The sequence below is a fragment of the Rana temporaria genome, chromosome 9 (assembly GCF_905171775.1).
Source record: "Rana temporaria chromosome 9, aRanTem1.1, whole genome shotgun sequence".
Classification (NCBI taxonomy): Eukaryota; Metazoa; Chordata; class Amphibia; order Anura; family Ranidae; genus Rana; species Rana temporaria.
Window position 1 is genome coordinate 37,127,693 of NC_053497.1, and position 60,948 is coordinate 37,188,640.

At 42.5% G+C, this 60,948-nt stretch overlaps 1 protein-coding gene across 1 annotated transcript; it reads right to left on the bottom strand.

Moving 5' to 3' along the window:
• Positions 1-5,649: 5,649 nt before the first annotated feature.
• Positions 5,650-59,983, bottom strand: LOC120913317 (cytochrome P450 2F3-like). Its single transcript, XM_040323185.1, has 10 exons — positions 59,840-59,983; positions 56,458-56,633; positions 54,706-54,868; positions 43,445-43,594; positions 38,739-38,899; positions 33,828-34,004; positions 33,608-33,749; positions 10,982-11,169; positions 8,644-8,785; positions 5,650-6,352 (listed from the first exon to the last, which is right to left on the bottom strand). The coding sequence occupies exons 1-10, from the start codon at positions 59,859-59,861 to the stop codon at positions 6,171-6,173; spliced, it is 1,503 nt and encodes a 500-aa protein (XP_040179119.1). The 5' UTR covers positions 59,862-59,983; the 3' UTR covers positions 5,650-6,170.
• Between the last annotated feature and the right edge of the window lie 965 nt (positions 59,984-60,948).

A 60,948-nucleotide genomic window follows, 5' to 3' on the forward strand; every position in this document is an offset into this window, starting at 1 on the left:
GAGATAAAGGGGACACCGTTGCCAGTAAGGGACAACTACTTCTGTTATCAGAGGCCAGGTTGGTGAAGTCTGAAGAAGTACCAGAGCAGCCTTTTTCGCTAGCCGGGGACAGTGAGCAAGTTGGGAATGCTTCAGCTTCAATAAATCTCTTATGTTCGCATTCAAAAAGTGACTGGCGCCCAATCATTCTATCTTGGATTCAGGGCCGCCTCAGGGGGGTACAGACAGTACACCTGTAAGGGGCCTGGATGGCAACTCCCCTTTTTTTAATTTATTTTTTATTAAAAAAATAATATTTTTTTTAAAATATATTTTTATTTTATTTTTTTATTAAAGGGCCAATTTTTTTTTTTTTTTTTAGAGGTCCGGAGGTCAACAGGGGCCCAAAGGCCCCCAGGGCCCCGGATGGAACCTCTCCTTTTTTTTATTTATTTTTTATTAAAGGGACACTTTTTTTTAGGGGTACGGGGGGGCCCGGAGATCCCCAGGGCCCCGGATGACAACCCCCCTTTTTTTTTTATAAATGTTTATTTTTATATATATATATATATTTATATAAAAAAAAAATGTATTAAAGGGCCCAGAGGTTTCTTTTTATTATTATTATATGTATATATATATCCCCAGGGCTGCGGATGGCTACCCCCCTTCTTTATATATATTATATATTTCTTTATTTCTTCTTTTTTTTGTAAAGGCCCCCCCCCGCTTCTCAATTCGCAGCAACCCCCGGTTCTCAATTTCAGGCGGCAGCACCCCCCCCCCGGTTCTCGGTTCTCTGCTTCAGAGGGCCCATGCCTGAAGCTGTGTAAGGGGCCCCATAATTCCTGATGGCTGCCCTGCCTACTTATAGGAGGAGACTTTAATCTTGCTCCCGATTCCCTTCTTGATACCACATCCGCAGCCGGACGGCGAAACTCCCCGCTGAAGAACCATTTTTCTTCCCACAACTTGTTTGATATCTGGAGATGTCATCACGGAACTGAAAAGGACTTCACTTTTTTTCCCCCAGACACAACTTGTATTCGCGCATTGATCTGTTCCTAACAGACAAACAGCTCTTACAGCAAATCTCCGCCTCGGTGATCCACACTGCCACATGGTCAGATCATGCCCCAATCTCGATCACAATCGAAAAGTCCAAGCGACCCCATAACACTTTTATGTGGAGAGCGAATAATTATATTTTGCAGCATGAAGATTATGCAATTGAGATTGCTGGTCACATCAAAGACTTCTTTACACTAAACGTAGGATCAGTATCTGACCCTGGGGTACTGTGGAGAGCCCACAAAGCTTATATGAGAGGTGTATTGATGAAAATAGGTTCCGTATATAAAAAGAAGAGGATGCATCGCATTGATGAATTAACATCTCAAATAACATCCTTAGAATCCCAAAACAAGACCAGTCCCCACCCCTCACTGCTTGACCACTAATGTCCCTTAGGCGAGAGCTCCGAACACTACTCCTTCACTCCTTCGAATATCTTCAAAGGAAAATGAAGGCTACTACCTATTCCACATCCAATAAGGCTGGAAAGAGACTTGCACAACGTATAAAAAGTAGGCGTACCAAAGCCAATATCTCACAAATCTTTCACCCACATACCAATAGGTCCCTGACGAACCTCCAAGACATAGCTAACGCATTTAGCGACGTACTATAAAGACCTCTACAACTTGAATCGTGACCCCCACACCCCCCAACCAAAGCAAGACGACATTAACCGTTTTCTCCAAAGCATTCGACTGCCCACGCTATCCGGTGAACAATTATTGTCCCTAAACGCCCCGTTGACAGTCCAGGAAATGTTATTGACTATTAGATCACTACCTTCAGGCAAATACTCCTGGACCTGATGGTCTTCCGGGAGAATACAACAAACTACAACAAACTAATTTTATGCCCACTTAATCCCACACATCACCGAATTGTTCACTAGCGCTGCCTCCTCCTCCCACTTTGCACCTGAATCTTTAAACGCTCTTGTAGTGACAATACCAAAACCAGGGAATATGCCGACCGTACCTCAAAACTTCCGCCTAATTTCGCTACTAAATTTAGATTTGAAAATATACGCCAAAACCATAGCAAACAGACTGAAGGAGGTCTTACCCACCCTCATTCACAGAGACCAAATCGGTTTCACCATAGGCAGACAAGCCTCGGATGCCACTAGAAGATTGTTGAATCTGATTCACCATGCGGAAACGACTGGAACGCCTTCTCTGCTCCTTTCTTTGGATGCAGAGAAGGCGTTCGACAGAGTGCACTGGTCTTATCTCAGATCGGTGCTCCAACAATTTGGCTTCCATGGCTTCATCCTTAACGCCATTATGGCACTGTACTCAGCCCCTTCAGCCCAAGTGTTCACAGCAGATATGATTTCCCGCTCATTCCCCATCACCAATGGTACGCGACAAGGTTGCCCCTTATCCCCTCTCATCTTCAATTTGGTCATGGAACCCCTCGCTACACATATCAGAATCAACCCTTACATCTCCGGTATGAAAACTGGCCAGACCCCCCACAAAATCAGTCTCTTTGCGGATGATGTAATCTTAATCCTCACGGACCCGGCTTCCTCCCTGGTAGAAGTGCAGAAACTGCTCACCTGGTTTAGCAATGTATCTTATTATAAAGTGAATACGACCAAATCATTCATACTTGACATCAACCTGGACGCCACTACTAGAAACCTACTACAAATGCAACACCAGTTCACCTGGGCTGACAAAGAAATCTCTTACCTTGGGCTTAAGCTGACTCGCTCAATTAAACATCTCTTTTCTGCCAACTTTCAGCCCCTTCTTAACAAGATTCGTTCGGACTCCCACCACATCACACAACACAAACTTTCCTGGTCAGGTAGACTTGCAGCCTTTAAAATGCTCTGCCTCCCACAAATATTGTATTTTTTCAGAACGCTTTCCATTCCCGTTCCCACATCCTTTTTCAGGTCCCTATAGACAATTCTTAACCAACATCTCTGGAAAGGTAAACGACCTCAGTGTGCCCACTCAAAGCTTATTAAACACAAACTAGCTGGAGGCATGGGATCCATAGATTTTGAGGACTATTACCTAGCAGCTGTTCTCACCCAACTTCCCGAATGGTTCCGAGATTGCCCCATCACTCCATGGGGACAAATAGAACTCCTCTCCCTTGCTCGCCCCTCACTTAAACACTGGATCATGAGTATCCCACTGGGTGTGACTATTCCGTCCTCTCTCCCGCCCTCCATGAAAGCCACCGCCAAAGCATGGGACAAACTGATCACACATTCTCCCCGTAGCATCTCTACCCCGATAGACCAAATACCCCTGGAATCTCTACACTATCTCTCGCTGGACCTAGCCCTGTCCCACTGGACACTCTCGGGAATCCACTTTTTGCACCAAATAATTTACAGAGATGCGCCTAAACCCTTTTCCCAGCTTCAAAAGGAGTTTAATCTCCCCTCCACAGAATTCTTTACCTACATAAGAATTTGCCACTGCTTGAAGACAATACCCTTACCCCTTTACACCATCCCTCCAAAGACTTGGAAATTTTTAACCGACCCAGATGCCCGCATTAAAAGCATTTCCAACCTCTACAATGTACTCCACATTAAAACCCATTTCTCCAAGTCGCCTTCCCACCTACGGTGGGAAGTCGATTTGACTCGAAGCTTCTCCACTGAACAATGGACAAACGCACTTCAATCTGTCTATAGATCCACAAAGTGCTCTGCACTTTGGGAGCTTACTCAAAAGATTACACTACGGTGGTATCTGACGCCGGATAGGTTGGCATCCTTTGCCCCCCAAACCTCAAATCTATGTTGGAGATGCAAATCCCTTAAAGGCGACATGCTCCACACATTCTGGTCATGCCCCTTTGTCCAAACATACTGGGAACACACGTTCAAGCTTATATCCACTGTTACCAAACACTCAGTGCCCCCCACTCCTGAACTTGCATTACTCAACCTGACTATTGAGGACGTTCCTTCTCCACTTAGATATATTACCACACACATATTACTGGCCGCTAGATTATGTCTGACGAGACTATGGAGATCAGAGAAGACCCCGACCATTGACCAAATCATTGACCTTGTGGACTTACACTTCAGTTATGAAACTATTTTGGCGACTAGCGCTGGCCAATCCACGAAATGCCGATTAGCCTGGAGTCCCTGGGTAAATAGCTCTAGAGCTGCGATGATCTTATAACATACTGTCCACCATGCGACCATGCTTAGACCTTTCTTGACCAAACAATATGACCACCCTTTGACCGCAGTGTTTGAGTACTTCTATGTTTGCGATACATACCTTGCGGGGTTTATCCCCACCATATGCCTATGTTGAAGGTCTCCCCCCCCTTCCGGGCCACAAACAGAGCCCAATTGGGGTGGCCGGGAGGAAGTGGAGACCACTGTGCCTATATGTTCAAACTGCAATGACTATATTTAGTTTGCTAGTAACATTCTATTAACCTCATTATATGTTGTCATTTTATGACGTCGTTGCACGACGTACAATGCTCATATTGTACATGTATGCCTGTTAAACTCAATAAAAACGATTGAAGAAAAAAAAAGTTGTGGATTGCCACGTCACCTGCCACATCACCTGGCCACGTCACCTACCACAAGTTGTGTATTGTCCACTTTCCACGTCACCTGGCCATGTCACCTGCCACAAGTTGTGGATTGTCCACTGGCCACGTCACCTGGCCATGTCACCTGCCACAAGTTGTGGATTGTCCACTGGCCACGTCACCTGCCACAAGTTGTGGATTGTCCACTGGCCACGTAGTTGTGGATTGTCCACAATGCAATGAAAGCGATTACAGTTTTTTTATGTTTTTTTTATGGTTTTTCATCATTTGCCATAATTTTTGAGATTTCCAATGTAAAAAAATAAGTCACCTTTAAAAACGCCTATAAATGAAATCACGGCAAAACGTCCGTTCCGCGTTTTTCCGCGTTTAGTGGCGTTTTGTCGCGTTTTGCGTCTGAACCCATTTTTTTGCTTTTGAAAAAACGAGCATAAACGCAACTGCCGAAAAACGCAGAAAAACGTGACTGTGTACATGGACACATAGGATAACATTGAATGTGGGGTCTAATAAGAAGATCACTCAAGCTTGGACTAAATATATCTCCCCTAATAACTTGTCTATGTATATTCTGATGGCTGTTCACTGGAGCATTTCCTCTTGACATTGAACTGTGGCTCACCTCATATTTTGAAAACATTTAGTCAAAACACAGGACAGACAGCCAATCCTGGGAGAGCTAGAATGGAGAGGAGAGGGGAGGGAGATGTGAATTGTGCACTGTTTACAGAAACTGTGCATGTCTGCAGGCTAGTGCACAAGATATGTAAATAACCTGTCACTCAAAGCATAGTGGCGGAACGGACTTTGGTTTTTCTCTGGAAGTCCGTTTTAGTTCACTGAACAATAAAAAGAGGATTGCTCAGCGCTGGATTAACTCTGTGTGGCAAGACTGGGCACAGATGATAGGAAATCTTATTCTCTACATTGTGACATCGGAAAAAAAAAATGTTTGGGTTTACATCCACTTGGAACCTTAAAAATTGCACGATTGATCATCACATTCTGCATGTATGAAGATACAAGGATATGGACTAATTTATGAATGACACGTGTTTATTTATGTATTTATTCATTCTTTATTTCACATAATTTGAGATAATCAGTTTTTTAAATTGTTAATTGCAAAATTGGTTTAATTGCTTATTGCAAATGTATTTATCACGAGTACACAAGTGGGGATTTGCTTTTCTGTAACCAGGTAGCGATCAAAAAACACCTATGTGCATCCTTGACAGTTTGCGTTCCAAAATGGCAATTTACAGATGTTGTTTAGTTGTTGCCCTTGAATTTCTGTGTTACAGTTATGAACTCCATTTGGGAAATATAATCAATGAATTCAGGGTCTGAAGATCAACAATGATATTGCACCACAACACTGAGGACTTTTGAAGTTTATTTTGTCCAAGCAGCCTTTACTTTTTGAATTGTCAGTTCATACAACCTAGCCAATATTTTTCTTTAAATGAAAACACTACTCTGCTGCCCTCTGCTGGTTAATAGAGTTCATTGCATTTTGTCTCCGAAATTGGGAGACTAAAGCCAAACAGGCTAATCTAGCGAGCAATAACACTAAGCTCATAAATAGGGGGAAGATTGCCAGCTCCACTGGTTGATGGGGTGAGGTCAATCATATCTGGATGGGTTGTTGGCTTGAAAATAAAGTTTTGCAGGAAAGTGGTAAAGAATAGGAAGAGTTCCATGCGGGCCAGACTTTCCCCCAGGCAGATCCGTTTACCTGTAAGAAAAAAATAGAAAATATATATATTTTTTAAATATTATTATTATTGTCCATTAAATACACACTTTACTGCTACATAAACATTAATAATAATTTTCTGAAAACTGAACTTTTCTACAAAGACATAAATTAATTGTTTTTAAGAAGAATATTAGGAAGAAATTTGGTAAACCAAAAAATATAATATCTAATGGAAGAGTTGCCTTTCCCTACTCTATGCAAAAAATAAAGATTTGGAAACAGGGACATTTTAAAGTCTTAAGCCACGTACACACGACCATTTTTAATGTGCTAGAAAAAACAACGTTTTTTTCGACGTGATTCTTGTCAAGCCTGCCTTGCATACACATGAACGTGAAAAAAAAATGCTCGAGCAAACACGTACGACGGCACTATAAAGGGGAAGTTCTATTCAGATGGCGCCACCCTTTGGGCTGCTATTGCTAATTTTGTGTTAGTAAAAGTTTGGTGAGAGACGATTCGCGCTTTTCAGTCTGTTACAGCGTGACAAATGTGCTATCTCCATTACAAACGCTAGTTTTACCAGAACGAGTGCTCCCGTCTCATGACTTGCTTCTGAGCATGCACGTTATTTTCACGTCGTTAAAGCCTACACACGACGTGAAAAACGACAAAGAGAAAAACAACAAGAAAAATTAGAGCATGTTCTAAATTTTTAATGCTCATTTTTCACGTCGAGAAAAATGCCCTGGAGCCCACACACGGTCGTTTTTAATGACCATTTTAAAAAATGGCATTTTTCACGTCATGAAAAACTTGTGTGTACGCGGCATAAGGCTTCATTAAGACGAGGTGGACTACGGAGTCCGCCAGCTCAGCGGGAGATCTCTCCGCTGATCTCCGCTGAGCTGGCGGATGACAGGTCCCTCTCTGCTCACTGAGCGGGGAGGGGCTTGTCGTCGAGCGCCGCTGTCTCCCATGGAGAGATCTGATGAAAACAGACAGCATAACTGTTTAAATCAGATCTCACCCGATCCGATCCACCATGGACGGATGGCGACGTATCACCATACGTCTGATTTTAGTGGATCAGATCGGGTTGGATGTCAGCGGACATGTCACCGCTCACACGCTCCATAGCAATGTATGAAGCGGCCGTTCAGATCCGCCGACAAAACTGACAAAACTGACCGTGTGAAAAGGGCATAAAAATATATATATATTTTTTTGCATAGTCCAGCTTGGACCAATGTAAGTATGTATATTCCATACCTGACCGATCCCTGTGGACGGGTGCCATTCACTCTTTGTTACTATTAAAGGGGCTGTAAAGGTTCGTTTTTTATTTTCTAAATAGGTTACTTTAAGCTAGTGCATTGTTGGTTCACTTACCTTTTCCTTCTATTTCCCTTCTAAATGTTTTTTTTTCTTTGTCTGAATTTCTCACTTCCTGTTTCTTCTCAGTAAGCTGTTCTGGCTTACTAACCCCCAGCCAGATGATGGGGGCAAGCTTACTGAGGAGGAACAGGAAGTGAGAAATTCAGACAAAGAAAAAAAAAAACATTTAGAAGGGAAATCGAAGGAAAAGGTAAGTGAACCAACAATGCACTAGCTTGAAGGAACCTATTAAGAAAATAAAAAATCAACCTTTACAACCCCTTTAAGGCTTGCTGAGCAAACAATGAAGCTGTGTTAAAATCAGGGAGTTCATGAGTTATTTGGAATTAATTTTAACCAGAATCCAGAGTGTACTTCACAGGGTCACTGGAGATGTTTTTTTCTCAAAGTATATGCAATGTCATTACCTTTCTTTGTTCCACAATTACATTCAAAGGTTCAGCCCAGGTATAAATCTGATTGGTGGTCAGGAAAAACTGACATTTGGAGGAGAGGGGGAATAGAGGGAGCTTAGAAAACCCTTGCCTGCATCACAGATCCCCAGAAGATGGAGAAAAGGCGACTGAGGAGGACTCGTTTACTACAGCGATGTCCCAACCCGCAATCGCGGTACAGGGAGGCAGAACAGGGATCTGCCTATGTAAACAAGGCAGATCCCCATTCTGACCGGGAACTGACCGGGAATGCTGAGATCTGCTGTTCCTAATGATCAGGAACAGCAATCTCTGTGGTGTCCCAGTAAGCCCATCCCCCACACAGTTAGAACACACCCAGGTATAATTTGCTCCCTTTAGGCATATCAAGATCTTTTTCAATTCATTTTGGCAAAAATGTCCTATAACATGGGGCATGGTATCTTCTTGGAATCTTCCATTATGTTTCCTAAAATTTAAATTGAACAGAATAGGTATTTAGAGCCAAATAAATACCTGTGGAGAACGGCATGAACGCATCGTTAGCCTTGAAACGATGATTCTCATCCAAGAAGTTGTCGGGGTTGAAGGTGTGAGGCTCTTTGAATTTCTCAGGATCAGTGTGAACCGAGGTGAGCACCGGGATGACTTCTGTGCCCTGCAGAGGATATAGTAGAAAGTATACCTCATGTTTGAATCAGTACAAGTATATATATATTTTTTTCATAACAAATCAATACAGTAACAGTAAAAAGAGATTTAACCTTCATATATATGGAAAGGATTCTTCACAGTAATAGCTTTGAAAATGTGGAATAGAACTGATTCTGGCTAGCTCAGTAGATTGTTTTAAACAAGAGCTGGATGCATTCTTAATTTCATATTAAAGTCTTGTTTTTTGTTGTTAAAAATTGCAAACATGCCATGCTTACCTCCTCTGTGCAGTGGTTTTGCACAGAGCAGCCCCAATCCTCCTCTTCTCGGATCCCTCGCTGGCGCTCCTGGTCCCTCCCACCTGACGAGTGCCCTTACAGCAAGCTCCCGAGCTGAGCTGCTGCTCTGTGTGTCCATTCAGACAAGAAGCCGTGGTAAGGCCCAGCCCCATCTATCTCCTCATTTGCTCACTAACTTTGATTGACAGCAGTGGGAGCCAATGGCTAGGTAGGTAGATAACGAGGTAATAACAGGGGTAGTTTATCCAGGTAATATACTATTGCTTCAAGGGGAATCAGGAAGGTTTTGTTTTTTCCCCACTGGGGTGAATTGGATCATACTTTATTGGAATTTTGTGCCTCTAGTTCAACTGTGGATATATGATTGTGTATACGGAGGATTTCTACTTGTTTTTTTCCATTGGTTGAACTATATGGATTTGTGTCTTTTTTCAACCAGGCTAACCATGTAACCATGTAACAGTATATATCTTAAAGTGTCTTATTTTAGGGGTGGGCATAGAGATCCCAATGTAGCCCCCCTATCCATCACTAGAAGTATCTACACAGTGATGACAAGAGGTTTGTAATTTAGGCAGTCAATAATAGAAGCCCTCTGAGGTGGTAACCTGCTTCAGATTGCTTGGCATCTGCTCCCTGCCAGTCTTTGATGTTCCTGGTAGGCTATATAAGAAGGTCGATGGATAATGGAGAAAACATTTCTGTGGGAATTCATTAAGAATAAAGAGGAAGTAACCGCCCCCCCCCCCCCCCGAACAAATGGGATAAAAGAAAACCCTGCAAGAGAAAGGCATAATGAGCTAGTATGCATAGCATACTAGCTCATTATGTGGCACTTACCTGAAATTGAAATAATCCCGGCATTATCCCGTTCATTATTCCGGGACGCTCAGTGCACCTGTGCTGTTTAGTGTGGATGGAGGAATCTGTTAGATTTCTTTTGTTCAGCCCACAGGCTGAATGAAAGGACTCTAAATGTGTACTGCCAGCTTTAGACAAGTCCTCAGTTAGACACTTTCAGCCTCTCCCTGTCTAGCCACTTGCCGACTGCAACATCTATATATACATTGCTGTATGCAAGTGGTTTACCAGGAACATGGCTGAAGATATCACCCAAAACCATCTCATGTCCTTCTGCATGCCTCACTGTGCCTCACTTTTCCTCACTGTGTCCATGTGCATGCCTCACTGTGTCCATGCCTCACTGTGTTCATGCCTCACTGTGCACATGCCTCACTGTGCCCATGCCTCACTGTGCCCATACCTCACTGTGCCCATGCCTCACTATGCCCATGCCTCACTGTATCTATGACTAGACTGATGTTTAACACGGGAGTCTATGGAAGGGGTGCCCGAAATTGAGAAAATCAGTGCTCCCCAGCCTAAGGTCCCCCACACAACAAACTTTAAACACTGTAGAGGAGAAATGGGGCTACATGTGTGCCAAGTTCCGGGTTCAGGGGACCTACGACCGGCCGGTACCAGGTCCCCAAATGACCGTTTAACATGGGAGTCTATGGAAGGGGTGCCCGACTTTGAAAATCAGTGCTTCCCGGCCGTAGGTCCCCCGGACAACAACCTTTGCACACTTGAGTGGGGCTACACGTGTGCCAAGTTTAGGGGACATACAGCCGGCCAGTACCGGGTCCCCAAAGTCTGGGAGATCAGGCGCAAAAAGGCGACTCCAGTATAAGCCGAGGGGGCATTTTCAGCACAAAAAAATGTGCTGAAAAACTCGTCTTATACTCGAGTATATATGGTATGTCTTTTGTATAAAGAAATATTTACAAAACGAAAATTGCTACTATTATATAAAGATTTTTTTTTGTTCTATGTATCACCCCTTCTATCTGCATCTGCCTTATCTATAATATCTATTATAATTTTCGGTTTCCCATTACCTGTGGTAGGAAGTATCCTCTGAAGTCAGTGTCTCGTATGACACAATGCGGCAGGCTCAGGGGGATGATGCTGGTAAAACGTTGTATTTCATGTATAACGGCATCCGTATATGGCATTTTACTCCGATCTTCAACTGCGGGGCACCGGTTCCTTCCAATCACTTTGTCTATCTCCTGATGAACTTTCTCTAAATGGATACAGAGTATCAGAGATCAGTACATGTCAGTTGCAAAGATGACAGTTGTTGCCTGAGGCCTTGAGAAAGAGGTGAGGTCCCAAGACATCAGTGGAGGAATATGTTTTTGGCAATTTTTCTTTGTTGCCTGTATGGTGAGCCCTCAATAAACAATTAAGGCTCATTATGGGGTCCATTTTAGAAGTTGTAGAAACTGACACAGGTTCTAATCCTTTCCCACTCTATCGAAAACATAGAAAAAAATGAAAGTATCTTTACAGTGTGACCAAGATGTGAAATTAATTTTGGCCTGAGTATAAATTTGGACATGTTTGGTTATTCGGAGATTTGGATGTATCCGAATCTCCGTATTTAAAAAAGGGCCAAGATACATCCCTGGGAATTACAGACCAGTTAGCCTAACGTCAATAGTATGTAAGCTCTTGGAGGGAATGAAAAGGGACTATATACAAGATTTTAGTAATGAAAACAATAGTATTAGCAGTAATCAGCATGGATTCATAAAAAATCGTTCTTGCCAAACCAATCTATTAAACTTCTATGAGGAGGTGAGTTGCCATCTAGATAAAGGAAGGCCCGTAGACGTGGTGTATCAGGATTTTGCAAAAGCATTTGATACAGTTCTCATAAACGTTTACTGTAAAAAATAAAGTCAGTTGGCATGGACCATAGGGTGAGTACATGGATTGAAAAGTGGCTACAAGGGTGAGTTCAGAGGGTGGTGATGAATGGGGAATACTCGGAATGGTCAGGGGTGGGCAATGGGGTCCCCCAGGGTTCTGTCCTGGGACCAATCCTATTTAATTTATTCATAAACGACCTGGAGGATGGGGTAACAATACTAAGCTAAGCAGGGAATAACTTCTCCGCAGGATGTGGAAACCTTGCAAGAAGATCTGAATAAATTAATGGGACGGGCAACTACATGGCAAATGAGGTTTAATGTAGAAAAATAAAAAAAAATGCATTTGGGTGGCAAAAATATGAATGCATTTAATTTCGTATATTTGTTTTCTAACAAATTTTTAATTTTCGGAAAAATTAGAATTCGTATTGATTGAAAAATGATTAACCAATTTGAGTTCTGTATAAAGAATAGCTGGTTGTTAAGGAGCGGGCTGGGAAGCCGGCCATCACATCCTTAACAACCGATGACTCATCAGCTGTCAGCGGGCTTCCCCACTGACAGCTGAATGTAAATAGAATTGCCGGCATATAAAAATTCAGAAAAGCGTGGGGTTTTTATTCACTTTTTACACTTTTTTGGTGAACAACTATTCCCGTGGGGGGGGGGGGCAGAATCTGGAGCTCTCCTTTTTTAAAGTGGGCTTCCAGATTCTGATAAGTCATCCCTTGCACCCACACAACCACCAGGCCAGGGCTGTGGGGAAGAGGCCCTTGTCCTTATCAAATTCGGGACAAGGTATCGTTCAGGAGGGGCTCGCTCGTCCCCCCTTCCTGGCCTGCCTTGCTGCATGCTTGGATAAGGGTCTGGTATACAGTTTTGGGGGGACCCCGCAGATTTTTTTTTTGCCGTAGGGTTCCCCTCAAAATTCATACCATATCTGATGGACCTGGTAAGAATTATGGGGGGGGGGGGGGGGCCATGCAGTTTAAAAAAATAAAATAATGTAATGCTATTCTAAATAAACAATGCTAAGAATACAAAACTAATTCCGAAATTGTGGTCCATTGGTCCATTGACACAATATTGGACCAATACATTTTCGGAATTCATTTTGTATCTTCGGTATTTCTTTTGTATATTCAGAAATCAGAATAGCTGGTTGTTAAGGAGTGGGTGGCCGCTGGCGTCCTTAACAACCATGACTCATCTGCTGAGGGATTTCTCGCAGGCAGCAGAATGTAAACAAAATAAATGCAGGTTTAAAAAACAATAAAAAACAAAACAAATAGCCAAAATGTTAAGAGGAGCCCAAGGCCAGGAAAGGAGGAAGGACAAGCGGGGACCCCCCCTCCTGAACCATACCAGGTAAAATGCCCTCAACATGAGGGGGGGGGCTTTGGGGTATGGGGGTAAAGAGGGAAGATCAGCATCCGAACCCAGAGAAGCTGGAGGTTGAAAGACTGGAGGTAAATTAAAGTGGTTGTAATGGCAGATTTTTTTTACCTTTATGCATTCTCTGCATGAAGGTAAAAAAACGTTATGGGTGCAGCCCCCCCTTATATTTATCTGGGCCCGATCCAGCGATGTGCACACGAGCCAAGGCTCAGCTCTCTCTCTCTTCCCATTGGCTTAGACACAGGGGGCAGGCCAAGCCACGCTCTATGTGTCAATAGGCCCACAGAACAGGGCTCAGGAGCAAGTACACACAAGTGCACCCATAGCAAGCGGCTTGATATGGGGGCACTCAGTAGGGAAATGGAGCCAGGAGCACCAGCAGGGGACCCCAGAAGTGGATTGGGGCTGCTCTGGGCAAAACCATTCCACAGAACAGGTAAGTATGACAGATAAGGATGTGCTGGAACTGGAGAGGGTCCAGAGAAGGGCAACAAAGCTAACAAAGGGTCTGGAGGATATTAGTTATGAGGAAAGGTTGCGACTTGCGAGCACGGAACTTGTCCACTCTGGAGAAGAGACGCCTGAGAGGGGATATGATTTCAATTAACAAATACCGTACTGGTGACCCCACAATAGAGATAAAGCTTTTCCGTGAAAGGGAATTTAATAAAAAACATGGCCATTCACTAAAGTTAGAAGAAAAGTGGTTTAACCTTAAACTGCGTAGAGGGTTCTTTACTGTAAGAGTGGTAAGGATGTATATATAATATGTACCGTATTTATCGGCGTATACCGCGCACTTTTTCCCCCTGAAAATAGGGGGAAAATCACTGGTGCACGCTATACGCCGATAGTGTACCTTGGGCTCCGAGGGGAAGGAGGGGGACGAGCGCTGCCGAGTGCCACTGAGCGCCGCCGGAATTCACGAGCCGTCTCTCCTGTTTACTCGGCTCTAACGTCACACACACAGTCCCGCTTCCGCCATCGGCATTGGACCAGTGTTCTATCAATCACAGGAGCTGGTCCAATGCCGATGGCGGAGGCGGGACTGTGTATGTAACTGCCGCCAAATGAACAGGAAAGACAGGAGACGATGGCGGAGACGGTAATACGGTAATTAATGGATGTTAGGTAATACATAAGCAGCTGCACAAATTTCTTGCACACAACAAAAATGGTCATCTAGAAACAAATGCAGTTTGGTAATTTCTAAGCTAGGTAGCAACGCCAATCAAATGCAGAGCAGTTCTACTAAAGAGGGATTGGTTAGCAGGAAAAAACAGTATTCTGATTATTCCTTCCACACAAGAAGTTGTGTTTAGACTTACATATGGCGAGGTGAGGCTGCAAATGGGCACATAGGCTGTATCTAACTAACGAGATAACTAACTAACTAACAAACTAACTAACTAACGAGATAACTAACGAGATAACTAACGAACTAACTATTTAACGAACAAACTAACTAACGAGATAACTAACTAAGGAGATAACTAACGAACTAACAAACTAACTAACGAGATAACTAACAAACTAATTAACTAACGAGATAACTAACAAACAAATTAACTAACAAACTAATGAGATAACTAACTAACGAGATAACTAACTAACGAGACAACTAACTAACAAGACAACTAACTAACAAGACAACTAACTAACGAGATAACTAACAAACTAACTAACGAACTAAGGGCCTGATTCTCAAAAGAGATACGCAGACTTAACTGCTGTTCAGCCTGCGTATCTCTGTGCCTAACTTTGGAAACGATTCTCAAAAGGCTTTTTCCAAAGTTAGGCAGAAAATCTGACATGTGTAAGACACTTACACGGTCAGATTTTAGGATGCAGTACCGCATCCGCCACTGGGGGCATTTCTCATTGAAATGCAGCTTTGCGCATGCAAATGAGGACTTAAAGCGGGGGTTCACCCTTAGAGGGCACTTTTCCCCCTTAGATTCCTGCTCGTTATTACTAGGGGAATCGGTTATTTATTTTAAAATATGTGCAGTACTTACCCGTTTACGAGACGCATCCTCTCCGTCGCTTCCGGGTATGGGCTTCGGGAATGGGCGTTCCTTCTTGATTGACAGGTTTCCGAGAGGCTTCCGACGGTCGCATCCATCGCGTCACGATTTTCCGAAAGAAGCCGAACGTCGGTGCGCAGGCGCAGTATAGACCCGCACCGACGTTCGGCTTCTTTCGGCTACGAGTGACGTGATGGATGCGACCGTCGGAAGCCTCTCGGAAGAATGTCAATCAAGAAGGAACGCCGGCTCCCGAAGACCCATACCCGGAAGCGACGGAAGAAGATGCAGCTCGAAAACGGGTAAGTACTGCACATATTTTAATATAAATAGCCGATTCCCCTAGACCGAACGAGCAGGAAGCTAAGGGGAGATTTTTTTATTTTTTTTAAATGGGTGAACTCCCGCTTTAAGCAGATTTTCAAAGCATTTCATCATTGTGATTTCTGCCTAAGTTCCGAATTTGCCTGCGCAAAACTAGGGCTGGTTTTATAATGTGGAAAGTTAGTCACACATTGTAAAGGCCCATTCCAGCGACGGCATTTGGTATGCATTCCCGAGGGAGAACTCCACGGCAATTTTTAAATTCAAAACCGGCATGGGTTCCCCCCCCCAGGAGCATACCAGGCCCTTAGGTCTGATATGGGTTGTAAGGAGACCCCCCCTACGCCGAAAAATCGACGTAGGGGGTCCCCCTACAATCCATACCAGACCCGTATCCAAAGCACGCTACCCGGCCGGCCAGGAATGGAGTGGGGACGAGCGAGCGCCCCCCCCTCCTGAGCCGTGCCAGGCCGCATGCCCTCAACATGGGGGGGTTGGGTGCTCTGGGGCAGGGGGGCGCACTGCGGGCCCCCCCACCCCAGAGCACCCTGTCCCCATGTTGATGAGGACAGGACCTCTTCCCGACAACCCTTGCCGTTGGTTGTCGGGGTCTGCGGGCGGGGGCTTATCGGAATCTGGGAGTCCCCTTTAATAAGGGGGCCCCCAGATACCGGCCCCCCACCCTAAGTGGATGGATATGGGGTACATCGTACCCCTATCCATTCACCTGGAGGCAAAAAGTAAAAGTTAGTAAACACACAACACAAGGCTTTTTAAAATAATTTATTATTCTGCTCCGGAGGCCCCCCCTGTCTTCTTTATTAGCTCTATTAGCAGGGGGGGCTTCTTCTTCCACTCTCCGGGGGTCTTCTTCCACTCTCCGGGGGGGGTTTCTTCTTCCGCTCTCCGGGGGGGGGCTTCTCCGCTCTCCGGGGGGCTTCTTCCATCTTCTCCCCTCTTCCGCTGTTGACTCGGCGAACCCCGGTTCTTCTGCAGCTGTCCGGTGCCTTCTTCTTCAGCGCTGGCTGCCTGCTATCTTTGTGTGTTAGCTCAATTAGTAACAGGCAGCCGGCGCGGTCTTCTGTGACGTCAGGGTCTTCTGTTCTTCTCCCCTCTTCCGATGTTGACTCGTCGCCTGTTGTCGCTGTAATGATGGAAGCGCGCCTTGCATCCCATTTATATAGGCATCACCGTCCCATCATGCTCCGGTAGGTACCCACGTGGTGGGTGCACGTGGGTAGGCACCCACCACGTGGGTACCTGCCGGAGCATGATGGGACGGTGATGCCTATATAACTGGGATGCAAGGCGCGCTTCCATCATTACAGCGACAACAGGCGACGAGTCAACATTGGAAGAGGGGAGAAGAACAGAAGACCCTGACGTCACAGAAGACCGCGCCGGCTGCCTGTTACTAATTGAGCTAACACACAAACATAGCAGGCAGCCAGCGCTGAAGAAGAAGGCACCGGACAGCTGGAGAAGAACCGGGGTTCGCCGAGTCAACAGCGGAAGAGGGGAGAAGATGGAAGAAGCCCTCCGGAGTCCGGAGAAGCCCCCCCCCGGAGAGCGGAGAAGCCCCCCCCAGATAGCGAAAGAAGAAACCCCCCCCGGAGAGTGGAAGAAGACCCCCGGAGAGTGGAAGAAGAAGCCCCCCCTGGAAATAGAGCTAATAAAGAAGACAGGGGGGGCATCCGGAGCAGAATAATAAATTATTTTAAAAAGCCTTGTGTTGTGTGTTTACTAACTTTTACTTTTTGCCTCCAGGTGAATGGATAGGGGTACGATGTACCCCATATCCATTCACTTAGGGTGGGGGGCCGGTATCTGGGGGCCCCCTTATTAAAGGGGACTCCCAGATTCCGATAAGCCCCCGCCCGCAGACCCCGACAACCAACGGCAAGGGTTGTCGGGAAGAGGTCCTGTCCTCATCAACATTATTTGTTTTCCCGGCGCGTCTTTTTTTTTCACCCGTCGCAACTTTAGTGTCCCGTCGAAATTCTCAAAGCCGCCCGGCGTTAATTACGTTCGCGCGCTGCACGTCGGGAAAATGACGTCACACGCATGCGCAGTACGGCCGGCGCGGGAGCGCGCCTCATTTAAATTTTAAACGCCCCCAGGAGAGGAGGACCGCCTTACGACGGCGGCACTTAAGTTACACGGCCTGAAATTTCTAGGTAAGTGCTTTGACGATCGGGCACTTAGGTAGAAATTTTAAGTCAGTGTAACTTAACTGCTGAAATTTAAGTTAGGCAGGCTTTTTGAGAATTTGGCCCTAACTAACTAACGAGATAACTAACTAACGAGATAACTAACTAACGAGTTAACTAACGAGATAACTAACGAACTAACTAACGAGATAACTAATGAACTAATTAACTAACGAACTAATTAACTAACAAACTAATTAACAAACTAACTAACGAGATAACTAACTAACGAGATAACTAACGAACTAACAAACTAACTAACGAGATAACTAACAAACTAATTAACTAACGAGATAACTAACAAACGAATTAACTAACAAACTAATGAGATAACTAACTAACGAGATAACTAACTAACGAGACAACTAACTAACGAGACAACTAACTAACGAGATAACTAACTAACGAGATAACTAACTAACGAGATAACTAACGAGATAACTAACAAACTAACTAACGAACTAACTAACTAACGAGATAACTAACTAACAAGATAACTAACTAACGAGTTAACTAACGAGATAACTAACGAACTAAAAAACTAACTAACGAGATAACTAACAAACTAATTAACTAACGAGATAACTAACAAACGAATTAACTAACAAACTAATGAGATAACTAACTAACGAGATAACTAACTAACAAGACAACTAACTAACGAGACAACTAACTAACGAGATAACTAACTAACGAGATAACTAACTAACAAGATAACTAACTAACGAGATAACTAACGAGATAACTAACAAACTAACTAACGAACTAACTAACTAACGAGATAACTAACTAACAAGATAACTAACTAACGAGTTAACTAACGAGATAACTAACAAACTAACTAACGAGATAACTAATGAACTAATTAACTAACAAACTAATTAACTAACAAACTAATTGACTAACAAACTAATTAACTAACGAACTAATTAACAAACTAATTAACAAACTAATTAACTAACAAACTAATTTACTAACGAACTAACGAGATAACTAACTAACGAAATAACTAACTAACGAGATAACTAACTAACTAACAAACTAACTAACTAACGAGATAACTAACTAACGGGATAACTAACGAGATAACTAACAAACTAACTAATGAGATAACTAACAAACTAATTAACTAACAAACGAATTAACTAACGAGATAACTAACGAAATAAATAACAAACTAACTAACGAACTAGCTAACTTACGAGATAACTAACGAACAAGATAACTAACGACTAAATAACTAACAAGATAACTAACAAGATAACTAACGAGATAACTAACAAGATAACTAATTAACTAACGAGATAACTAATTAACTAACGAAATAACTAACTAACTACCGAGATAACTAACTAACTAACGAGATAACTACCTGACGAGATAACTAACTAACTAACTAACTAACTAACTAACTAACTAACTAACGAGATAACTAACGAGGTGACTAACGAACTAACTAAAGAACTAACTAACGAGATAAGTAACGAACTAATTAACTAACAAACTAATTAACTAACGAGATAACTAACGAACTAATTAACTAACAAACGAATTAACTAACGAACTAATTAACTAACAAACGAATTAACTAACAAACTAATTAGCTAACGAGATAACTAACTAACGAGATAACTAACTAACGAGATAACTAACAAACTAACTAACGAACTAACTAACTAACGAGATAACTAACTAACAAGATAACTAACTAACGAGTTAACTAACGAGATAACTAACAAACTAACAAACTAACTAACGAGATAACTAACAAACTAATTAACTAACGAGATAACTAACAAACGAATTAACTAACAAACTAATGAGATAACTAACTAACGAGATAACTAACTAACAAGACAACTAACTAACGAGACAACTAACTAACGAGATAACTAACTAACGAGATAACTAACTAACAAGATAACTAACTAACGAGATAACTAACGAGATAACTAACAAACTAACTAACGAACTAACTAACTAACGAGATAACTAACTAACAAGATAACTAACTAACGAGTTAACTAACGAGATAACTAACAAACTAACTAACGAGATAACTAATGAACTAATTAACTAACAAACTAATTAACTAACAAACTAATTGACTAACAAACTAATTAACTAATTAACAAACTAATTAACAAACTAATTAACTAACAAACTAATTTACTAACGAACTAACGAGATAACTAACTAACGAAATAACTAACTAACGAGATAACTAACTAACTAACAAACTAACTAACTAACGAGATAACTAACTAACGGGATAACTAACGAGATAACTAACAAACTAACTAATGAGATAACTAACAAACTAATTAACTAACAAACGAATTAACTAACGAGATAACTAACGAAATAAATAACAAACTAACTAACGAACTAGCTAACTTACGAGATAACTAACGAACAAGATAACTAACTAACGAACTAGCTAACTAACGACTAAATAACTAACAAGATAACTAACGAGATAACTAACGAGATAACTAACAAGATAACTAATTAACTAACGAGATAACTAATTAACTAACGAAATAACTAACTAACTACCGAGATAACTAACTAACTAACGAGATAACTACCTGACGATAACTAACTAACTAACTAACTAACTAACGAGATAACTAACGAGGTGACTAACGAACTAACTAAAGAACTAACTAACGAGATAAGTAACGAACTAATTAACTAACAAACTAATTAACTAACGAGATAACTAACGAACTAATTAACTAACAAACGAATTAACTAACGAACTAATTAACTAACAAACGAATTAACTAACAAACTAATTAGCTAACGAGATAACTAACTAACGAGATAACTAACTAATGAGATAACTAACTAACAAACTAACTAACAAACGAGATAACTAATGAGATAACTAACTAACGAGATAACTAACGAACTAACTAACGAGATAACTAACGAACTAGCTAACTAACGAGATAACTAACGAGATAACTAACGAGATAACTAACTAACTAACGAGATAACTAACTAACGAGATAACTAACTAACGAGATAACTAACAAACGAATTAACTAACAAACTAATTAACTAACAAACTAATTAACTAACAAACTAATTAACTAACAAACTAACTAACTAACGAACGAACTAACTAACGAACTAACTAATTAACTAACGAGATAACTAACGAACGAACTAACTAACGAGATAACTAACAAACTAATTAACTAACAAACTAATTAACTAACAAACTAATTTGTTAGGCTGTATCTAGGCAAATCATAGACACTTTGGGCCGGATTCAGAAAGAATCGCGTATCTTTCTGCGGGCGTAGCGCATCTCATATGCGCTACGCCGCCGTAACTAAGTCAGGCGAGTACCGTATTCAGAAACAATTTGCGTCCTTAGTTACAGCGGCGTAGCGTATATGGGCCGGCGTAAGCCCGCCTAATTCAAACTAGGCTGGTAGTGTGCATGTTGTATGTAAATGATTTGTGACCCCACGTAAATGACGCTCTTTACAAAACGGCGCATGCGCGCTCATGGTCAGTATCACGTCGAATTTTCTCCCTAAGATACGTCGGCTCAATGTTTAGGCGACGTGAACGTAACCGACGCCCATCCCCATTCACGGACGACTTACGCAAACAACGTAAAATACCACGTTTTTTCCGACGTTTCCGACATCCATACCTAACATGACTTACCCCTGCTTTATGAGGGGTAAAGTTACGCCGGACCGACGCCTTACGAGAACGGCGTATATAGATGTGCCGGACGGAACTGCGTTTGTGAATCGGCGTATCTAGGTCATTTGCATATTCGACGCAGAAATCAACGGAAGCGCCACCTAGCGGCCAGCGTAAATATGCACCCCAAGATACGACGGCGTAGGAGACTTACGTCGCTCGTATCTTGGCAACCGTGAGGCGTATCTGATTCTTTGAATCACGCACCAAGATATGACGGCACACACTCAGATTTACGACGGCGTATCTGGAGATACGCCGTCGTAAGTTGTTTCTGAATCTGGCCCGTAGACTGGAGCATAGGCATAGGCTGCATTTAGGCTGGAGATGGGGCACATAGACTGCATTTACCACAAAATAAAAAAAAAAAAAAATCTGAAAACTTCCCTCTGAAATTGGGGTGCGCGTTATACGGCGGCGCGCGTTATACGCCGATAAATACGGTAAATATTTGTTTTACTTTACATATTAGCTAAATTACACTCTTCGCTTTTTTTTTAAGTTTCTATCTGATAAATCTGATCGACCAACTAATTGTTTAGAAAAATGTTATTGCTTTCATTGCTATTAGTTACAGTTATCCCCTGCCTAGTCATTAATACTAAGATTACAAAACTGAGCCTAGGCACCTGTTATCAGGGAGGCACATGGTTCAGGCTACAATTGAAAGTCACATAAAAGAATTAAGTGATGTCTACACAAAGAAATTACCCAGGACAAGGTGATCTCAGGTCCTTCCCTTTCATTGTACAGAGCTGTTTTCCTTTCTATTACAGAAATGCCCCCGAGGTCTGTGTAGCTTTTAATTAATTAAATATGGGTTTGTTCCATCTACTTCATTACGGTTAATCCACCATCGATATTATCTATGCTAAATTACACTCTACTCTGCCAAAAAAAAATAATATTCCAGTATAATCTGTACATTGGTATGTAATGAGACATATCCGATCAGAATTCACAAACTGATAACTAATACAGTGTCACGTGTACCACTAAACCCTTTTGCTTTGTGCTTTTTTTTTTCATTCAGTACATACTAAATTACAACTTTTTTTTTACATGAAAATACATTTAAATTCGCAAAACATTTCCATGCTGTGAATTGTATTGTTGTTTTATTTCTTGTGTTTTTTTTTTCTCTCTGTAAATTTTTGCACATTTCTATGATGAAAATTTCAATAAAGATATATTTAAAAAAAATAAAACAATTCCCAAAACTCTATAGGCCAGATTCATGTAGATTACTTCTGATACGCCGCGTAAGTTCTAGGATGCGCCGTCGTATCTATGAGCCTTATTCTTGAAACAAGATAGGCCTGAATTTTGGCTTACGCCGTCGTATCTTGGGTGCATATTTACGCTGGCCGCAAGGGGCGCTTCCATTGATTTACGCGTCGAATATGTAAATGACCTAGATACGCCGATTCACGAACGTACTTGCGCCCGTCGCAGTAAACAACGCCGTTTATGTAAGGCGTACGTCCGGCATAAAGTTATCCCACCTAAAGCAGGGGTAAGTCATGTTAGGATATGGACGTCGGAAAAGCCGTCGTATTTTACGTTGTTTACGTAAGTCGTACGTGAATGGGCTGGGCGTAGGTTACGTTCACGTCGTACGCATTGAGCCGTTGTATCTTAGGGAGTATATGCGACGTGATTCTGAGCATGCGCGCGCATGCGCCGTTCGTGCGGCCATTCATTTACATAGGGTCACGGTTAATTTTAATACAACACGCCCACTACTTTGAATTAGGCGGGCTTACGCCTGCCCATTTACGCTACGCCGCCGTAACTTAGGGAGCAAGTGTTTTGTGAATACTGGTCTTGCCTCTCTATGTTACGTCGGCGTAGCGCATATGAGATGCGCTACGCCCGCTCAAAGATACGCCGCTGTACGTGAATCTGGCCCTGTATATTTTCAAAAAAGCAGAGGCTATATTGAATCAGGGCTCGAGTCCTGCGGGAACGCGTGGGGACGGCGTCCCTCCACTTTTTCCAAAGCAGGAACGCCGTTCCCGTTGCAGGACTCGAGCCGCCCAGCCTTCACTTGCCGCAATGTCTCCTGAGTCCTGGGATCTTTTGTCATTGTTCCCAGGAGAGGAGACATTGCGGGGGACTGCCGCGAGTTATCGCGGGATTTCGAAATCTCGCGATAACTCGCGGCAGGCCTCCGCAATGACTCCTGGGAACAATGACAAAAGTTCCCAGGAGACATTGCGACATCGCCGCTTAATGAAGCATTGGGCGGCATTCAGGCATTGAGGAAGTAAGGTACTGTACACGCTGCACTCACTGACAGTCTGACTGACACAGACACAATGAAAAAGCCATGCATAATCATTGCTGCACTAGCACTTGGCATCCTTTCCTACATATTTCTATATCCGATTCCGATTCCTACCAGACCAGTACAATTTCTTCTAGACAACTTAATTGACCTGTTTAATCGCTGGATTGTCGCGAAAGAAATCGCACAGCGACCAGGAGGTCCTCCTCCATGTACACACTGCTCACCTCTCCCCCCTGTAGTCTGCGCTCTCTCTCTCCGGTCCGGTCGCTGTGCGATTATTATGTAGCCGCTACATTGCCTTTTTATGTGGCTTTTAAAAGTTGGACCTTGTGCAAGTGACCTAAGTCGCCTTATGTAAAACAACCGTGCCCACTGCCCTAGCGCAGCAAAGTAACTTATTTTCATATGATGGATCAAAATATACAATAAAGGAGACACAAATTTACCTCAGGTCACCATTTAAATTTATGTCTCCTTTATTGTATATTTTGATCCATCATATAAAAATAAGTTACTTTGCTGCGCTAGGGTAGTGGGCACGGTTGTTTTACATAAGGCGACTTAGGTCACTTGCACAAGGTCCAACTTTTAAAAGCCACATAAAAAGGCAATGTAGCGGCTACATAATAATTGCACAGCGACCGGACCGGAGAGAGAGAGCGTAGACTACAGGGGGGAGAGGTGAGCAGTGTGTACATGGAGGAGGACCTCCTCCATGTACACACTGTTAACCCCCACCCACCCGGTACAGTCTGCGCTCTTTCCGGTCCGGTCGGTGTGCGATTTTTTTACTGCCAATCCAGCGATTAAACAAAGGCAGCAGCATGCGATATCTAGTCATGTGACCTGGGGGATCCCAGGGATTTATGGGCAGGGACGAGCCCTGTGGAGGGTCTCCCCTCCCACCAAGTTCAGGATTTGGGGAAGGAGGTCTATAGACAAAGAGGAGACCCCCCTCCCCTCCCCTCCCCCCTACTACTCTCCTCCCCTCCCCCCTACTACTCTCCTTCCCTCCCCCCTCTGTCAGTGTACACATAGAACACACCGAACTACACCAAACTCTCCAGATCTTTCTTGTACAACCTCTGCAGGGTGTTTAAATAATGTATTAACCACTTACCCCCCGGACCATATTGCTGCCCAAAGACCAGAGTACTTTTTGCGATTCGGGACTGCGTCGCTTTAACAGACAATTGCGCGGTCGTGCGACGTGGCTCCCAAACAAAATTGGCGTCCTTTTTTTCCCACAAATAGAGCTTACTTTTGGTGGTATTTGATCACCTCTGCGGTTTTTAGTTTTTGCGCTATAAACAAAAATAGAGAGCCAATTTTGAAAAAAAATTATATTTTTTACATTTTGCTATAATAAATATCCCCCAAAAATATATAAAAAAACATTTTTTTTCCTCAGTTTAGGCCGATACGTTTTCTTCTACATATTTTTCGTAAAAAAAAATCGCAATAAGCGTTTATTGATTGGTTTGCGCAAAAGTTATAGCGTTTACAAAATAGGGGGTATTTTTATGTCATTTTTATTATATTTTTTTTACTAGTAATGGCGGCAATCAGCGATTTTTTTTTCGGTATTGCGACATTATGGCGGACACTTCGGACACTTTTGACACATTTTTGGGACCATTGGCATTTTTATAGCGATCAGTGCTATAAAAATGCATTGGATTACTATAAAAATGCCCCTAGTGGCGGCTGGGAGAGAGGACGTCATATTACGTGCTCTCGCCCAGCAGAGCCACCTTGTGGACGTATAATGACGGTGCGCGGTCGGCAAGTGGTTAAAGAACGTTTATATAAGGATATATTTTATTTATATATATATATATATTTTTTTTTTGTCGGGTCTGGGTATGATTACATTTTTAAAATTAAATCTATTTATTTTTTCCAGTTAAGTATTATTTTTATTGTTATACAGGATTAGTTCTGAATGAAATTGCAGATCACATGACCTCAGTGAGCCGCTGATCCTGCGTCTGCAAAAAAAAACAACAATATTTTTCTCCCTTGGTCTCCTCCATTTGTGAATGAGCCCCTTTAATATATTTGCTGTACATTTAACACAGACATACGTTCGGTCTTCATTTGCGCTGTGTGATTTTTTTTTTTTTGGTGGGGGAGAGGATCTTGGGTGAGAGTTCCCACACTTTTTTCCCCAGGACTTGACCCCTGTATTAAATAATATAGCGATAGTTGTAATTGGTTAATGTCACACGGTATTTGCACTACCGTTTCCCAAATCTTGTCTAATAAACAGACACTCAAGTAAATGTTATTGCCCACAAACACAGTAAAATCCCAATTTTTGGTTAAAATATAAAAGACGAAAGTTGCTCTAAAGACAGAAGGGTTTTTGCACCTTAATGTAGTATCTGCATCAAGGTAAAAAAAAAAAAAATTCTGTGCACAGGATATTTCCCATTCCCTTTATACTTACCTGAGCCTGATCTTGATCCAGCGATGTGCCCCTGAGCGGCGGCCCTTACCTCTCTTTCCTTCCTCACAGGGCAGAGAGGCAGCAGCGGGAGCCACTGGCTCTTGCTTCTCTCAATCAAATCCTGTGATAAGGGATTGGGGGTTGGGGCTAAGTTGCACTGTCTTTGTCAAAGGACAAGGGCAGTGTGGCTCAGGATCGAACCTGCAGGTGTACTACAATAGGCAGCGGCTTCCTATGGTGGCACACTGAGAAGAAGAGGAGCCAGGAGCACTTGCAGAGACCCCAAAAGAGGGGGATCAGGGCTTTACTTTACTTTAAAGTGGTTCTAAACTCATTTTTATTTTTAACTTTACCCACTTGCCGACCGCGCGCCGTTTGATGGCGGCAGTATGGCACTCTTGAGCGAATCACCGTAGCTGTATGACGGGCGCTGTTAGGAGTATAGGGGGTGTGCGCACGCACACCGCGTGACGGAGGAGCCAATGCGCGCTACCTGCAATTGCTCCTGATTGGCACAGAATGGAGATCTGTCAGGCCTCGTACACACGACCCAACATGTCTGCTGAAACTGGTCCGCGGACATGTTCGGTCGTCTGTAAGGCCGACCGGACAATTTTCCGGCGGATCGGACAGGTTTCCAGCGGACAAATGTTTCTTAGCATGCTAAGAAACATTTTCGCTGGAACCATGTCCGCCGGACATGTCCGATGGCCAGTATGACTCATCGGACATGTCCGCTCGCCCGAGAACCCGCGCATAACGTCGAAGTGATTCGATGCATGCGCGGAAGCATTGAACTTCCGCGTCAGAGAACGTCGGTGTCGTATACGTCACCGCGTTCTCTACCCGCGGGGATTTTGGTTTGATGGTGTGTACAACCATCAGACCAAAATCTGCTAGCGGACATGTCCGATGAAAACGGTCCGCGAACCGTTTTCATCAGACAGATCCGTTCGTGTGTACAAGGCCTCAATTTAAACATACAGATCTCCATTCTGTCAGAGGAGCAGAGAAAGATCGAATGCTCCTAGTACTTAGGAGCAGATCGGTCCCCTCCCCCAGTCATTCCCATCCTCCCACAGTTAGAAACACACTGAGGGAACACATTCAACCCCTTAATCACTCCCTAGTGTTAACCCCTTCCTTGCCAGTAACATTTATACAATAGTCGGTAGGTATTTTTTTAGCTCTGATCGCTATATATATGTCAATGGTCCCAAAGTAGTGTCAGAAGTGTCTGCTCTGTTCGCCGCAATGTCGCAGTCATGAAAAGTAATAAAATCTACCCCCTATTTTGTAGACGCTATAACTTATGTGCAAACCAATCAATATACGCTAATTGCGTTTTTTTTTTTTAACCAAAAATATGTAGAAGAATACATATTGCCCTAAACTGAGGAAGAAATATTTTTTTTTACATATTTTTGGGGATATTTATTATAGCAAAAAGTAAAAAATATTGCTTTTTTTTCCAAATTGGCGGCTTTCTTTTGTTTATAGGGCAAAAAATAAACACTGCAGAGGTGACCAAATACCACCAAAATAAAGCTCTATTTGTGGGGAAAAAAAGGACGTCAATTTTGTTTGGATACAACATTGCATGACCGCGCAATTGTCAGTTAAAGAGACTCAGTGCCGTATCGCAAAAAATGGCCTGGTCAGGAAGTGGGTAAATCCTTCCGGGGCTGAAGTGGTGCATTCTCTGCGGTAAGGCAAACAAATCCTTACTACTTCCTACCCCCATCCCTAAACACTTACCTGACTCTTCTCACTGCCCCAGCACTGTCCCAGCTGCAACACCGCTCCTCTCACATCTTGGTCCCACAGGGGATAATAAGAGCAGTGGGAGGCTCCTTCTGCTGTCAGTCAAACTCTTGTGCGATAGGAATGAGGGAGTGGTTTTGCGGGGTGCTGTGTGCTTCTATGGACGCAGATACCCTGTGTCAGGAGTGGGTGTTCCCCGGTTCCCCCTCATAGCACACTGCTTGCTAAGGAGGCACCCAGAAGAAGGAGTGGATATCGGCGGTTGGGGAGTGCCAAAGAGGAGCACAGAGTGAGCACGTAAGTATTGCCTCTTTTTTTAGTTTAAGGGAAAAAACAAAACCTTTAATATTACTTTAATTGTGTCGAGCAAATAGATACCAAATTCTGTCACAGGCCCCCTATGTGATAACTTAGTTCTGGAAACAGGACCTCTTTTAGGAGACATCAGGGGTCTATTAGACCCTCTCAAATCACCAGGGATGGACTGGCCATTGGGACTACAGGGAGTTTCCCGGTGGGCCGATGGCTCAGTGGGCCGGCTTCAGTGACAGCAGCCTGGGAGTTTCTCACTTCTGCCTAATCTTGTGTGAGGAGGGGGGGCACCAAACTGATTCTTTGCCCCGGGAGAAATAATGTCTAGCTTCCCCACTGGTACTGCCTATAAGAGTACCAGTACCAGCACCAGCCGTTCTACTCTAATAAAGTAAAATGGCTAGTGGCTAGTGAAGGAGAAGAGGTGGCTTGGGTGGCCGGGGGGGGGGGAGTTGTCCGGCCGCTGTGGGAGAGACCTGTCAAAGTGGGCCAGTCTGGATGAAGTCCAGGGCCAAATTTTTGTCCCAGTCCAGCCCTGCATATCACCTCTGCACTGCAGAAACTGATCAAGCACATACTCTTCTTGCAGCTACTTCCCTGGCCAGAGTGCTTGTGGTTTGAAAGCTAAACCTATGGACGGCCCCCTCCCTTTTTTTGCTAACAATTAGGGTAAATCACTATATTCTAGATTCTATAAGAAAATTATCATAAGGTAAATAGATACTAATCTAACAAGCATAATTAATCAATTTATCCCATCAAGTAAATCTAGATATACTGTATAAGTTTAAAATGATCAATTTGTGAACTTCACCTTTAATAAACAGATATTTATTGTAGTACATTATAATAAATTTTTCTACAATAGGGATTGGGACATATCACCATAAGTATCAACGAATGAGCGTTTTTGGTGCAATATATTATTATACCACAAGATGGTGCTAATGTCAATCAAAAGTACCGTATATGTTTTTAACACTACAGGCGGCCGCCCGCCACAAGCTCCATGACCGTGCACATGGGACCCGTGGACTTGATGTCCACCAGTGTCCCGTGATCGTGTCACGGAGTGGCAGAACAGGGAGATGCTTTTGTAAACAAGGCATTTCCCTGTTCTGCCTAGTGACAGGGCACTGATCTACTGCTCCCTGTCATCGGGAACAGTGATTAATGTCATGTCACTGGTAGCCCAGCCCCCACACAGTTAAAATCACCCCCTAGAACACACTTAACCCCTTCCTCGCCTCCTAGTGGTTAACCCCTTCCCTGCCAGTGTCATATACACAGTAAACAGTGCATTTTGATAGCACTGATCGCTGTATAAATGACAATGGTCCCAAAATAGTGTCAAAAGTGTCCGATGTGTCCGCCATAATGTCGCAGTCACAATAAAAATCGCCGCCATTACTAATAAAAATAAACTAATAATAAAAATGCCATAAAACTATCCCCTATTTTGTAGACAACATAACTTTTGCGCAAGCCAATCAATACACGCTTATTGGGATTTTTTTTTTTTTTTTACCAAATATATGTAGAATACGTATCGGCCTAAACTGTGGAAGAAATTTGTTTTTTTTATATATTTTTGGGGGATATTTATTATAGCAAAATGTAAAAAGTATTGCTTTTTTTTAAAATTGTCGCTCTCTTTTTGTTTATAGCGCAAAAAATGAAAACCGCAGAGGTGATCAAATACCACCAAAAGAAAGCTCTATTTGTGGGCAAAAAAGGACGTCAATTTTGTTTGGGTACAACATCGCACGACTGCGCAATTGTCAGTTAAAGCGACACAGTGCCGTATCGCAAAAAGTGCTCTGGTCAGGAAGGGGGTAAATACTTCCGGGGCTGAAGTGGTTAAACGGTATCACGCTATGTTGGTTCCTGTTATTCTGTATGATACAGACACACCGGGAAACCATCAGTGTATTCAAGCCTGATAGACCCACCTTGGCATAAGCTTAGGAGGTCCATATCTTCTAGTGAGTGAGCAACCCACAGGGGGATTATCCACGGTGTGGGATAGTGGAAACAGAGAGCTGCATGCACACAGAGCACTTTATTGGAAGCACTTCTGGATATCATAATTAATTGCAGTTTTCAATGGGAGCATGCTTGTTTTGGAATTATGGACTTTGAGTTGGTACACTTATGGAAGTTGCATATACACTCAGAGATTGAGCTTTATATAGGGCACTATTGCACTTTATCATTGTGTTTACAGTTTCCCTGAAATCTATTGTAAGCCCGCCTAATTCAAATTTGGATCAGGGTGGCATGTTTTATGTAATTCCACGGACTGCATGTGCCGTCCGTGGAATTTCCCAGTGTGCACTGCTCCAAAGCACGCCGCAAGGACGTCATTGGTTTCGACGTGAACGTAAATGACGTCCAGCCCCATTCACGGACGACTTACGCAAACGACGTAACTTTTTCAAATTTTTACGCGGGAACGACGGCCATACTTAACATTGATGCGCCGCACTTATGCCACCATATAGCAGGGGCAACTATACGCCGGGAAAAGCCTAACGTAAATGTCATAACTTTACTGCGTCGGCCGCGCGTACGTTCGGGAATTCGCGTATCTAGCTAATTTGCATACTCGACGCGGAATTCGACGGAAGCGCCACCTAGCGTTTAAAAAAAAAATGCAGTTTAGATCCGATGGCGTAAGAGACTTATGCCTGTCGGATCTAATGGATATCTATGCGTAACTGATTCTAAGAATCAGTCGCATAGATACGACGGGTCAGATTAGGACTTACGACGGCGTACACGGCGCTGCGCCGTCGTAAGTCCTATGAGAATCTGGGCCTATATTCACCTTTGCCCGACTGATATACACACCAAATAATCTTGAACTCGCACATGCATCTGGATTCATACTTCCCAGGGTAGATGATCCTCCACTGCTTTTCATCCTGACACCCACTCACTATGATGGTCCTGGGCATCCAAAAGGAACAGGTAAGCCCAAGAAACATAGAGGTGGTCAGGCACTGAGGATGCTCAATTACAAGTGTATAGAACTGGTTGGATGGCTTTATAGAGACACCAAACCACTCTAATGTGAAAGACAGCAGGCAGGAGTATAAATGTACACAAACTTGCACCTGCTATAGCGGCCAGGAGTTTGTTTACATGCAGGCACTGCTTCTACCATAATAGCTATGGAGGTGGCAGTGAAAGGGTTAAACCAGGTCCATTATAAAAAAATAACACATGTATCTATAAAGAAAATAAAAAATGCTTCCTTGCTGCCCCACTGCTCACCCTGTCTTGCACCACTTTCATGAAGCGGAACCGCCAACTAAAGTCTCATCAGAACATTTGAGAGTATTTATCTCTTGTGTCCCCTGCTGTGCTTGATGGTGTCTAGTACTGACCACCCCTTTTGTGATCATTGTGTCCTGTAGTAATGTGGGAGTTGGTGTGGGAAAGCGCCAAGTGTACAGCAATGGTAACATTAGGGTTATCACTTTACACTTGTGTCTTTAGCTCTACGTCATGTTACAGAAAAATTCTAGATCACTTATAATGGACAGAAAAGCCATAAGAAGACAACATATAATGCATGAAAAAATAAACAGAACAAGAGGAAGGTTCTTCTGAATGTTTTTCAGCTTGCATTTTCTATACTTTGAGTCATGAGCATTTTGTTTAAAAATGATGGCGAACCCACCCATGCTCCAGGGGACCATGCTGTCACCTAGTCACATTAGGTGTTGCATGGGGGGAGGTTGGAATTACAAGAACTGATCCCCTGTATGGCTTTTCATGGAGCAGCTGAAATCCAGCTCTTCCTTTCCCTCCTACTTTCAGCTGCTGCACGGAGAGCCTTACAGGGGATCTGTTCTTGTAATTGTCCCTGACCACCCCTCCTGTGCACTATTGGATTCCCCTCTGCTGCCTATCCCTCCCCCACCGCATGCCCCCTCCCTCCACAGTGCTGCCAGCTTCCCTCCTCCCCTGCCAGCTTCTGGAAACAGACAGGGGAATCTTCAGGAGGGAGAGTGGGGAAGTGGCCAGTAATTATGTCATTTACTAGCCCCTACCTTTTCTGAATGGAAACAGTGAGTGATCAACAATCACTCTCTGTGTGCAATCATAACTGATCCATAGTAAACTATGCTTATTTTTATGAATGAACAGGAAGGCTGTGTAGAGCTCTTCCTGCCCATTCATTCTGTGCAGCTAAGGCTGCAGAAAGAAACTGGGGAATGTGTTTCTTCAGATTATTCACATACAGAGTTTTATCTATTATGTCAAAATGTGAATCGTTTCTCCAAAATCTTTTGAATTACCCTCTCAATACTGTATATTAATAAAGATTGGAAATGACTCTTTAGCCACTTGCAGTATCTTGGTTCACAGTGAGAGTATCCTGGTGGAAGTTGTAAGGCTAGAGTTACCCCATAATATCAATGCATTGTAAGGCTTGCTAGAGGTTCCCCATAATATCAATGCTTGTATAGAGATGTATCCTTTAACCCAGAGCCGTTAGGATTAATTACACAGAAGCTAGGAACAGCCTTGCCAAATGTTATTGTGTGCGAGCAGAGAACAATAACATAGATAAGTCGTGCGGTAGAAACAAGGTTTAGTTGGTCACACAGAAGATAGATTGCTATGTTTTACACATGTTGTATAATTGTGACGTACTGTATTGCTTGTATAACCTAATTAGTTAAATACGATTGGCTGAGCCAAGGGCGTCCCTTTTCTTGTATGTTTTGATTAGGTGAAGTGCACACGAAAAATAAAGCCTAGTCTTTGATTCACCATACCCCTGCGTGTGTGTCTTGACTAACCGATGCATCAGAGAGCTCCATACATCCAGAAGTCTTAAAAGACCGGGTCCAGTTGAACCACCAACCTCACAGAAGTGCCAGGTGATAGTAGGCGGGGCCTCAGGTCAACTTTTGCATCGGGGCCCACAAGCTTCAAGCTACGTTTCTGGACAGAGATTAGGATGAGCAGATCTTACTGGCTACATTCATCTTCAATGCCAATGACTAACTAGGAAGGTAAACTATAATCACAATAATATGTTCAGAGCCTGCATACTATAACCAATTTATCAGTGTAAGCTGTAATATGTCTGTCCTCACTGGCTCACATTTAGTGAAAGACTGGTTGACAAGGAATGTTTTTGGTATTTAATAACTACCCATATCTGCCCATTCATCTTTTTCCAGGAAAGCAGGACCACCAAGTTTTCTTAATACTTTTCAAAAATGTCCCCTTCTGTAACCATTATTCTGTGCCCAGCTGTGGACTTCATACCAGTAATGTGTGGATACTTCATCAGAATAAGAATTCCATATCTCAGGGTTGTGCTGACGGTCTCTGTTCCTCCAAAAAACAAGTTGAGTGTGGTCATTACCATGGTGTCCATGGTGAAGTTGCTCTCTGGGTCATCTTTCTCCTAAGTTGGTAAATGTATAAGTCAATATACAGGATAGTAAAATGTGGTGTGCTCTAGAAAAGACACATTTTTGATTACCTTTTTCATCCTAGTTAGGAAACAGTCTATCAGGTCTCTAGGACAGTCTGGCTGAAAGGTCTCCTCGTGTTTCTTTAGGTGCTCCATCACAAAGGTCTTCATTTTTTCAAAATTCCTGAAGATACGATGGTGTGGCCCTGGCAGATAATCCATGAATCCTGGGAATATGTTGTATAACTTTGCGGTAACAACACAATAGTAAAATGATATTAGACATAAATAGACGTGGGAGTTGCAGCTAGAGATGTGCACGATGAAAGAAATGTTTTGTTTCAGATTCATTTGTTAAGTTAATAATTTTGTTTTCTCATGTTCATTATGTTAGAATGATTTGTTTTCAGAATTCTTTCAGATATTTGGATTAGTTTTGTATATTCGTTGTTCTGAACTGATTCGTATTTCGGAAGTTATATTTGAAGACTGGCTATATTCGTTTTACCACTTTCATTTGTTATTTCGGGAGATTACTTATGCACTCTATTTGGGTTGGAAGGAGGTGGATCCATCAGAATCTCGGAATTACAACATAACGAAAGGAATGAAATTAATTTCAGGTTCATTCATTGTTCATGTTATCAGATTCTGACAGAGGCGTCTCTAGGCTTTGTGAGGCCTTAGGAAAAACTTGACTTGGGGCCCCACTCAAGCCCATGATGGGAAAAATAATTCAAGGACAAGAGCCCTTTTCCCCACAACCCTGGACAGTGGTTGTGGGGGTCTGCGGGCAGGGGACTTATCGGAATCTAAAAGCCCCCTTTAACAAGGCGGCCTCCAGATCCTGCTCTTTAACAACTAAGGCGCGGGGGCCACTCGGTGATGTCACCTGGTGAACCTGCCCCCTTGTGACGTCATTGACTGAGGGCATGCTGGGTCATTGACATCACAAGGGGTGGGGTCATCAATATTCACTGGTTGTTAGGGATGCTGGAGCTCCGCTCTTAACGCTGCCTGAGCACAGCAGTGTTAAGGTCCCCTGTCCCTCAAAACTGGGGTAATGCATTGGGCAAGTTAGGCGGCCGTGAGGCCCCTGTGAGTGCGAGGCCTTAGGCGACCGCCTAATTTGCCAAATTAAAGAGCCGCCTCTGCTGATTGATCCACCTCAATCCAATCAAACAAATAAGTAGGAATCTTCATCTTATTTCACTTGTATACCTTACTGTATTTATTGCAATATGTTTCCATTTCTAATGTAGTGCATTTTTTATAATAATGAAAAATGTTAATGCAATATAAAAATGGAATGGATCCGAATAATTTCAGATCATTCATTATGGCGTTACATGATTTCAGATGCTTCAAATATTAACAAAAAGCTCAAACTATCACTTCATGTCATCCGAAAAAAACAAATGAATATGAATGAATTTGTTTCATTATGACGTCACATCTGGTTGCGTCATGATCGGCAGCTAGAGAGAATGACCATTTTGCCTGGGACCTGGTGGTGCTATTGATTCTCAATGCTAACCAGATTTTGCAACCTGCAAGTGCATTTTAATGTGTGAGGATTTAAAAATAAATAAAGCATACTACACTATTGTGGTCTCTTTCCTGGTAATTCCTTTGCGTGTATCTGGCTCCAAAGTGGGGAAGAGTTGGAGAAGGTGTTATATGGAGCTAAACTGGAGGAATTAAAGGTTGTTAATAAAGTGCTGTAGACCTGTTTTAACCCATATAAAACTGTTCATGATCCAAAGGTGCTTTAACCCATAATTATTTAAATATAGGAGGCTATTATACTTTTTGTATTATATTATAATACAAAATTATAATTATATTTAGGCACGTCTGTCTTTACTGCAATAGACAGCTTTCTTAGGGGGTGTTTTCTATACGCACTTTTTTGTCGCTATTATATATTGTTTTCTATGTTTTGTTATTATCCTTGTAATTTTTGATGTTTAAAGTTGTTTGACCTTTGTATGCCCAGATTTGCTTGCCCCTTTTCTTGGTCATATTGGATGCTTTTACTACATTTTGTAACTTTGGCCTTGATGTGTTGTTCACCTTAACAACACTGAATAAAATGTGATACTTTGTGACAATATCATTGTTTACCAATCAATTTTTCACTTTATTTACAACCAGTCTCCCAATCTAAAAGTCCCACCGAGGAAACACAACCCCAATTTTGGGGTACACATACTTATACTTTTTGTATTATAGAGCTCTTCACAGGCAACCTTTGTTATAAAGGAGGAAGCCAGTTAGTATTTGGTTTCTTTTAAAGCGGTTGTGTACCCCCCAACAAAAATAAAAACTGTAAGGCAAAGGCATAATGAGCTATTATGACTAGCATACTAGCTCATTATCAATTACTTACCTTAGATCGAAGCCCCTGCAGCGGTCCTCGGACACATCCTCCGTTGCCGCCATGATACCTTGATACCTTCTGGGTACCTTCCGGCGCTGTGACTAGCCGGAGCGGCAATGACATCACCCCCGTGCATGCACACATTTCCAGCACTTTCCGGCAGGCTCCCATTCAAGAGCCACCATGCTCAGTACACATCAGCGCGCATGCGCCGTACACATCGGCGCCTGCTTTTCTGCAAATATCTCCTTAACCATGTAGATTAAGGAGATATCGCAAGCACCTACAGGTAAGCCTTAGGCCCCATACACACGATAGAATCCATCCGCAGATAAATCCCAGCAAATGGGTTTCTGCGGATAGATCCTATGGTGTGTACACGCCAGCGGATCTGTTTCCGCGGAGAAATCTCCTCTGGGATGGATTCCAGCAGATCGGATATTTGCTGACATGCACAACAAATCCATCTGCTGGAATCCATCCCAACGGATGGATCCGTTCGTCTGTACAGACTCACCAGATCCATCCGTCCAAAGGGATTCCCTGCAACGCGTCGTAATGATTTGACGCATGCGTGGAATTCCTTATATGACAGCGTCGCGCCCGTTGCCGCATCATAATCGCGGCGACGGCGCGACACGTCATCGCCAGAGGATTTCCGTGCGGATTTCAATGCGATGGTGTGTACACTCCATCGCATAGAAATCTGCGGAAATCTTTGAGAGGATTTATCCGTGGAAACGGTCCGCTGGACCGTATCCGCGGATAAATTCTCTCGTGTGTATGGGGCCTTAATGTAGGCTTACCTGTAGGTGCAAGTACTAGCAGAGGGTATACAACCGCTTTAAGTACTTGGCCAAGTTTCTTTTAACTATATTTAGTACACATTATATGTTATTTTGATTATCAAACACAATAATATTTTGAGGTTTAATATCTGGCAGTACTAATTTAGACACAGTCAAAATCCTTTTTTTTTTAGAGAGTTGTGTACAGTACATGCTGCAGCAATTCTAACTTGACCTGCAGAGTTTGACAGGTGGCACCTCCTGTCACACTTGCCCAATGAGGTCAATGGAAGTTTGCCACACAGTATTGTTTTAATTCAAAATCACCATTGGATTAAAAAAAAAAGAAAGAGAAGGCTGATCTACTGCTGAATGCCTGTCAGCCATTGCAATGCCACCCTCTGAAAAATCTGACCCATTGCCAATATGAAAGCGCCCTTATACTTTGATATAAAGATAGAAGCTGACTGGTTGCCATGCACCACTGCTCTAGATTCTGGGTGCTCAGATTTTGATAAATTCCCCTTGCCTCACTGAATGTTCCCTTTAAAGAGGAAGTAAACCCTGATGGGTGTTCCTTCCTCTTTGTTTCCCTGCAAAGGTAAAGCATAATGGGCTACTATGCTTCGCATAGTAGCCCATTTATTGACACTTGCCCGCAGGAGAAGCCTACGATGTCCCTGTCTTCCTCGCGAGTAGCGAGCGGCCATTCTTCACCCCTCTTCTTTCCGGGGCCGCGAACTCTGGCTCTGTGAGTGTAGCCGGAGTCGCATGACGTCGGGAGCCTCCACTCACGGCATGACCCGAGTTAGAAACAGCACAGCGTGCCCTTTCTAACTCTGGCGCATGTGCAGAATAAATCGCCATACGGCGATTTGCAAATATCTCCTAAACCGTGCAGGTCTGGGAGATATTTCAAGCACCTACAGGTAAGCCTTAATCTAGGCTTACCTGTAGGTTAAAGTGGTTGTAAAGGGTTTACAACCACTTTAAGGTTACAATGCCTTGAAAAGTATTCATACCCCTTGAAATATCCCCACATTTTGTCATGTTACAATCAAAAACATAAATATATTTTATTGGGATTTCATGTGATAGCCTAAAACAAAGTGGCACATAATTGTGAAGTGGAAGGAAAATGATACATGGTTTAATTTTTTTTTTTACAAATAAATACCTGAAAAGTGTGCCTTTGTATTCAGCCCCCATAGTCAATACTTTGTAGAACCACCTTTTGCTGCAATTACAGCTGTAATTCTTTTTGGGGATGTCTCTAACAGCTTTGCACATCTATAGAGTAACATTTTTGCCCATTCTTCTCTTCTCTTCTCTTTGCCCATATCTCAAGCTCTGTCAGATTGGATGGAGAGCGCCTGTGAACAGCAATTTTCAAGTCTTGTCACCGATTCTTAATTGGATTTAGGTCTGGATTTGACTGGTCTGTTCTAACACATGAATATGCTTTTATCTAAACAATTCCATTGTAACTCTGGCTTTATGTTTAGGGTTGTTGTCCTGCTGGAAGGTGAACCTCTGCCCCAGTCTCAAGTGTTTTGCAGACTCTAACAGGTTTTCTTTTAAGATTGCACAATTATGTGCCACTTTGTGTTGGTCTATCACATAAAATCCCCAAAAAATACATTTATGTTTTTTACATTTATGTTTTTGGTTGTAACATGACAAAATGTGGAAAATTTCAAGGGTTACGAATACTTTTTCAAGGCACTGTATATGACAGGCATTGGAGAAAAAAAATCACTTTCACATTATTTACTTGAGGTAAAATATAAAAAAGATACTTTGACTTACCGTTCCCCAGGGAGAGCTCATGATCCGAAAGTTGTCATTGATGAGTTCAAGAAGCGTCAGGAATTTCTTATCATCATATTCAAACCGATTACCAAACACGATGGAGCAGATGACATTGGAGACAGCTCGACTTAGGAAGAAGGTTGGATCAAAGGGATTCTCTTTAAAAGATAAATAAAAGTGTATACAGTACATAAAGCTGTCAAATTACTCCCAGCCAACAACAAAGCCATCAGTATGCTTTTGGATTAGTCAAGGAAACAAGGGCATTTAGAAAAAAATGGGTCAGTGATAAAGTTATTATGCTACTGCAGGGTCTAGTCCCATGCTAGATTAGGCTAGGTATGGTTGGTGTTGGGAAAACATAAATTTTAAGGGTTAGGGTTAAGCTGTCCATACACCATTAGATATTTGAATGAACCTTCATACGAACATTTGTACAAAAATCTTAAGTACATTTGATGACTTGATGAATCATTGTGGTCAAAAACAAACTTTGATTTGACACCAGTTATGCTCTGAAAATTAAATGAACATTCTTAAAATTAAATATTTTTAATGAAATTCAACTAGTTTATGGCCAGCTTTAGGCCAGTGGTCTCCAAATTGCGGCCCGGGGTCCAGATGTAGCCCATTGCTTGCTTTTATCTGGCCCTTGGGGCACTATTTAACAGTGGCACATAATTCCCCCCACTGACACCAAAGAAGGGGCACAATCTCTCCCAACGATGCCAACAATGGGGCACAATTCTTCCCAACAACACCAACGATGGGGCACAATTCTTCCCAACAACACCAACGATGGGCACAATTCTTCCCACTTACACCAAAGATAGGTCATTGCTTTTTTCCACTGACATCGGGGACCTTTTCTACACCCAATGACCAAAGTCCGGCCCAGCTCATGTCTGAAGGACCATAAACTGGCCCTTTGTTTCAAAAGTTTGGAGACCCCTGCTTTAGGCTAATGCCCCGTACACATGATCGGGCTTTTGCCAGCCAAACTAACATCGGAATTCAGACGGAATTCCATCGGAGTAAAAGAGAATATGTTCTATATCTAAACTCCGATGGAATTCCTCTGAAAAAAGTCTGATGGGGCATACACACGGTTGGAATTTTTCGATGGAAAAAGTCAGTCTGACATTTTCCATCGGAAATTCCGATCATTTGTACAGGGCTTTAGGTTACTTAAAAAAATGTGTTCAGCAGGTTCATCAGGAATATAAAAAGTAGGTGGTGCCGTTATTGGTCTTCTTCTAAAATTGATAATGGCCTGTCATAACCTAGAATTATAACTTTTAGATCAGAGGCCTGGAACAAGCATGTAGCAAACAAAACTGGAGAAGAATTAGAATTCCTTATCTCTATGATTCTAGTTTAATAACTCAGAAAGTACTGAAGCAATTTGATCAGCATGATAGTTAAGATAAAGAGAGGTTTATGATGAGAGCCTACTTATGTCTCCCATGTGAGGTTTCCCTTAAAGTGTATGTGAACACCAAATCCATTTTTAGTATGTTTGTCATTGTGTCCTACTACAAACATCGTTTTCTCAGGAAAATAATTTCTCGTTAATTTATTACATAATTTAGTGTGGGAAGATCCTGCCAGTTTCAGGTTATAATGATAAGCTTCTGCCTGCTGTGCCTAGGCAAAAGTGACATCATTCTCTTTCCAGCAAGATCTAGGGAATGTTGAGTAGCCCAAATCCTGTTGAGAAGATGCTCCCAGAACTGTGCTGCAGCATCTTCTCACAAAATTTGGATTTCGTTAGTGGGTTGATGATTTTATCCCCTGTAAAACATAAACTGAAGTAAATTGCCATAAGGCCCCATAAGGCTCCATTCACATCTTAGAATTTTGTAGGTTGAAGCTCCAAAATGCTTGGTCAACATCCAAAATGTCACAGTTTTCTGTTGTGCTTGTTTACACCTGAGCATAGTGCCGCTTGAAGTGTGTAGCTCAAAAAAAATACACAAGCTTCTTTTAAGCTTCAAGCCTCAAATGTTTTTGGTCCCCAATAGACTTCAATGGAACTGCCTGGAAACCGCACAATTACGCGCAAAAAAAAGGGTGAAAACATGCATTGCAAGTTTTGTGAAAATGTGTGGGGGATGGGTGCGCTAACACTAATGATACATATTTGAATCAATACAATATACAAATATATATGTTACTGAAACACCTTTAGATACTAGAAGATCTAGTAAAAAAGTCCATGTGAGCTGAGCTATACAATGATATTAATTGCTCAGATTCCTGTACCAAACAAATAGTGTGAACTGTGCTCAAATGAACCAGTCCAATTGTGCTTAAACCATAAGATGAAGAAAATTATTCTCAAAATTAGTCCTCAGGTATGAAGAAAGATGTGTGCTTCCAATTGGTAAAATAGTGTTCCACCTTCACCATTAAACAGACACACGAAGTGGATAAGTGAAATGGCTCCTTACCAAATAAATGTGCCCCTTAGTTTGATACCAAAGAAGGGGACATTTAAAGCTTTTGACAGGATCACCTGTGTAGTCAAATGCGTCCTGGCAGTGATGATTGTTGCAGTCATGGATAGCCCGATAATTGCATGTAAAATAGAACGGTGCTAAACATAGTGTAATACGTTTATTTTAGGTTAAAAAACATATGCAGAGGGAGCCAAGTGGCCGCCTACCATTAGTAGTTCCTTGAACCCGGCACTGAGGCTTGGTCGCGTTGGATTATGTGTCGGAACCTGGCGCTGTGTGCCGCTCTCGTCTATGGAGTGTGCGTTCCACCTCAGCGGTGATCGAAGCCAGCGTAACAGGAAGTGACGAATTTGCGTGCGTGGTTGGGTACCGCCCCGACGTACGTTTCGTTATGAACGTCCTCACGCCTCCTGGTGAAGGTGGAACACTATTTTACCAATTGGAAGCACACATCTTTCTTCATACCTGAGGACTAATTTTGAGAATAATTTTCTTCATCTTATGGTTTAAGCACAATTGGACTGGTTCATTTGAGCACAGTTCACACTATTTGTTTGGTACAGGAATCTGAGCAATTAATATCATTGTATAGCTCAGCTCACATGGACTTTTTTACTAGATCTTCTAGTATCTAAAGGTGTTTCAGTAACATATATATTTGTATATTGTATTGATTCAAATATGTATCATTAGTGTTAGCGCACCCATCCCCCACACATTTTCACTGTTATAATCTTCTGATTATTTTTGGGTAGCAGCTTCCCCTTTTTTTAGTTATATTTATTTTTTAAATTATTTGGCGCGAGATACCACATACACATTGCAAGTTTTGTCCCCTAATAACTGATTTTCCATTAGCTAAAAGTAATAAAAATGATTAGAACGCAGATGTTTAACTGCTTCCCGACCAGCTGCCGCAGTCATACTGCGGCAGGTTGGCTCCCCTGTGCGAACCGCCGTAGCTTGACGTCGGTTACTTTAAGCGGGCTAGCAGGTGCGCGAGTGCACCCACTGCATCATGGGGATGCCGATGTTCGTGATCGGTGGTCGCGATGACCGCCGGCCATGAGCAATCGCGGGTACGAGAGGCAGAACAGGGACGTGAGTAAACACACAAATACCTGTTCTGTTCTGTGAGGAAAGGCAGATTATGAGTTCCTAATAGCTAGGAACCACAATCTGTAATTTCCTCTAGGTCAGCCTCATCCCCCTACAGTTAGAAACACACCTAGAGAACGCAATTAACCCCTTGATCGCCCCCTAGTGTTAAAAGTGTCCCTGCCAGTGATTTTTTTTACAGTAACCAGTGCATTTTTAAAGCACTGATCGCTGTATTAATGCCAATGGTCCCATAAATGTGTCAAAAGTGTCCTATGTGTCCGCCATACTGTCACAGTCCTGATACAAATCACAGATCGCAACCATTATTGGTAAAAAAAATATTAATATAAATGCTATGAATTTATCCTCTATTTTGTAGACGTTATAGCTTTTGTGCAAACCAATCAATATACGCTTATTGTGATTTCTAGATTGTAAGCTCTAACGAGCAGGGCCCTCTGATCATTCCTGTATTAAATTGTATTGTAACTATAATGTCTTCCCTGATGTTGTAAAGCGCTGCGTAAACTGTTGGCGCTATATAAATCCTGTATAATAATAATAATAATAATAATAATAATTTTTATTACCAAAAATATGTAGAATAATACATGTCGGCCTAAACTGAGAAAAAAATTGGGGATATTTATTATAGCAAAAAGTACAAAATATTGTGTTTTCTTTTTAAAATGTACTCTCTTTTTTTGTTTATAGCGCAAAAAAATCTAATTGCAGAGATGATCAAATACCACCAAAAGAAATCTCTATTTGTGGGAAAATAAGGACTTCAATTTTGTTTGGGTACAGCATTGCACGACCACGCAATTGTCAGTTAAAGCGACACAGTGTCGAAACGCAAAAAATGGCCCGGTGATTGAGCAGCCAATTCTTCCGGGGCTGAAGTGGTTAAATAAAACGTGCAAAAAACGTACAGAGGCTAGAAAAAAAGCCTGCAAAGTGACTGGAGATGCTCATCACAAATGTGAACGCAGCCTTATATCTAACTTTTTCAACTACTCAGCATTTCAGCAAGAGGGAGGGGTGTACATTTAATAAGCTGACATTTCATGGCATGCAAGTTCTCCCTATCATAAGAGACTATCAAAACTACAAGAGAAATCCATATCTTCCAATACTCACGCTTTGTGTTTCGAAATTCCTCCAATAGAAAGTGAGCTTCTTCTTGAATACGTTCTTCTATGCTTCTCTTTCCCATACCAAAATTCCTAAGCGTAGTCAGGGCAAAACGCCTGAGAATCTTCCACTTCTCGCCATTTGAAAATGCAATACCTGGTTTCAGAAATAACAACAGAAAGATCACTAATCACATACTACTACTAGTATCAGCCAGAGCAAGTATTAATAGACCCAAAACAAGCACTGAGGAAGTAAAGCGAAAGGCCAGGAGCGATAGAAAATAAAATTAAACTTGGGGTAAAGGATTGTAGGTGGAGAATGGGGGAGAGGTGGATTGGTTGGAGCAACAGGATGAGGAGGGGTTTGTGGTAGTTCGTTAAGAGATAGCTGGGGTCTCCTGGACAGCAAAGAAGAGACAGGTGACAAGCAGGCAGTTTCCCCTCCACCCTCCCTGTGTTTAGTTTTGTTTTGTTTGGTTTGCTTTATCTCTTTGTATGTGCAATAAGAGCAATGGACGTCATGGCAGCTGATCGTGTGGCGGTGGTTGGTCTTTTGATGGTGGAAGAAAATACGGTTGAGATGGAAGTGTGGGGGGCTCATCGTGGTAGGTGCCCCTCTGGTGTATTCCAGTTACTAAGGTTAGCTGGAATACGGTAATGGTTGCACTGTGGGTGTGGGTTGTCTCCGAGCTGGTGTGTCACGGCTGGAGGCCTGGTATGGTAAAAGGTCCCGCAGTGTTACAAGTGGAACAAGTTGCAATTCTGGGTGCCGTCATAAGACCAACAGACTGATAAGTTCTTTTTATTAAAAAAGCTGCTATGGTCATTTGTACTCCAATTCATGTGTGGTCGCATTAATTTAGTTAATAGCAAGGGGGATGGTGAGTACTCATGGTTGGACAGACACAAAACATGGTGCAACATCTTATCTACACTGGTCATGAGATTTCTTAAGCTAAGTCCATCTTTCTAGCCATGTTTCATGACACACCTATATTTAGAGTCTACAGCCCCCCTCCCTCAAGCGGCCTCCCCTAACTGGGGGTTCTTTTCCCTGCAGAGTCCTGTCATATTTTAATTTAGCTTGACTGTGTGTGGCTCTGCTAAAATGGGGCCCAAGTGCAATGATGTCACAACATTTGTAGTCCATTGATACTTCCTCCAGCTTCGTAACTGAAGGTCCATACCTGGAAGCCAGAACACTGCTCCAGCGATCCACTGATCGTGGTTTTAATGCGGTGCAGGCTCTCATGCAATATGCAAATATATATATATATTTTTTTGCAAAGGTTGAAATTCTCCTTTAAATTTTTTTCTAGGTTTCTAAAGGTTTTCTAGGGTTTTCTAGTGCCCTATATACTATAAGAAATACAAAAGATACCATTAAATATGAAATCCTGGATAAGCAAGTATTTATAAAATCATGCCTCGGACTGTGACATCATAAGGGGCGGGGTCACTGGATGACACCACCCGGTGGCTCCGCCCCATGCCTATATAAGTTGTTGCACACCGTGCACACGACATTACAGCGGGAGAGAGAGTTGAGTCTACATCGGAAGAAGACCTGAGGGAAAAAGATCGGAGGGGAAGAAGACGACGGAGAAGACCGGGCACCCGCTAGTAAAAGAGCCGGTAGAAGAGCAGAAGATATCGGTGGAGCCCGGCAGAAGACACTGGAAAGTGGGAGAAGAACTGAAGAGCAGGAGAAGAGGCCGGAAAGAGCGGAGAAGTCAGACGAGACCCCTGAAGTAGTGTGTTTTTGACACTTTTTTGCCCAGGTGAATGGGTAAGGCAGGGTACGATGTACCCCATACTCATTCACATAGGGTGGGGGTCGGGATCTGGTGGCCCCCTTTATTAAAGAGGGCTCCCAGATTCCGATAAACCCCCCGCCCGCAGACCCCGAAATCAACTTCCAGGGTTGTCCGGGAGAGGCCCTTGTCCTCATCAACATGGGGACAAGGTGCTTTGGGGTGGGGGGGTACCACATGTTGAGGACATGTTGAGGGCATGTGGCTTGGTATGGTCCGGGGGGATGCTTGCTCACCCCCCTTTCCTGACCTGCCAGCTGCGTGCTCAAATAAGGATCTGGTATGGATCTTGAGGGAACCCCTAAGCCATTTTTTTTTGGTGTGGGGTTCCCCTTAAGATCCACATAAGACCGAAGGGCCTGTTATCGTCTTGAGGGGGTAACCTCACGCAAAAATTTTTTTTCGCAGGGTTCCACTTCAAGATTCTCAGCACACAAGTCACACCGCATGTTGGATCCTCTTGATCCAACTTCTGGTGCGACCTCTATTCAAATCAATGGGCTCCCATAGGGAACCATTGTTTTTGAATAGAGAAAGAAATGCTGGAAAAGGCTTAACACAGCATTAAGCCTCATTAATTTGCGTTTAACACCTTTTGCCGGCATCTGACGTCTTTACAGCTCTAACGCTGGAGCTTCAGAACGCACGGTAGCTGGTTTTTTTTTGCAGGTTAAAAACGGCTATGCCATTTACAGCTCAAAAACGTCATGGTGGGCATGAGGCCATAGGCTAACATGGCTAACGCTCATAAAAAGTGGCTGTAAAAACGTTCGTGGGCATTTAAATAATCAAACAAACAAGCTTGCTCCCTCCAACTTTAACTAACCAAACATCCCACACCCCAGCTGCATTCTTATGAAGTTCCCCAAAGTTCCCCAAATACCAGCCTGGGTCTTTTTTTTTTTTTTTTGCTTTTACTGGTCCTATAGAATTCTATGGACTTCTACTGTGCACATGTAAACAGTAGGAGGACGACCCAGAATTATAGGAGGTGACCACTGCAGTCAGCTGTGGCTGCAAAAATTGGCAATTATGTATTCGGGGTGGGTGGATTCATTTAGGTGTGGGGAAGAGGGGTAAATATACTTTGATGGAAAATATACTTATATATTAAGGTAGCGTTAATTTATGACAATCGTCTGAAATTCTAATGCCCCGTACACACCATCACTTTATGTGATGAAAAAAAATGACGTTTTTAAAAACGTCACTTTAATTGACCGTGTGTGGGGGAAAACGTCGTTTTATGTCTTCTAAAAAACGACCAAAAAAAATTGAAGCATGCTTCAATTTTATGTGTCGTTTTTCAAAACGTCAACTTTTACTTCACAGAAATTGACCGTGTGTAGCAAAAACGTCGTTTAACACGACGTTTTTTCACCCGCGCATGCCCAGAAGCTACTTATGAAGCAAGCTTCAATGGAAAAACGTGGTGAACGTAACCTCGCTTTGCTAGAACATTGTGAGAAAAACAATGGTGTGTATGCAACTTCGTCTTTGAAAATTGAAGTTTCAAAAACGTAATTTTTTACTTCACAGAAAATGTCGTTTTTTTTCATCACATAAAGTGATGGTGTGTACGCGGCATTACTGTGGGTTGCCCTGCAGGTACTGCCTAGCTCTACAAACTTTGATTAAAAAATTGAAGGAGCAAGGCGGCAAATTGTCAGCCAAACATTGTTGCCATGTGCCAACTGTCAGAATACAATAACTTTGTAAAAAAAATTAAAGCCATTTATCATTTTCCTTCTACTTCACAATTATGTTTCACTTTGTGTTGGTCTACCACATAAAACCACAATAAAATACATTCCCATTTTTGGTTGTAACATGACAAATTGTGGAAAATTTCAAGGGGTATGAATACTTTTTTAAGGCACTGTAGCTACGGTAAATGGGCCCATTTATTTGGCAAATGTTTAAAAGCCAAACTGCTGTGGGAAAATTAAGCCTGCATATATAAGTCTCTCAAACTTCTATGGTGAAAGTTGTTTATGACAAAGTAATCCTGTGTGCAATGTTGGATAAGCGGATTATAAATTGTGTGATATCCATTACTACATCTCCATGTCTTCTATTATTTGCTATGTAGACTATGTTTACTAACAGAGGAACGGCCAGGTTATGTTCGGGGACATCATTAATATTATAAGCTCCTAAGACTGTTCAATGAAAGGTTCTGCAATCTATGGCCTTTCTTATATTAACATGCACATGCCTTTATTGAGAGGTAATAGGTCACTAAAAGGCCACAAAATTGAAGTGTATCATAATTTCTCTAATTGCCAATGCCTCTTATCTTCTGATTTTGGGGGAACAGCATTACAGCATCATCGGTTGGTCTCAAATAAAACAGCAAATAAAATCAGAGGATGGTGATGATGGGATTTCTGGAGCAACAGAACCTTTATTGGACCAACCTCATGGCCCCTTTTAAGCTTTTGTGGTAGACATTTAGGGGCAGATCCACGTACCTTTGCGCCGGGCGCAGCGTATCTAAGATACACTACGCCGCCGTAACTTATCTTTTTTTTTTTAATCCACAAAGAATTTGCGCCGTAAGTTACGGCGGCGTAGTGTATCTCTTGCGACGTAAGGGTGCGGAATTCAAATGGATGTGATGCGGGCGTGTTTTATGTAAATACGTCGTGACCCGACGTAAACAACGTTTTTTTTTAACTGCGCATGCGCTGTCCGTGGGGGTATCCCAGTGCGCATGCTCGAAATTAAACCGGAATCAGCCAATGCTTACGACGGTGATGTCATTCTACGCAAATTCCTATTTGCGAATTACTTACGCAAACGACGTAAAAAATTCAAAATTGTGCGCGGGAACGACGGCCATACTTAACATTGAGTAGGCCTCAGAACAGCAGCTTTGACTATATGCCGGAAAAAGCCGAACGCAAAAAACATAAAAAAATGCGCCGGCCGGACGGACGTTCATGGATCGCCGTAAATAGCTAATTTGCATACTCAACACGTAATTCGACGGGAACACTGCCTAGCTGCCGCCGAAAATTTGCAGCTTAGATCCGACGGCGTACTAAGACGTACGCCTGTCGGATCTAGCCGAGATGCCGTCGTATCTTGTTTTGTGGATACCAAAACAAAGATACGACGTGCAAAATTTTAAATTACGCGGCGTATCAAGAGATACGCCGGCGTAATTTCTTTGTGGATCTGTCCCTTAGAGGCTGAAGCTCCTATTCCTGTTTGTGTGTCCAAGGCAAGTTCAACTTTCCAAGTTGAAGTTAGTATTTTCATTACAGAGCAAGAGAGGTCAGGTGTTGTATTATCATTATGTATAGATATGATGCCAAATATTAAATCAGTCAGTCATGTGTAACATCCTTACATATGTTCTTGTGGGATATTCTAAACAGGACCCACACCAGTTATAATTTGATGCACGAGCCTCATAAACTAAAATAAAAAACTGTTTTTTTACCTCCCTTGAGTGAGTTAAATATTTATTTGTTCCTTACACACTCCCACTCACAGACTCTGCAGCTCACAGTCGTAGGGTTTCAGCAATAGAAGGCAGGACTAGATGCCACATCCTCAGCCTCCTTAGTGGCCTGATTGACCATTAGGATGCAGAAAGGACAAGCTTGATTTTAGAAGAAATTTGCTTATAACATCAGCTACCAAAATCGTTTTCTCTAATGAGTCCTTTGACATATTCTTTGCATGCATGGTTTACCTTTTCTAATTTTGCAATAGCCAAACTGATATTTTCTAGAGTAAAAACTGTAAGCTCTCAAAGACTCCCATATATGGAGAAAAGCAGTTATGTACCTTCACTACAAACACTTTTGCATTACATGACTGCTGAGAAGCTTATGCCGCGTACACACCATCACTTTATGTGATGAAAAAAAATGATGTTTTTAAAAACGTCACTTTAATTGACTGTGTGTGGGGGAAAACGTCGTTTTATGTCTTGTAAAAAACGACCAAAAAAAATTGAAGCATGCTTCAATTTTATGTGTCGTTTTTCAAAAGTGCACTTTTTACTTCACAGAAATTGACCGTGTGTAGCAAAAAACGTCGTTTTCTAAGACGTTTTTTCATCCACGCATGCCCAGAAGCTACTTATGAAGCGAGCTTCAATGGTTAAACGTGGTGGAACGTAACCTCACTTTGCAAGATCATTGTGAGAAAACGATGGTGTGTAGGCAACTTCGTCTTTGAAAATTGAAGTTTCAAAAACGTCATTTTTTACTTCACAGAAAGTGTCGTTTTTTTCATCACATAAAGTGATGGTGTGTACGCGGGATTAGGCTTATCTTAAAGTGGGGGTTCACCCTTAAACAATTTTCTAACATTACATTGAGCTCACTCTTGACATTGACAGTATGCCGATTTTTTTGCTGTACATACCTTGTATAGCTATTTTTTACCCGGCTTCCGGGTAAAATGCCTCCCGCGGGAGTGGGCGTTCCTATGCAGCAGTTAGTGATTGACGTGATGACAAAAACTACCCCCCAGTCGCATAAGGAGCGTCGTGAGTTGCCGAAAGAAGCCGAAGGTGGGTGCGCAGGCGCCGTATAGCGCCGACTCGACGTTCGGCTTCTTTCGGCAACTCGTGACGCTCCTTATGCAACGGGTGGGTAGTTTTTGTCATCAAGTCAATCACTAACTGCTGCATAGGAACGCCCACTCCCGTGGGATTCACTACCCGGAAGCCGGGTAAGAAAATAGCTATACGAGGAATGTACAGCAAAAAAAAAAAAAAAAGATCGGCATACTGTCAATGTCGAGAGTGAGCTCAATGTAATGTTAGAAAATTGTTTTTAGGGTGAACCTCCGCTTTAACTCCTACTTATTTAAACCATAACACCTTGCCCCCCAAAAACTACATATAGACCATTTTAATTTGGAAGTAGGGCAAGGCCACAGCTTTATTGAACATCGGAATAACAACCTTCAAAATAACAATAACCATGAGCATCTCTAACAAACCGTCTAGTCTAAGAGGCCTGTCTCCACCATCAATGCGAGACAGGCATTAAACTGACCCCGTAATTCAACTTGAGGGCTTAGCCTATAAAGTAAAAACCAATAGCTGGCAAGTTAAAAGTGCCAAGGAAGCTGTGACAAAACACACAATTTCAACTCTTGTGACGTCAGATTCTCTGGAGAGTAGTGGGATGTGCCCCTGTATAGCTTTTTCTAGAGGTCAGGCTCCACCCCGTCACCTCATGCTATTGTAACCAATCCTAACGGAGCCACTCCGACTCCCTGATTAGGTTAATGCCCCCCTTGGTCCAGCAGTCAAGGCTCCCTTTCCTTAGTGTGGGGTGGGTAAAGGGGCCTTAATTTCTCACCTTTGATCGGGTACATTCTGACCCAAGGGAGGGAGACTGGGATAGAAAAAACTGCAGTTAGAAATGAGGCGGATCCACTCTCATGGAGCAACCAAATGTTCTTGGTTGGATGAAGCCACTTTTACATTTATTATGTATAACTAAAACTGTACTTTTGTAAAAAATTAAGTTATTGATATATAACATATGACAACATATCTTTCGTCATGTGTTCTTTCATTCCCTCTTTCTTAGAACATTTTGCTTAAGGGTATTGTGGTGCATCACCAATCCCCTTTATGAAATTGGGGTAGATGATTTATTGGAGAAAATCCCATTTATCCCCAAAGGTGGGTGCCTGGCTCAATTCACCCATCCCTCAGCAATTTCTCTGCTTCTGTGTCTTGTATATGGAGGCAGATGTTTAACATCCTCTGTCCGCCCCTTGGGCAGTGCTGTGTATAACAAGGCCATTTTGTCATCATGCACCCCTGTGTATGACGTCAATACACTGCACAATAAATGGATGTTGCAGTGTGGCAATATTGGCAGTGCAGATCAGTTGGGAAAGCATCCCATTAATTTCTTGTCACAGGAAAGTGCAGGATACTCAGCAACAGACCATTCATTTTGGCTCATTAAACAGTAATGGGGGAGCTGACACATTTTGGGGGAGCACCCCTTCCTCAGAGCTAGGCACTGAGGAAGGGGGTGTACCCCCGAAACGCATCAGTTTATCCCATGTTGTGGTCGTGTGCATGTCCATACACTGTGTTTTTTTGGCTCATTGAAAGTTGCACTTTGTGAGTACCCATCTTTATGAATTTTTTAACTATTAAATTATCATTGGTAATGCACTAGGCCTTCCATTTTGTTTTTCTTGTAGTTTCCATCGGATTGCCCCATATGAAGAAGGCAGCATCCACCCTATCTTGGGATATACTTTTTTCCTTGTTACCCTCTACTTCAGAAGACCCCTTAGCGCTGAAAGTGACTGTGTTTTTTTATAAGTCTAGGGGTTATCTTTTTGAGAGTTTATTTGCTTGTAGAAGCTTGGAAGTCTATGGCAAAGTTCAGCCAATCCTCAAGAAAACCAGAGATGCACTGCGCTGCACCCGTGGTGTGGGTAAACCACAGCGCATCAGTGTAAAAGCCTTAGGCCCCTTTCACACAATCGGTCCAACCCAATCAGACCCTCCATTGACCTCTATGGAGCGAAAGATGTAAACAGACTTGTGTCTGTATACACCCACCTACTTCCAATCCGATTCGCTAAAAAAACAGTAGGGGATACGTTCCCCTCCATCTGGTCATATCAGATCGGAGGGTCTGTATAGTAGAGTGGGCTGTGTCTGCTCTGCATATGCAGAGTGGACACGGACCTGTCATCTTCCCGTTCCACTTATTGTGGCCTGCAACCTGTTACCTAGTCACTTAAGTGGCTCTCGCTCTTCAAAAGGTTGGGCACCCCTGATGTAGAGCATGCATGCGACACTGCCTCTAGTGGTGCAGCACTAAATTCCCCAGTGGGTTAACCCTTTCTATTGAAACCGATGGAACAGGGGAATGGTGGTACTTAACATTTGGAAAAATAAATACTCCCAATGCTCAGACATAGGACAATGGATTTCTCAAAGACTAACCATTGACCTTGAGAAGACTTTTTGTACACAATAGACTAAGAAGCACCAAAAGCAGTCCAGTGCCTGAATGCAACATTCCAGGTTAAGTCAACAGCTGTCAGGAACTTGGTGTCAGCCATCAGGTTAAGGCATACACATACAAGCACGCGTATGCATGCATGTCCAATGCTGCCAAGTGGCCTATTTAAATCTGAACTCTACACTAGCCCTTAGCTGAATGGTCTTCAGTCTTTGTCATGGTATCCAGTTCCTGATGCATGCCTTGATTCTGTTACTGACCCGGACTCTTCCCGGATTATCCTTATCTGCTCATATACGCTGTCTGCCTCTGCTACTGACCTCAGCTTAGACTACTGACCACACTTTTGCCTAGTGAATCCTCACTGCCTGATTCTTGGCAATGTCTGTCTCTTCCTGTTTTTAAATTCATCCAGGAGTCCTTCCACTCCACTCGGCTATCACTCAGGACCTGACTCTAACCTTAACTGGACATGGCATCCCCACATTCCATCATCATCTGCACTTTTGCTCTTCAGATACCAGCACTTCTAAGTTACTGCTTGCAATGTCTACACCTTGGCAGTTTTGGTTGTCTTTTGCCCCTGGAGACCCTGTCTCGATACTGAGGGATGCTTGGACTGGAACTGAACAAGAAGCCACCCTCATCATCTCAGGCTCTGCATACAGGTATGTAGACAGCAGCTTACTGATTTGCCCAGTAGCATATTGGTTTTGTGCTGCCCTAGGCCTGACTAAACTCATGCACCCCCTAATTTAAATATGACACACCCCTTCCTGCCAAGGCCACACCCCTAGTTGTTTAAGACCCACCCTAAAATTTTCGAGTGGGGACACTAGTTCTGAGGGCCTGGGGGGGGGGGGCAATGGATTCCCTTAATTTGCATAGATTTCCTCTCACTTCCTGTTTGGCTATGGGGGAGGAAGTGAAAGGAAATCTCTGCATGGGGATGATAAAAAAAAAAAAAGGACAAGGGCTATAACCCTTCCGTACTCTATCCAAAATGAAAAAAAGTGTTGCCTATAGTTCTACTTTAAGCACAAATTTCTGATAATTTTATGGAGAGGACTAAGAAGATATAACCGTGCCAATGGTGCAACAGAAATATATAGCACAGTGATGAAGGTTTGTGGTCCAGGATGATAGGACAGTCAAAATTAGAAGAGTCGCCCGCCTACCGGAAGCAGTGTGGTCGCTTTATGGGGGCGCTAGACTAATTTGCCTAACAGTGTAGCGCAAGCCGGCGGGGACTCAGGGGCAGAGTGCTGCCCTAGGCCTGGGCCTTGTTGGCCTAGGCCAGGATACAGCATTGGATTTGCCATTGTCCAAATCCTCCTGAAGTTGATAACCTAATTGCCTATGAAATTACTTCTGATCCCATGTCCTTCAATGAACAATAAGAACAATTTTTTTGTAGTTTTGGAAACATTTAGGTAAAAACAAAACCTTCTTACTTACTCTTACTTTCTCCTTAATTGGACATATACACCAAAAAATAAACTGACTGGGGGGTTTAACCCTTCATCTACTAATTTTAGCTATACATACACTTTAATAAAAGAGAAATTGTAATATTACTAAATTAAAAATGTTTTGCACTGGCCAATTCAGCCAACAAGATATTTGAATTCTTAAGCTTGTGTTCGATAGGAATTAATAAATTAGGGTCAGATTCACAGCAGAGATACGACAGAGTATCTCAGATACTCCGTCGTATCTCTCAGAGTATCTATGCGACTGATTCATAGAATCAGTTACGCATAGATAGCCCTTAGATCCGACAGGTGTAATTGTTTTACACTGTCGGATCTTAGGATGCAGTACCGCGGCCGCCGCTGGGTGGAGTTTGCGTCGTATTCCAGCTTCGGGTATGCAAATGAGTTTTTACGGCGATCCACGACGGTTTTTCGCGTTCGGTACGTCGTCGCTAGTCTAGTTTACCGTCGCAATTTTAGTCGTCGTTTTACCTGCCCTAACTTTACACAGCCCACGTATGTGCTGTATAAAGTATGGCCGTCGTTCCCGCGTCGAAATTTAAATTTTTTTCTTGCGTAAGACGTCTGGGAATACGAAAGTACGCTACGCACGTCGCCGTTTGAAAAAATTACGTCACTTCGCGCAAAGCACGGCGGGAATTTCAAAACGGAGCATGCGCAGTAGGTCCGGCGCGGGAGCGTGCCTAATTTAAATGGCACACGCCCCTTTGAATTACACGGGCTTACGCCGGAGGCCGCCGGCGTAGGTTTTCATGCAAGTGCTTGGTGAATCAGGCACTTGCGATGAAAACTTGTGGCGGTGTAACGTATCTACGATATGTTACGCCGCCGCAGTTCTATGTGAATCTGGGCCTTTGAGTCTGTGTTAGGCACTCTTCCTTCCCAGCATCTCATACATTTACATATTAATTTCCCTCTTTCTGTTTAACATTAATAATTCTGCTGTAAATTGTGATTACAATAAATAAAGAAAACTCTTACCATTGCCTTTAGTGAATTTTTGAACTACATGGAAATCCCCTCTGCCACTGAAATTATCAGCTTGTTCCACCAAAGCTTCCTTAACTGCTTGGTAGCCATAAAGGACAACGTGGGGCTTCTGACCAAGGTAGATAGTGAAGACTGGGCCATATTTGTTGCTCAGCTGTAGTTATTTTGTAACATTAGTCAAGAAGATTTAAAACATACAGAATAAAAACAATGCACATAAGAGAAGTAAAGAATCACAGCAAAAAGTAACAAAGTCACATACAAATAATACATTATATACTTTTAATAGAGGTCTCCTGTACACTTTTTCATTTTTCTCAAAACTGTAATTGTTTTATGCAACTGTTTTAATACTTGATTTAAAATCTTTGCATGAAAGAAATAAAAAAAAAATAAAGATTCATCATAAGTTACCTCTATGATGCTTTGCTTGTGTTTTATTGTAGGCTTTCAAATAAGTAAGCCAAGCACTGCTGGCTTGCTTTTTGGTTACTTCTACAAGTCCAAAGCCATTCAGCTACCTTAATGTAATTTGATCTACTACTATTCCAGCTATTTACAAAAAAGCTTTTGGCCAACAATAGATTTAAAGTGGTTGTAAGCCTTCATCCAGTGAAGTGAACAGACTCAGACGATACAAAGAGATTAAACAAATCCTCCTACTTAAGTTTTACCCATTCTTCATCTGTCAGGAGCCGAGAGGAGGGGGTGGAGAGGCTGCATTAACATCGTGTTACAGCTGATTGGAGGAAAAGCACGCCCCCCCACACACACACAACAGAAGAACTGTGTTCTGAATAGACAAACTGTCTGCTGAGCTCCCCCCCCCCCACACACACACAAATGTATCTTGTGTGTCGGGAAAGTGACACATGCTGATAATAGAGAATCGAAGCACCAGAGAGAAACGACATGTAGAGCTTTGGAGAGAGATAAACACTATAGATATATGTGCTTTGCTCAGATTCCATGACTAGGGTTTACAACCAGTTTAAGTAATACTTTTTAAAAGAAACGCGCCGCTCGATATCCACCGGTGTCCCACGATCGTGACACAGAGAGGCAGAACAGGGAGATGACTATGTAAACAAGGCATTTCCCTGTTCTGCCTAGCAACATGACTGGGATCTACTGCTCCCTGTCATCGGGAGCAGTGATCTCTGTCATGTTGTTGTGAGACCCCCCCTACAGTTAGAATCACTCCCTAGGAGACACTTAACTCCTTGATCGCCCCTTAGTGTTTAACCCTTCCCTGCCAGTGTCATTTACACAGTAATCAGTGATCAGTCATTTGTATAGCACTGATCGCTGTATAAATGACAATGGTTTCAAAATAGTGTCAAAAGTGTCCGATGTATCTGCCGCAATGTCGCAGTCACGATAAAAATTGCAGATTTCCGCCATTACTAATAAAAAAAAAATGAATAATAAAAATGCCATAAATCTAGCTCCAATTTTGTAGACGCTATAACTTTTTTCATATACCACCAAAAGAAAGCTCTATTTGTGGGGAAAAAAAAGACGTCAATTTTGTTTGAGTGCAATTGTCAGTTAAAGCGACGCAGTGCCGAATTGCAAAAAGTGCTCTGGTCAGGAAGGGGATAAATCCTTCCGGGGCTCAAGTGGTTAAAAACCCAAAAGGAGGTATAATCTAATTATATAATTTACATTAATATCAGTTAAAACTGTTATTGTGCTTCTATTTCATACAATTGGTCTTTGTTAACATATTAAAACATATACCTCCTTTAGTGACTTGACCAAGTCTGTGGTGTCCAGTTGATGAAGGTTGCCCAGTAAAGGAATGGCTCTGGGACCTGGTGGAAGCTTACCCTTCTTCTTATTGAGAATCACCAGGAAGGACAAACAGAGAACAACCAATGCAACGGTCATAGAACGAAACTCTATCCTTTCCCATCCTGAGAAAATAAATTAAACAGAGAATATATAATATATGTATCTATTGGCTCTTGATTTCTATACTGAGCTGAATGGGCAACAACAGTTTTCAAAAAAAAAAAAGCATTTTTCTCTTGCCCATAATTGTCTGTAGATGGGAGCACGCACCAGTAAACAAAGGGCCAGATTCTTGTAGAATGGAGTAAAACTCCGACGGCGTAACGTATCTCGTTTACGTTACGCGGCCGCAAGTTTTACGGGCAAGTGCTTGATTCACAAAGCACTTGCCTGTAAAGTTGCTGCGGCGTAGCGTAAATCCTCCGGCGCAAGCCCGCCTATTTCAAATGATCCAGGTAGGGGGCGTGGATCATTTAAATTAGGCGCGTTCTCGCGCCGATCGTACTGCGCATGCGCCGTCCCTAAAATTTCCCGACGTGCATTGCGCTAAATGACGTCCAGCGCCATTCACGGACGACTTACGCAAACGACGTACATTTTTAAATTTCGACACGGGAACGACGGCCATACTTAACATTGGTTGCCCCTCATATAGCAGGGGCAACTTTACGCGTCGCAAAAGCTACGGAAACGTTGTAAATTCACTGCGTCGACCGCGCGTACGTTCGGGAATCTCGCGTAAATAGCTAATTTGCATAGACGACGGGGAAAACGACATCGGCGACACCTAGCGGCGGGAAAAAAAATTGCATCTAAGATCTGACAGCGTAAGAGCCTTACGCCTGTCAGATCTAATGGATATCAATGCGTAACTGATTCTAAGAATCAGTCGCATAGATACGCCGGGCCAGATTAAGACTTACGACGGCGCAAATGGCGTTGCGTCGTCGTAAGCCCTTTGAGAATCTGGCCCAAAATGTCCACTTCTCCACTTGGCCTATGCAGTTCCAAGACCAGTGAATCCAAGATCTGATGCGTTCAGGCAGGTGGGCGTAGCATGACGTGATGTTGTCATGGTAACTGGTGCCAGCCTGATGCTGGCGTTGCAGCTTAGTTGTCCTGCTGTGCTGTGGTTGGGAAGCTGGATCATAACATCGAGAACACAGAGGCTCTTACACTGTATAGTGTCATAGTTAGGGTTGCCAACCATTCGTTAATTTACATTGTTCATTAAAAAAGAGAGTAACTGTCCGTGGACAGAAACAATCACCAGACACTGCGTAAAAGCAGTTTTGACACCAGAAGATCAAAGATCGACTGAGCTCAGGCAGATGGACACAGTGTAATGATGTAATGGCAGGTGGGGCCAGCCTGGTGCCGGTGCTGCAGTCCACCTGTTTTTCTGTACCATAATCAGGAAGTTCATTATCGTCATGCACAGAGGTTCTTACATGGTATAGTGCCATATTTGTTGTGAATGATTGCCTATAATGACTTGATAGCCTTGGATATTAGGCACACATTTTATGCCAACGCATATGCAATGTTCTGTTCTGGTTTAGCTTTTGGCAACAACATCCACAGTTCAGTCCAGGTACATAGCGATATATACCAAAAAACAATACTTCAATGCTATCAGGCCTATTTTTCGACACAACTCACTAGGTGGGCAACACCCCCATTTATGCGTTCCCCATCACCGGTATTAGGCTCCTTAACTTCCAAAAGTTCCCATGTTTAACTATAAATATAAAAATAGGAGACTAGACATCATTTTATAGTAATAGTATTGAGTTCAGAGCTGCGAATTAACCTCTCATTCATGCTCAATTTTTGAGGCAACAAATACTCCAAAAAAAATGAGTTTAAAAAAAATATATACTATTTATTACATAATACATATACAAAAATAATTAATTAAATCGCTAGCATGAGCATTAAGTTGAAAATATAAGAAATGTGGTGCACTTCGCAAATTTGACATCCAGGGCTTCTATAAACAACAATATTATTTCTAACATTAATGAAATAAATAAAAAAAAAAATAATGGCCAGAAATAAAATGCAGACAGTAAAAATTGTAGTGTTCCTTCACATTCAGTGGGTTCATTGTAAAGGTGACACATTACATTGATGGCTGGTGAAGAAGTCCCCTCTTACACTGGTGGTTAGTGGGGAGAAAGTCCCCTTTACAATTACCTAAAAAATAATTGTGGTCAGTGGTAGCATATCTCAGAAGCAGAAATTGCTCATTGGTCAAGGAACCCCTTGCAGCCTCTGGATGAACTCTGGGGTTCTTGTATTTAACATCACAGTTATCACCCCTTTCTATTTCCCCATTTTATAAAATTATATTTAACCATTTCTCTACTGGCCCATTGTAAAATGGCGTTGGGTGGGAATCTCTCCTCTCTCTGGGCCGGCGTCATATGATGTCCGCCCATTCTTGACGCCAGTGCGCACTCCCAGGGACATGGCTATCGGGAATGAGGACACAGCCCATCCCCGATCAGGGTAAAGAGCCAATGAAAATGGCTCTTTACCACATGACCGGCTGTGTCCAATCACAGCCGGCCACATGTGTTGTCTTTGTTCTCCCCACTTGTGCACGCAGCGTGGTGATGGGGGGTGAGGCGTGTACCTAAATATCATCAACTCCAGCCCTAATCTCTTCCCCCCCCAAAAAAGAGAAAAAAATTGGACAAGCGTTCCAATGAGAAGGTTTCATGAATCCAATACCAATCAAGTGAATTTATTCTTTCTCAACTCTGGATATCAAAAAATAACTGAAATAACTGAAAACTGATTGGCTGTTATGGGCAGGAAGATTTCTTCTTAGCATACTTTTCATAATAAATTCACAATTTTTGTTCTTAATCTTAGAAGAGTGGAACACTGTCCCTAGGTATATTGACAAATGGGTCTAATAGAATTAAACATGAAAAGCATAAAGTACAATATATGATTTAACTTATTACAAGCAATCAGATGTAATCTTTCTTTAACATATTGCAATACAGTAAAGCTATGCCTTAGGCCTCGTACAGACGATCGGAATTTCCTATGGAAAAAGTCAGACAGACTTTTTCCATCGGAAATTCCGACCATGTGCATTCCCCATTGGAAAAATTCCATCGGAAATTCTGATGAATTCCATTGGAGATTACATAGAGAACATGTTCTCTTTTCCTCCGATGGAATTTGGTTGGACAAAGGTCCGATCGTGTGTACAGGGCATTACACAGCACTTTAACATTTCTCCATAATATGGCATTTGTAACCATTTACCTCTAATTTTAGGATTATAAAACGATTAATTTTTCCTGACCTGTTACTATTGTAGGCAGCATCTTTGATCTTATCCTGTCCTGGGGTCTTGATGGGATTAAGCTGTATTTTCCTTGAGGACAATCACTATTAGACTGTGTGTCTAATGAAAGTATTACTTTCTCTGAAGCTTCATACTGTGAAACCCAATGGACACCTCCCCTTTGAGACAATGTTCTATTGAAGATCGAATATCAGATCTACACCTGTTTTGGATTGTTTCCAACACTCAGTTGAAACCTGAAATATCATACAGTCGTACTTACATAGAAGAGACACAGATGGAATTTTTTCTTTTTTTTTTTTTTACCACAGATATGTTGGTTAAACAAACAGAAAGAGAAGGGTTTTCTGTCAATGATGCCAACATTTAAAATGTCAGTGCCTGTCATCTGAAGCATGGAAGAATTTGGTGTATTGAACACTTTACTACAAAAAACAAAACCATATCCGTGGAGGGGAGGACTGGGGAGTTAGAGGGATACAGGGGATGGATTAGCTATGGGGTGCTGGAGTGAGGAGTGGGCTTGTTGGGAGGGTGTGTGGGTGTGTGGGTGGGATACAGGTGGGGCAGTTGGCAGGGTTAGGGGACTCCCCCCCCCCTGCATGGGGGTTGCGGCCACACATCTTATATTTTTTTAATTTTTTTATGTCCCGCATTAATAAACTGCATTTAGTAGCCTTTGAGGTGCTGTATCATTGTGGTTTTTGTTTTTGTGGTACAGCATTTTTTACAAGCACTTCTCTTCATTTTGGGTTTGGCACTTTGCAGAGTTACCTCTACCAGGATTCCTTTCTTGGTGGGGTTGTTTGCATTTGTATTGAACACTTTGGGCAAGATTCAGAAAGAGATACGACGGCGTATCTCCTGATACGCCGGCGTATCTCTGAGTTCCGAAGGTCGTATCTATGCGCCTGATTCATAGAATCAGGTTACGCATAGATATCCCTAAGATCCGACAGGTGTAAGTGTCTTACACCGTCGGATCTTAGGCTGCAATTCCAGGCCGGCCACTGGGTGGCGCTTCCGTATTATTACGCGAGGAATATGCAAATGAGGAGTTACGCCGATTCAGAAACGAACGTCCGCCCGGCTTTTTTTTTTACGTC

Coding starts and splice junctions, on each gene's coding strand:
- LOC120913317 (XM_040323185.1), bottom strand. CDS start 59,861: ATGCTGCCTACAATAGTAACAG. Junction 56,634..59,839: donor GCTGCCTACAATAGTAACAG/GTCAGGAAAAAT, acceptor TTATTTTCTCAG/GATGGGAAAGGATAGAGTTT. Junction 54,869..56,457: donor TGGTCAAGTCACTAAAGGAG/GTATATGTTTTA, acceptor AAATAACTACAG/CTGAGCAACAAATATGGCCC.